At 39.0% G+C, this 71,384-nt stretch overlaps 5 protein-coding genes across 10 annotated transcripts; 3 read left to right on the top strand and 2 right to left on the bottom strand.

Annotated features, from left to right (window-relative positions):
- The first annotated feature begins 21,806 nt into the window (after positions 1-21,806).
- On the top strand, positions 21,807-22,709 carry LOC135587406 (inactive protein RESTRICTED TEV MOVEMENT 2-like). The gene has a single exon (XM_065078784.1). The coding sequence runs from the start codon at positions 21,847-21,849 to the stop codon at positions 22,642-22,644; it is 798 nt and encodes a 265-aa protein (XP_064934856.1). The 5' UTR covers positions 21,807-21,846; the 3' UTR covers positions 22,645-22,709.
- Positions 22,710-23,566: 857 nt separating this feature from the next.
- On the top strand, positions 23,567-23,965 carry LOC135679410 (agamous-like MADS-box protein AGL29). The gene has a single exon (XM_065193147.1). The coding sequence runs from the start codon at positions 23,567-23,569 to the stop codon at positions 23,963-23,965; it is 399 nt and encodes a 132-aa protein (XP_065049219.1).
- A 1,546-nt stretch (positions 23,966-25,511) lies between these two features.
- On the bottom strand, positions 25,512-36,090 carry LOC135676923 (uncharacterized). 2 transcript variants are annotated; one of them, XM_065188655.1, is made up of 5 exons: positions 35,953-36,062; positions 27,329-27,356; positions 27,131-27,241; positions 26,986-27,023; positions 25,512-25,967 (listed from the first exon to the last, which is right to left on the bottom strand). In XM_065188655.1, exons 1-5 carry the CDS (start codon positions 36,010-36,012, stop codon positions 25,782-25,784), a joined length of 423 nt encoding a protein of 140 aa, XP_065044727.1. In that variant the 5' UTR covers positions 36,013-36,062; the 3' UTR covers positions 25,512-25,781. The 2 variants fall into 2 exon arrangements, with proteins under 2 accessions (XP_065044727.1, XP_065044719.1); XM_065188647.1 differs by having other exon boundaries at positions 27,131-27,356; positions 35,953-36,090.
- Positions 36,091-37,930: 1,840 nt separating this feature from the next.
- On the bottom strand, positions 37,931-52,217 carry LOC103999274 (PHD finger protein ING2). Of its 2 annotated transcripts, XM_065188601.1 has the most exons (8): positions 51,990-52,181; positions 51,744-51,871; positions 51,574-51,645; positions 49,174-49,364; positions 40,099-40,162; positions 39,455-39,705; positions 39,293-39,331; positions 37,931-38,315 (listed from the first exon to the last, which is right to left on the bottom strand). In XM_065188601.1, the coding sequence occupies exons 2-8, from the start codon at positions 51,787-51,789 to the stop codon at positions 38,214-38,216; spliced, it is 765 nt and encodes a 254-aa protein (XP_065044673.1). In that variant the 5' UTR covers positions 51,790-51,871; positions 51,990-52,181; the 3' UTR covers positions 37,931-38,213. The 2 variants fall into 2 exon arrangements, with proteins under 2 accessions (XP_065044673.1, XP_065044680.1); XM_065188608.1 differs by lacking the exon at positions 51,574-51,645 and having other exon boundaries at positions 51,990-52,217.
- A 183-nt stretch (positions 52,218-52,400) lies between these two features.
- On the top strand, positions 52,401-65,180 carry LOC135676909 (TATA-box-binding protein-like). Of its 4 annotated transcripts, none has more exons than XM_065188631.1 (10): positions 52,401-52,645; positions 52,769-53,056; positions 54,612-54,699; positions 55,332-55,403; positions 63,834-63,884; positions 64,040-64,084; positions 64,168-64,260; positions 64,660-64,761; positions 64,844-64,917; positions 65,004-65,180. In XM_065188631.1, coding segments are annotated over exons 2-10 (603 nt in total). In that variant the 5' UTR covers positions 52,401-52,645; positions 52,769-52,979; the 3' UTR covers positions 65,005-65,180. The 4 variants fall into 4 exon arrangements, with proteins under 4 accessions (XP_065044703.1, XP_065044691.1, XP_065044711.1 ...); XM_065188619.1 differs by having other exon boundaries at positions 52,401-52,679; XM_065188639.1 differs by lacking the exon at positions 55,332-55,403 and having other exon boundaries at positions 52,401-52,679.
- Positions 65,181-71,384: the final 6,204 nt, after the last annotated feature.

The raw sequence follows: 71,384 nt of genomic DNA, 5'->3' as shown, positions 1-71,384 counted from the left end.
CCAAATAATTTTGAAAGAAAAAGATAATTAAAAAATTCTCTTACCAGAAAGCAACCGTTGACGTACATGCATGTATTGGGACCAAAAGACATCAAATACAATTTGGAGTTTTCGCAGCCGTTCGACCTCCGACCACACGCCCAGGGAGCAATTGCCGGGAGGAAAAGTCAACCGCCCGCCTGCTAGTCAAGCGAAAGGAGTCGATCAATACGTTCGATTGGTCGATGTTGGATGCCAACACGCTTTCTTCTTTCGACGGCATGCACGACGCGGCCATCGGTATCAAATGAGACTTGCACCTTACGCAATGCACTCACCATTGGTGGCTAACGTGGAACCACTTGTGGGGTCCATATGTCTGATCCAATCATCTAACCACTAGCGGGACTCTCACCGCTTTTATTACCAGTAGGGCCACGTTTCACGCACGGAATATAAGCCGCCGCGCTGATGCCAGCGAACACCGAAGCGATGCCTATATAGTTCGAGCTCCCCTCTGCCCCTCCTACCCACAACGGTATTACCGGCCGCTTCCTCGGAGTCGAAGCAATCTCCGCCGCTGCGAATGGAGAACACCGGAGACGACGGAGCCCATTCGCCACCGGAGCGGCCACCGCCGCCGATCCGCATCATCCGCCAGCCCTTGGCGAGGCCGTGGAGGCGGCCCCAGCGGCCTCTGCCGCGAGTTTACCATGTGGAACCCCGAGACTTCCGCTGGTTGGTGCAGAGGCTCACCAGCGCACCGCCGCCGTCTCCACCCGCTCCGCTGCCGCAGCCGCCTATGGTCAATGACAGCGCCGTCCCTGTGAACCAGAATACCGTGGCTGGAAGTAGGTTAGCAGAATCCCCATCGCCTTCACAGCATCCGATGTTGGGCTGATGGCCCATATTCAGCCCATGTGGGCTTTATCAGCCCACAGCTCACACCACCTCTTAACCTAACCCTAATTAAGATTAGGGGGGTGTGGTGGCTGCGTTTTAGAGGCAGATTAAAGTTATAAAAAGGCAGCAACGAGGCAGATCTTTGTAGCGACGAGATTCCAAAGAGAAGAAGGAGAACAAGGCAGAAGAGGAAGAGAAAGAAAGGGAAGAAGACAAGGACAACGCAGAGAGACTGTTCACAATCATCTAGCAGTGTTCTCATCTCAGGTTAGATCAAATCTACAGTAGGCTCTTGCTGTGATTACTTGGGAGGTTTTAGATATTGTGGGCAGTAACGTGATCCTTGTATCCCAGTTATTCTCTTGTGGTTGTTGCTTGGGTTTTGGGCAAGAGATTGAGATTTGTATATTCATTATTCTCATAGTAGATTATCTCTAGTTTGCCTCGTGGTTTTTACCCTTCACGTTGAAGGGGTTTTCCACGTATATCTTGGTGTTCTGTTTGATTGTGTTTCCATTTTATTCCGCTGCGTATTTTGGTCTTCTAGTATTTGTTCCTATACAAAGGTTATTCCTGTTTATATCCCCATCAACTGGTATCAGAGCGGGGTTTTGGTGATTTAATTTTTGTATTTGAACATGGAGGCCAGTAATATTTCTCGCATGATTAGTTTGAATGGAAATAATTGGATGATATGGAAACCAAGAATGGAAGATCTCTTGTATTGCAAAGATTTGTATGGACCTTTGCAAGGGGATAGTGCAAAACCTACAACTATGATAGATGATGAGTGGAAGAGGTTAGATCGAAAAACAATTGGATTTATTAGACAGTGGCTTGATGATAGTGTATTTCACCATGTTTCTACTGAAATTTCTGCATATTCTCTTTGGAAAAAATTGGAAAGTCTCTATGAAAGAAAAACAGCTGGCAACAAAGCTTTTTTGATCAGAAAACTTGTGAACCTAAAATATAGAGAGGGGTGCTTCTATTGCTAAGCATTTGAATGAAATGCAGAGTATTACTAACCAGTTATCCTCTATGAGAATGTCTATTGATGATGAGTTGCAGGCATTGTTACTTCTCAGTTCATTACCAGAAAGTTGGGAGACACTGGTGGTTTCCCTTAGTAATTCTGCGCCAGATGGTATTGTCACTATGAGTCAAGTAACAAGCAGTTTGTTGAATGAGGAGTTGAGAAGAAAGAGTTCGGCAACATCTCAGAATGATTCACAGGCACTTATCTCAGAGAACAGAGGAAGGTCAAAGTCTAGAAGCAGTTCACGTATGGGTAGGAGCAAGTCAAGATCAAGAAAAGATATTGTTTGCTATAACTGTGGTGAGAAAGGACATTACAAGAACCAATGTAAGCAACCTAAGAAGAACAAGAAAAAGGGAAAAGAAGTGGAGTCTACAGAGTCAAAGGATAATACTACAGCTACAGTGCAGGGTGGTGATTATTTGATTTTGTCTCCTTCTGATGATATTTTTTCTTGTGTGTGTCAGGATCTTGAGTGGGTGATTGACACAGGTGCTTCTTATCATGCTACACCACGGAGGGAGTTTTTTGCTACATACAGGTCTGGAAACTTTGGTGTTGTCAAGATGGGCAACTATGGCACAGCAGACATCATTGGCATGGGTGATATCCATTTAAAGACCAACCTTGGCTGTAAGTTGGTACTTAAGGATGTGAGGCATGTGGTTGACTTGAGGCTAAATTTAATTTCAGTTGGAAGACTAGATGATGAAGAGTATGAAAGCAGATTTCACAGAGGGCAATGGAAGCTCAGTAAGGGTTCTCTTATTATAGCTAATGGAAAGAAATGTCATACTTTGTACAGGTTGCAGGCTAAAGCTTATGGTGAGCAGTTAAATGCTACAGAGAAAGACTTCAGTATGGAGTTGTGGCATAGGCGATTGGGACACATGAGCGAGAAGGGGCTGCAAGCTCTTTCCAAGAGAGAGGTATTACCAGATCTCAAAGGTATACATCTGAACCCTTGTATTGATTGTTTGGCTGGTAAACAACATAGAGTTTCATTTGCTAGTGCTGCTTTGTCTAGAAAAATGCATGCCTTAGACCGTGTTTATACAGATGTATGTGGTCCTTTGAGGACAAAAACTCCTGGTGGATCTGTTGATGTTCTTGGTATAAGTGGTGCACTTTATTTTGTCACTTTTATAGATGATTTTTCCAGGAAAGTTTGGGCTTATGCTTTGAAGACCAAAGATCAGGTTATTAATGTCTTCAAAGAGTTTCATGCCAGGGTTGAAAGGGAGACAGAAAGGAAATTGAAATGCATAAGATCAGATAATGGTGGTGAGTATATGGGATTGTTTAATGACTATTGCAGGTCGCATGGGATCCAACATGAGATGATAGTTCCTGGTACACCTCAGCATAATGCAATTGCAGAGAGGATGAACCGCACCATCATGGAAAAGATCAGATATATGCTTTCACAGGCCAAGCTACCCAAAAGGTTTTGGGATGAGGCTTTGAGGACTGTAGTTGATGTGATCAACTTATCACCATGTACAGCCCTAGATGGTGATGTTGCAGAGCATGTATGGTCAGGGAAAGATGTTTCCTACAGGCATTTGAGAGTGTTTGGTTGTCGTGCATTTGCACATGTTCCAGATAATGAGAGGTCCAAGCTAGATGGTAAGTCTAAAGAATGTATTTTTCTTGGTTACTCACATGATCAGTTTGGTTACAGGCTTTGGGATCCAGAAAAGCAGAAGGTGTTCAGGAGTAGAGATGTGGTCTTCTTTGATGATCAAACCTTTGAGGATTTGAAGAAGAAGGCACCAGCCAAGACTTCTGTAGAAGGATTAGCAGATTGTGACCCAGTTATTCCTCCAGTATATCAGGGTGATGGGGGAGATGTGCAGGAAAATAGTGTAGAGCCTGATATTGATTTACCTGCAGGACATGTTGAGCAAGAAGAAGTAGGAGAGCAAGTTCCCACAGAACCTCAATTGAGAAGATCTTCTAGACAACGTCAACCTTCCAGAAGATACTCTACAGATGAGTATGTGATGCTTACTGATGCAGGTGAACCAGAGAGTTACCAGGAAGCAGTTGAGAGTGAGCAGAAAGAGAAGTGGTTAGTTGCTATGCAGGAAGAGATGGATGCTCTTCAGAAGAACCACACTTATGATTTGGTGCTGCTACCAAATGGAATGAAGGCCTTGAAGAACAAGTGGGTTTTTAGGTTGAAGACTCAAGAATATTGTTCTCAACCAAAGTACAAAGCTAGATTGGTTGTGAAAGGCTTTGGTCAAAGGAAAGGTATTGACTTTGAAGAGATATTTTCTCCTGTTGTTAAAATGTCTTTTATTCGTGTTGCTCTTGGTATTGCTGCTAGCCAGGACTTGGAGGTTGAGCAGTTAGATGTGAAGACAGCTTTCCTTCATGGTGATTTGGAGGAGGAAATTTATATGGAGCAACCAGAAGGCTTCAAAGTCAAAGGTAAAGATAATTTTGTCTGCAAGTTGAAGAAGAGCTTGTATGGGCTAAAGCAAGCTCCAAGACAGTGGTACAGAAAGTTTGATTCATTTATGACAGAAAATGGATACAAAAGAACGGCTTCAGATCATTGTGTGTACATCAAATGGTTTGGTGAGAATTTTATTATTCTCTTACTTTATGTTGATGACATACTTATTCTTGGAAAAGATATGTCTAAAATTGACAGGTTGAAGAAGGAACTGAGTGAGTCTTTTGCAATGAAGGACATGGGGCCAGCAAAGCAAATACTAGGCATGCAGATTTCTCGTGACAGGAAAAACAAGAAGATTTGGTTGTCACAGGAGAAATACATCGAGAAGGTATTGGAAAGATTTAGTATGAGCAATGCTAAGCCAGTTGGTTCTCCTCTTGCAAGTCACTTCAAGTTGTGCTCAGAACAGAGTCCGTCAAGTGATGAGGAGAAGGAGAAAATGCAAAAGGTTCCTTATGCTTCAGCAGTTGGAAGTTTAATGTATGCAATGGTATATACGAGGCCGGACATCGCATATGCAGTGGGTGTTACTAGCAGATTTCTTGCAAATCCAGGCAAAGAACACTGGGCAGCAGTGAAGTGGATTTTTAGATATCTCAGAGGGAGCTCTAAGGTTTGTTTAAGCTTTGGAGGTGGACCACCTGCGTTAACAGGTTACACAGATGCAGATATGGCAAGAGATATAGATACGAGGAAGTCTACTTCAGGTTATGTACTTACTTTTGCAGGGGGAGCTGTGTCATGGCAATCCAGGTTACAAAGGTGTATTGCTCTCTCCACCACAGAAGCAGAATATATTGCTGCTACAGAGGTATGCAAAGAAATGTTGTGGATGAAAGAATTCTTACAAGAATTGGGGCTGAAACAGGAAAATTATGTGGTGCATTGTGACAGCCAGAGTGCCATCCATTTGTGTAAGAACCCAATGTTTCATTCCAAGTCAAAGCATATAGATGTCAGATACCACTGGATTCGAAATGTATTTGAAGAGAAGCAGTTGCAGCTTCAGAAAATTCATACAGATGACAACGGAGCAGACATGTTGACGAAAACCTTAACAAAAGAAAGACAGGAGATATGCCGACAGTTGGTCGGTATGGCTTCACATTGAGGAGTCATGGGACGGCCTCCCTTATGGGCTGAAGGGGGAGGTTGTTGGGCTGATGGCCCATATTCAGCCCATGTGGGCTTTATCAGCCCACAGCTCACACCCCCTCTTAACCTAACCCTAATTAAGATTAGGGGGGTGTGGTGGCTGCGTTTTAGAGGCAGATTAAAGCTATAAAAAGGCAGCAACGAGGCAGATCTTTGTAGCGACGAGATTCCAAAGAGAAGAAGGAGAACAAGGCAGAAGAGGAAGAGAAAGAAAGGGAAGAAGACAAGGACAACGCAGAGAGACTGTTCACAATCATCTAGCAGTGTTCTCATCTCAGGTTAGATCAAATCTACAGTAGGCTCTTGCTGTGATTACTTGGGAGGTTTTAGATATTGTGGGCAGTAACGTGATCCTTGTATCCCAGTTATTCTCTTGTGGTTGTTGCTTGGGTTTTGGGCAAGAGATTGAGATTTGAATATTCATTATTCTCATAGTGGATTATCTCTAGTTTGCCTCGTGGTTTTTACCCTTCACGTTGAAGGGGTTTTCCACGTATATCTTGGTGTTCTGTTTGATTGTGTTTCCATTTTATTCCGCTGCGTATTTTGGTCTTCTAGTATTTGTTCCTATACAAAGGTTATTCCTGTTTATATCCCCATCATCCGACACACGCATCATCGAGTTCTTCCTCCATTTGGGACCCAAAAATGATGGAGTAACCAAAGGAGGACAACACCGAGTAGAACAAATTTCCCTATATATATCTCTTGGTCTTTGTAGAAAGAGCATACATATTGATACTCTTTTTTAGTGTTCGTAAAACATTATCTCTAATAAATCGAGAGGGGTGAGGGAAACGAGTGAGGGGACTTGTACTTCAATTTCTCTTGATTCAAGAAAAGTTATAATTTATTTGTATATGATGAAATATTTGAATTTTTTATGGACGCATTCAAAGAATATATATATATATATATATATATATATATATATATATATATATATATATATATATATATATATATATATAATACCGAATATTTCGTGTTGCACCTTAAAAAAGCTAGAAAGGTGGGGATATTCTCATTAGGCCACTGTCTCGTGCCACTTTTCGGTATGTCCTATTAGCATAAAATCTGTAATCATGCTGGCTGTAATGCGAAAAAACTTTTAAGCCAAGATTGAATTCAAATAAATTAGATCTGACAATATTACGATGCGTACCTTTTTCTTGTTGTTCAGAAAAATAAATCTTATCTGATCTGCAAGGAAAACTAGATCCTTATTAAGAGAGAGGGAGAAAAACGATGATGCATTACTCAGATGCACACTTAACCCTTAGAGGTCATGTCTATCATATGTCTCTTTAGCCCCTAGAGGTCTTGTCTATTTATAGGCGAGAGTAGAGGGTCTAGGATAAGTTATTAGGAGAGTTCCTCTCATCAAGGTTATCTCCTAAGGAATCCTATTTTAACATGGACTTCTTTTCTATTGACCAATAACCATAATCAGAATCCAATCATATCTATAATATATCTTACTTAATTAAATAGAAACACATAATCTTATATACTCGATTGATAGAAGCAAACATCAACCTCGTCTGAATCATAATGCTAATTAAGTGAAGACAGAGAACAAGCACAATGCATGTTGCCGTGGTCAAGCCAATTTAGTGATTAGGTTGGAATGCTGCCATCATTCAGAAGCAAGCAACATAGTTATGTCAGTTAAAATTGATGTATCCTTTGTAAGTAAATAAAAAAAGTCGCAGAATCTATCTTACAAGGATTAGATCGTGCACATTAGAAACACAAATGTGTTTCCAAGCACACCTCTGGTATTAAAATAGGGTTGAAGAAAAGTAGATATATCAGAAGACATATTATGATATGAAGCCTTCATTTAATTATGTCTCATATTCACTATATTAGAATTTAATCTAGATTATACTGAGCCTTGATGAGGATGCCCAATCCTTAAGTGAGAATTATTGTAACACTTACAATCTCACGTTGGAAGTGGATTTAACTTCATCTCAAGAATTTTAAGTAAATGACTCGAGCTCAATGAATCAAAAGTGGGCTTAACTTCAACATTAGCCTTTCAGCTAATGATTCAAACTTAATAAAGTTAATAGGCTAATTATTCTATCGGGTCAGGTAGTTGGTTTTGCATCTTTGGGCTGTTGGGTTGTTGATGTTGATCAAATAGATTACTGTGTAGGGATTATATTCCACTTCTCTTGTGTGGTAGCTTCGGGACTTAGCAATGAAATGATTCTTTGCATTCCAAGAACTTCCAAAGAACCAAACTTATGATCCAAGAAGCATATCCATTAATTCAAGCTAGAGAAGTAGAAGAGTGGAGACAAACAAGGAACCCACTTCCCCATGCTATGTGGTTACCGAAGTAGGTGGAATTCCCCAGCCTTTACAACTACTAAACCACAAGGAACAATGTGCCAGTGGTCTATTCTAACACAGATTCCTTATATTGCACAAGTGTATATGTATAGCTTGTCCTTGCCATCATCTTCGTCCCATCCATCGCTCGCACTGCAGGCGTTCGATCCCTAACACAGCACAAACGTAAACAGCCTCTTATGGGAACAAAACAGAGGTCGACCCTCCCACTCCGCGTCTACGGGGACTTCGGTCCTCAGTATGAACTGCTTCGGGAGGAAGACGAAGATGCGCTCATCGTTAATCTGGCAGGCATTTTGTTCGGCCAAAAAAATATCGGTTGATAAACACATCAAATTCTTCGTCCATTCTTCTTGAGAATAAGAAGCTGTTTTGTTGTCCTTCCCTTCACCACATAGGTTTCAGGAAGGACCAGCTCAAGGTCGAGATCAACAGAGGTGGGACACTAGAAATGACCGGAGAGCGCCCCTTGGCCGGCACCAAGTGGAGCCGGTTCCACAGGGAATTCCATGTGGCCGACCGCAGCTCCCTCAACCACATCCGTGCCAAGTTCGAGAACGGACTTCTCCAAATCTGGCTGCCAAAGCCGCCCACAGGGAAGAAAGCAGCACTCACACCGGTAAGCTATTGGGATGGCAAATCCAAGCTAGTGAAGCTGAACCTTGAACGGTACCAACCAGGGGAGCTCATACTAGCTTTGGTTTTGACTGTGGTGGCTTCTGTGGGACTGGGATTGTATCTGCACTACAAATTTAATTAACCGAGTCCCAGAGACAGCTGAGCGTTGTGTGTCGATATCAAAGTGAGAACACAATGATCAGTTAATGTAATAAGACTCGGTAAAAAGATGAAGATGGAAGTCGTAGTTCTTGCTTAAAATAATTGTGTGACTCATTGTGTTTTGTCTTTCAGGTGGGTTTCATGTGTCTATTTGTCTCTTTTATAGGACTGTCTAAACCTGTAAATATTTATCAAGATTATATATATATATATATATATATATATATATATATATATATATATATATATATATAATTTTATCGATTTAAATATTTACCAAGATTCGGACAAATCTTTGTTTTGTTTTTTTCATCGTTCCTGGAAATTAGAAGGGAGATTAGAAGTTATGAAGCTTATGCGATTTAGGAAACCCTCAGCAACAATAGAAAAATTATCGCATTGCTGAGCTCGATCTCACACCCGCCGTGATTAGACCACCAGCATAAGGGAACCCGTGGATGGGGCCCGCGGGTGTGGGTCAAATGGTGAGTCGGAGATGGGGGCTTTCTTTCCGCCATAATAAACATGCTTTGACTTCTAGGTTTGCATGGACCCCTCTTTTTGCTTTCGAGAACTCATCTAAAGAGGTCGAGATATTTTGGACGGCGGCGACGCCGGAGATGGAACATTCGGCCACGAAGGATGTGGCGACTTCGTCTTCGGCGGGAAATAAAAAGCGGAAACTAGAGATGAGGCAGATCGAGAACGTCAAACGGAGCCACGTCATCTTCGCCAAGGGATGCCAGGCAGAGGAGCTCCGCGCCGACGTTCCCTTTACCTCCTTCGGCGACCACGCCATCCACTTCTACCTCCCTGACGGGAGAGGACGATGGTGATCAAGATGGCGAGGAGGACGGTGGCTCGGAGAAGGCGACGGGGATGGAAGATCCTTTCTAAAGACTGAGATTTCTCGAGGAGCTCGGGAAGGAATTGCATTCGCTGAGGATCTGGCGGGCGGTGGCGGAGGTCACCGCGGTAGTGTATTGGGGACGGAGGAGCAAGGAAATGGTAAAAACAGAATATTATGATGTAATTAAAAAGAATCATTTTGATAAAAAAAAATCGATGTATTTAAACAAGAGAAAAAATAACACTTATAATATATTCCCAAGTGCATACTCATCATCTTGCTTCATAAATTATGATCTTATTTATAGGACCTAATGATAACTATTTTACTTCATTATGTCACTCATGATTGAGTTAGGTATAGAAACTACCATATAATTTCTAGATCATAGGCAACTTCTTAAAACATGCTTATAACTACCTAGAATATAGTATCTACCTAGATAACTACTATGAATCAATTCTCAACACTCCCCTTTGATTCATAGTTACATACAATGATTTGTGACATGAAATAAATATGCTTTTGAATTGGAAGCGACTTGGTGAGGATATCCACAACTTGTTTATCTGTTCCACAATACTTCATTGCTATGGCTCCAATTGCTATAAGATCTCGAATGAAATTATAGTGTATCTCTATATGTTTCGTTCTTCCATGAAATGTTGGATTCTTCTTCGTTACAATTGTGGCTTTGTTGTCATAAAATATTTCCATTACTTCTTTTTGTTTTTGATAAAAATATTGAAGAAGTCTTTTAAGCCATATTGTTTGACAAGCTGCAGATATTGTAGCTACATATTCTGTTTCCTACGTCGATTACATAGTTGTTATTTGCTTTTTTGAACTTCAAGATATAGCTCCTGATTCGAGGCTAAAAATATTACCTGAAGTACTCTTTCTATCATCTAAAGCTCCTGCCCAATCACTATGAGAATACCAAATATCATAATCTATAGTTCCAGCAATATAACGTAGAATTCTTTTAACAGCTCCGAGATGAGATTTGCTTGGGTTATGTATAAACTTGGATACTATACTAACAGAGAAGGTAATATCTGATCGAGTATGAGTTAGATAAATCAAACCTCCAACCAAACTTCTATAGTATCTTGCATTTATCAAATATGTATCATATTCAAGTTTCAATTTTTCATTTACATTCATAGGTATTGTTGCAGCTTTATAATTAATCATGTTAGATTTTTTAAGTAGATCGATTGCATACTTTCTTTGTGAAAGAAAAATTTTAAAATTTTATCTAATCCTTGTTTCACTTTCAATCCAAGAAAATAGTGTAGTACACCTAGATCTTATATTTCAAACTTATTCATCATGTATTTTTTAAATTATGCTACAAAAGAGTTAGATAAATCCATATATATAATATCATCAACATAGAGGTAAACCATTAGAATATTATATTCACCTTTTTTTTTTAGATAAAGAATAGGTTCATTATTGCTCATCTGAAATCTATTTGATGAAAATAACAATCAATTTTATTGTACCATGCCCTTGGAGCTTGTTTAAGCATATAAAAAGTTTTTCTTAGCTTATATACCTTTTCTTTATGTCCTTTAACCAAAAACACCTTCAGGTTAAGTAACAAAAATCTTTTCGTGTAAATCTATATTCAAAAATATAGATTTCACATCAAATTGATAAACGAGCTAACTCAAGTGAGTAGCTAAAGCCAAGAAAATTCTCATCGTTTTGAATCTAGCAACCGGAGAAAAAGTATCATCAAAATCAATACCTTATTGTTATGAATATCCTTTTGCTATGAGCTGAACCTTATGCTTTTGCTAAAAATCAATACCTTATTGCTGTGAATATCCATTTGTTAGATGGGATATGCATGCAGACCAAATTAAATTTGTTTAAAATAATAGCTGCCACTATAAAAGTTAAGCCCTTTGGATGCTCTTTATGAAAGAAAATATAAATCATCAATATATTATCCAAAGGATAATAGGATGTTGTTGGAAAGTGAAAACTTATGAGACCTGATTAGTTAATACAAAGGATACTAATATTATCCAAAGAATCCATAAGAGATTGTTAAAATCTCAAAGTCTGGCTATATGGATTGAATACAAAGAGATTTGGATTTCAAGGTTGAGGACCATATCATTTTTAAAGTATCACTACAAGGGGAGATATCAGATTTGATCAAAAAGATAAACTAACTCCAGATTCATCGACCCTTAGGAGGTTGGATCTGTGGTGTATCATTTAGCCTTGTATCTAGTTTTTTTTTGTAAGCATTCATCATATATTCTATGTATTAATGCTTCCTAGAAACTTCAAAGACCATCTTATGTTATGTCTTACTAACTTCTACGATTGAAAGATGATGCATTCTTTACAGAGCAAGTGATTCAAATCTTAGAAAGCACGGAGGAAATTTTAAGAAACAAAATTATATTATTTGTTAAAAATTTATTTACAGTATTAACATATTAATGAGCACTTCAACAAAATTAGATATGAACTATGATAGAGAAAATTTTGATAAAAAAATTATATGGATATTATCACAAAATTAACTGATTTTACCTAAGTAGTACAGCACTCTTTCGTATCCTTCTACAAAGATCAACCTCCCCGAAACCTCAAGTGGTCTTTTAAGACATACAAAAAGAGAAAACTAATTAGAGAAAGTATCACATCCTAGATTTATAAAAAGAATAATAATTTAATATTTTATTATCTATAATTTACATAATAAACTCTCTCATTTTCTTTTCTCTTTGAATTCAAATCCTTGTCTTTACAATAGCAGATATTCTATTAACTAGAAAAATTGACAACATCTTCTTGATAGGGTAAGTCTCTTCCACCAAGCTTCAGATCTATTACATAGCAGTAGATTACTCTGAAAATAAATATAAAATAAAAATATATCAGCAACTACATATGCTGGTAGGAACCTTAGAAAAATCATAAAAATAATCTTCAATATTCATGAAATATAAAAAATATCAATAATTCAATAAGAAAATATATATATTCATCATAAAACTCATACACAAGAAAGAAGTTGATAATTTCTTATATAATAAATAAAATCATGCATCAGTCACATGCAACACATATATAATAACCATATAACAAAGGCGTACATCATACCACACTCTCAATAGAGGATGAAGAGGCATACTCCACGGGATGGATTCCTCCTAACAACGGATGGAGATAATCTATATCGCACTCTCAATAGCGGATGGAGTGGTATCTCTCACCCGCCCAAGTGGGGATACGTTTCTCCCAACAACGGATGGAGGAACCATTTAACCATCACGTCTGACGGCCCGCTAATCCCCGAAGGGAATCGCAATACCTACCATCGATAGGGATACATAAACATCCATGATCGTTCATTTACACTCATCTATTCACTCACACATGCATCAAGAAATCAATATGATTAAATATTATGAGAGACCATACTTATGTAAATCTACTAAACTATATTCATTAGTGGCTCCGCACTGTGATAGGCTCATAGCTCCTTTCATAGGTTGCACTGCACTCCCAATGTGAATAACTAATCTAGTCACATCTACTACGTAATCATATCAATATCATAAACATAAGAACTTATAAAACCAATAATCATTTTCAAGTGACATCTTCATATAAAACCTTTAAATTCATCAAATCATAAATGCATGAAACATCAATCTCTCAATAGTCCTCAATCAATCAAAACCCTAATTGGAATAGCTCAATTGACTTAAACCAAACTTAATTCGATTATGATCTAATAGAACCAACCTCAAATCCGTATAGAATCGGTTTGGAATCACCCTAAACTGGTCTAATTTAGATTTAATTGATCTCGATTAGATCAAGTTGGTTTGAATTAGTCAAGTTAGTTTGGAATCACCCAAAACTATCTTTAACCGATCATACCTATCTGATTTAGTCAATTAACGAGCTCAAACTAATAAAGGGAGAGGATATTGAACTATATCATATAATGTTAGCCCAAACCGAACCAGCCCACCTAAGTCTTGGATAGGTCACATGTACTGCACATGCCTGTTTCAAGTAGGTTGAGTTAAGTACAACAAGCTAGATAGAGGAGCGATGATGTGTTGGGCTCGTGAGTTAGTCGTACCTAGACACATGAGTTGGGGTCATACCTGACCCCATGGATTTGGTTGTACCTAGCCACATGAGTTGGCCGATGCCTAGCCACATGGTTGGGTCGTACCTTACTATATGAGTTAGGTCATACATAACCACGTGGACTGGATTGTACCTAGCCATATGAGCTGTCCATGCCTAGCCATATAGTTGGGTTATACTTTACCACATGGGCTTGGTCATACATGACCACATAGACTAGATCGCACTTAGCTACATGGGTTGAGTCATGCCTGGCCACATGGGTTGGGTCGTACCTTACCATATGTGCTGGCTCCTATCTGGTCACATAGGTTAGGTCATGCCGAGTCACATGGGCTAGGTTGTACTTGGTCACATGGGCCGAGTTGATTTGATCTGATCGATCAACTTAACTTAAGTCAGACCCCAATTAGATTCCTCTTATCAAATTAGATTTCAACATTTAAAATTATTAAAGAATGACTCAAATCCATTAATTAAAACTTTAAATTGATGATCTTAAATTTAAAACTAATTATATTATAGAAATTCAAATATAATTGAAACATAGATATATCTAATTAAATAAATTAAAATTATTATGCTAATCCAAAAATAAGAATTTTAATAATTAAATTAATATTAAAATTTACTTAAACTTAAGAGATCAATATAAATTAAATAATCATTCTAACGTCACAAATCAATTATTATTATTTACTAATCATGAAATTTTAAAATTAAAACATCATAATGCATTATAAAATTATAACAATCTCAACATCAAGATTTCGAAACATAAATCAAAACTAATTAAAAAGAAAGGATCCTACCTCTCCTCGGCTATCCTTTCCTTGATATCATTTCCTCAGGAAATCCTCTCCTCAATCCTCAAATTGTTAGGTTCGGTGAGGAATGAGGGAGGAATAGTCCCCTTTATATAAGAGAATATGTGATCTCCATGATAATTTAATTCTTATTTTTAATTTATTTTTATTTTTTATTCATACACAAAGAGATAAATATAATATTCTTTTTTTATAGTTCACATATGAAAATGGAATGTAAACTATTTACTTCTTAAATATCAAGTCACTCATTATAAAATAAATCAATTAATAATTTAATTGATTAGTAGAATTCCTAAGTTATCTATGTGATTAAGGAAACTAAATTTAATTATTTCCTTAACTATAGTACAAGTTAATAATAAAATAATACATCATTTATAGTAATTAATTCATGTTAAAGGAGAAATTATCGGTGATTACACAAAGCGCCTCACTCAGGATCTATAAGCAATCATTTTAGAAAATGTTTTATAGCCAATGCAAGTTACAAACAGACTTTACAAGCTCTGAATGGTTACACAACAAAGGGTCAAAATGGTCCACTACAGACCGAATATCTCTCACAAGTGTCCATATGACACAACATTTATTTACAAGCCTAGAAAGGCCACCAAACCCAACTAAAATGGAGCTATTAAGCCTTCAACCATCCCTCTACATATTGTGCAAAACATGAATAAACCAAAAGATATGGACATACATAAGAATTATATCAAACATCTTGTTTAGAATTTTGTCCGTGACATTCTCCCCTACTTATTCCTTCGATATCCTCGTCGAAGCCTTTGTTGACACTACAACTCATCGCCTTTGTTAAGTCTTTAATCTTCTGCTCCAACTGCAATGCGCCTCTTGGCTCCTAGCTGCTCTCTACTGTTGTTATTGAGTAGTCAAACTTTTGATCCGTCATGCTGCTTCAACTCACCAATTACTCTGACTCTAGTGTGGGTTTGGCTGAGTTGTGTTGATCCCAGTTGGTTCCTATGGATCCTTAAGATGAAGGAAAAGACCATCCTTACTATGCTCCAGTCTCTCAAATGTCTCATGCTACTTGAACTGGGTGGATGCTTGTTGGAGCTTTAACGAGCATCGCCTCGTAAACTTTTAAAGTTTTGAGTTCTTCCTCCACCAAATTTGACAATCGACTTGTTAGGACTCTAGCCAGGAGAGTCCTAATAGAGAGAGGCATTTATGTAAAACCTATCTAAGTCGACCCTTATTAAAGAGGTGTAGAGGCCGACTAGGGTTAGGAGGTTGTTTCTTAGAGAAGAATTAGGAGTTGTAAAGGAATAGGAGTCTTGAGTAGAAATCTAATTAGGAGTTAGTTAGAAGTAGGAGTCTTGAGTAAGAGTTATATTAGGGGTTAAGAGTTTAGAAGCCCTATAAATAGTCATATATTCCTCATCTTTTCTTAAGCAATAGATGAATCTTTTCTGCAGCCTTTGAGCAGTAATTTGGATGGAGGAACCTCTATAGAGTTTCAAAGAGATCGATCCTCTAAAGAGATCAACCCCAAGTTTAGAATCTGCAAGGGTTCTAACACCTGGTATCAGAGCAGCGTTCTTGGCATCTCGCTACCCTTTCACAGCCCTCCACAGTCACCCAAAGCAATTCCCACAATTGCTTAAAACATCGTCGCCAAATTCCGCCGTCATCTCCACCACCACGGATCATCCTTTGATATCCCTGTGAATTATAACAAGTTATAGTTTCCTACCTTGCTACTACAGCAATTTAGTTATCCTTTGGTAGAACCCTTGCAGATTCTAACCTTGGGGTTGATTTCTTTAGGGGATCGGCCTTCTTGGAACTCTATAGGGGTTCATTCCTCTAAATTACTACTTAAAGGCTGCAGAAAAGATTCGTCTATTGCTTAATAAAAGAGAAGGAATACATGGCTATTTATAGGGCTTTTAAATTCTAACTCCTAATGTGACTCATATTCAAGACTCCTACTTCTAACCAACTCCTAATGATGAGTTGGCAAAGGTTAGACCGAAAAATAATTAGGTTTATTCGATAGTAGCTCAATGATAGTATCTTTCACCATGTTTATATTGAAAATTCTACATACTCTCTTTGAAAAAAATTGGAAAGTCTTTATGAGAGAAAAAGGACTAGCAATAATACTTTCTTGATAAAAAAACTTATGAACATAAAATACAAAGAGGACGCTTCTATTACTGAGCGTTTAAATGAAATGTACAGTATTACTAACCAGTTATCCTATATGAAAATGTCTATTAATAATGAGTTGCAAGCATTGTTATTTCTTAGTTTATTGTTAGAAAGTTGGGAGACACTAATGGTATCCCTTAGTAATTCTGCACTAGATGGTAGTATTACCATGAGTCAAGTAACAAGCATTTTGTTGAATAAGGAGTTGAGGAGAAAAAATTCATCAATAACTCAAATTGAATCATAGGCACTTGTTTCATAGAATAAAGGAAGGTCAAAGTCCAAGGATTGAAGTAACTCACGTATAAGTAGAAGCAAGTCAAGATAAAAAAAAAAGATATTGTTTGCTATAATTGTGGCGAGAAAGGACATTACAAGAATCAATGCAAGCAACCTAAGAAGAGAAAAAAAAAAAAAAGTGGAGTTTATATAGTCAAAAGAGAACACCATAGTTATAGTGTAGGGTAGTGACTATTTAATTATATCTTCTTTTGATGATATTTTTGCTTGTGTATGTTAAAATCTTAAGTGGGTTACTAACATAGGTGCTTCTTACTATGCTACATCACAAAGGGATTTCTTTGCTACTTACAAGTCTAGAAATTTTGGTATTATCAAGATGGGCAACTATAGCATGGAAGGCATCATTAGCATGATTGATATCCATATAAAGACCAACCTTGACTATATGTTGGCACTTAAGGATGTGAGGCATGTAGGCACTTAAGGATGTTGGCACTTAGTTATCTTGGTCTTTTTTATGATCAAACCCTTGAGGATTTGAAGGAGGCACCAGCCAAGACTTCTACAGAAGGATTAGCAGACTATGACCTCGTTATTCCTCCATTACATTAGGGTGATGGGAGAGATGTATAGGAAGATAGTATAAAGGTCGATATTGATCTACCTGCAAGACATATTAAGTAGGAAAGAGATGAGGATCAAGTTTCCACATAACCTAAGTTGAGAAGATCTTCCAAACAATGTCAACCTTCTAGAAAATACTTTACAGATGAGTATGTGATGCTTACTGATGCAGATGAACTAGAGAGTTCCTAGAAGGCAGTTGAAAGTGAGTAGAAAAAGATGTGGTTAATTGCTATACAGGAAGATATAGATGCTCTACAGAAAAACCACATATATGATTTGGTACAACTACCAAAGGGAAGGAAGGTCTTGAAAAATAAATAGGTTTTCAAGTTGAAGGCTCAGGAACAATGTTTTCAACCAAAGTACAAAGCTAGATTGGTTGTGAAAGGTTTTGGTCAAAAGAAAGATATTAAGTTTAAAGAGATTATTTCTCTTGTTGTTAAAATATCTTTCATCTGTGTTGCTCTTGGTATTGTTGCTAGTCTTGACTTAGATATTGAATAGTTATATAAGAAGATAGCTTTTCTTTATGGTGAATTAGAGGAGAAAATTTATATGGAGCAACCAGAAGGCTTCAAAGTCAAAGATAAGGAAATTTTATCTATAAGTTGAGGAAGAGTTTGTATGCGCTGAAGCAAGATTCAAGACAGTGATATAAAAAGTTTTATTCATTTATAAATAAAAATAAATAAAAAGAATGATTTCAGATCATTGTGTGTACATCAAATCAAATGGTTTGGTGAGAATTTTATTATTCTTTTACTTTATATTGATGATATTCTTATCCTTAGAAAAGATATGTCTATAATTGATAGATTAAAGAAGGAATTGAGTGAGTCATTTGTAATGAATGACATGAGGCTAATAAAGTAAATATTAGGCATGTAGATTTCTCAAAAAAAAAAGAAGATTTGATTGTCACAAGAGAAATATATTATGAAGGTATTGGATAGGTTTAGTATGAGCAATGCAAAGTCAATTGATTCTTCTCTTTCAGGTCATTTCAAGTTTTGTTCAAAGTAGAGTCCATCAATAGTGAGAAGGAGAAAATATAAAAGGTTCCTTATGCTACAGTAATTAGAAGTCTAATGTACACGATAGTATATACGAGGCTAGATATCGTACATGCAATGGATGTTGGTAGTACATTTCTTATAAATTCAAACAAAAGAGCACAATATAGCAGTGAAGTGGATCTTTAGATATCTTAGAGAGAGCTTCAAAGTTTATTTAAGCTTTGGAGGTGGATCCCTTATATTGATAGGTTACACAGATGCAGATATGGTAAGAGATATTGATACGAGGAAGTCCATATTAGGTTTTGTACTCACTTTTGTAGGGGGAGCTGTATCATGACAATCCATATTACAAAGGCGTATTGCTCTATTCATCATAGAGGCAGAATATATTGCTGCTATAAAGGTTTGTAAATAAATATTATGGATAAAAGAATTCTTACAAGAATTGAAACTAAAATAAAAAATTTATGTAGTGTATTGTGACAACTAGAGCGTCATCCATTTAGGTAAGAACTCAATTTTTTATTCTAAGTTAAAGCATACAAATATCAAATACCACTGAATTTGAAATGTATTTGAAAAGAAGTAATTGTAACATCAGAAAATTCATATATTCATATAGATGATAACAAGATAGACATATTGACAAAAATCTTACTAAAAGAAAGACATTAGATATGCCAATGACTAGTCGATATACCTTCATATTTAGGAGTCCATGAGACAACCTCCCTTATGGGCTGAAGGGGGAGGTTGTTAGGCATATGACTCATTAGTTCAGCCCATAGTGGGCTTTAATAACCCACAACCTATATCATCATTAAAACCACAACTCTTGTAACCTAAACTTGTGATGACTAGGGCTAAGAAAAGAGGACAATGACGACTATGAACATAGCTGAGAAAAAGGGAGAAATCATATCAATAGTGGTTAAGGATAAAAGAACAAGAGAAGAAGATGGAGATAATGCTGAGGTCATTCTCAATCATCTAAGTAGTGTTCGTACCTCATATTAGATCACATTTGTAATAGATTTTTTTTATGATCACTTGAGGAGTTTTTTGATATTATGCATCGTGACGTAATCTTTGTATCATGAGATTTATATATTTATTATTTTTATAATAAATCTACTTCTTAGTTTGCATGTGGTTTTTTATCTTTTGCGTTGGAGGGTTTTTCCTATGTAAATCTTGATATTTTATATGATTATAATTTTCATTTAATTCTACTGTGGCCTATTTTTATTTATTTATATATAAATTTGTTTATCCCATCAAATAGAATATATACCTGCTGTTGATCACTTATCCTTAAAGGATCTGTTGGGTCGGGCCTTATTGCTTACTGAGAAGAAAGAGCTATCAAGAGAAGACTGTTTTTTCATATTTGCTACTGAGTGGAGCTTTGGTCAAAGAAACAAAGGAGCTACCAGGATGTAATAGAGGGAAGGAGAAGTGGGTGAGATCGAGAGGCTTTCTACCGCTATCATTTCTGGGCTTGCTTTTATGTTGGCGAAGGACAGTTGACTTCCGAAAGGAGATTCGGTCATGTTTGACTATCGGATGGTGTGTGCAGATCCGTTCATTCCCGTGGACTACTATGACAAATGTCTACGACAAATCTGCGCGCAGATCTGATCTTTTATTTATCGCAACTAGCACAAGATCTCAGCTTCAGTTTCTTACTGTATGATACTTGTGATAAAAACGAGGAAGACAACGAATGAGAAGTTTATCAAATGCAGCTTGTCCACATAGATATAGATTTAATAATTAAAACCAAAAAGAAATGTGTATTTTCCACATGTAGAAGCTAGCCAGAAAGGTCAGATACCGATATGTGTGTATGGTTGCCATCTCTTTCTGGTAGATGACCATGATGAGACACTGCTGTCTGCAGCAATAGCAAAAGAGAATTGTATTGGTGTAAGATTTAGGAGAAAAAAAAACAACTACGCGCCGCTTGGGTATATTAGATAGCTAATGATGGTAGATCACGCATGGAAACGAACCTCTTATAAGACATTTTGGTTGTTCGTCAAGTAAAAATATGCTGAAAATATTCAGAGTCAATCAAGATTCATTTCATGTTTGTTTCAATATCAGATGATGCTAAATTCAAACGTTTTAAATCTATAAACTTCAGAATATGTCAAAAATCTTACAAAACTATATTGGAAGTATATTCGGTAAAACATAAGTTAACTTTCGATTTAAGAATTTCAACTGAATATCAAATCTGTAAGAGCTAAATGTACTAGAGAATTAGATTCCTAAGACACTCAAGAGACTTTTTTACAGTGTAACTTAAAAATATTATGTTCAAGATCATGAATTTGATGATAGAAATAATTATATTGATATTTGGTACAATTGTGTCACACCAATTTCAAATAATATAACAATCATGAGTAAGGTCGTAATGTTTTAAGATAAAGTTGTACAAACAATATGATAGTAAGGTGACGACAAAGATATCGGCCTCATGATACTATGAGTCAATTATGCGAGAGATATCGATCATATGATACTAAATACTAAAGTATGATACTAAGGTGTTACCATTTAATATATGGGTTTGAGGTGTTGAAGATCCTTCTTCATGTCATTATTCCTTTATAAATGCAATTACAGATTAGACATGAAATTCTTGTAGAATTGCCACTGAAACCTAAATAAATACACTTCTCATATGACATGAGGGGTTGAATAAAAATTGCCGTGTCTCAAAATAGTGGTCATTCTGGATTTTGATACATCAGAGAAGGGAAAAGGCTCAACAAGCTTTGTGAGCTTGGTCATGAACACTGCTAGAACATGAGAAGCAGGAACGGTATGAGAGAAAGGCAATGGCTGGTCTAACATGTGTTTCTTGGATTGCTTTCTGTCTCATGTTGACTGTAGCAATGTAATGGTTCATTACATTACAAGAACTTCTGACTTATGATCCAAGAAGCATAGCCATTAATTTAAGCTGGGGAAGTAGAAGAGTGGAGACCAAACAAGGAACCTCCCTTCCCCATGCTATGAGGCGACCTACGTAGAATCCCCATGGAGATGGAATAACCCAGCCTTTGCAACAACTAGACCACAAGGAACAATGTACCGGTGATGTATTTCAAACCCAAAGTATCCTTATCTAGTACAAGTATAAATATCTATATATAGTCGACCTTGCACTGTTTTGTGTCCATCATCTTCGTCCGATCCATCGCACTGCAGGCGTTCGACCCCCAACGCAGCACCTACGTAAACAGCCTCGCATGGATACAAGGCAGAGATCGACCCTCCCACAGCGCGTCTACGAGGACTTCGTTCCTCCGCATGAACTGCTTCGGGAGCAAGACGATGACACGCTCGTCGTTAATGTCGCAGTCACCTTCTTCTGCTATAGATTTCGGTCGATAAACACATCAAATTCATCCATTTTTCTTGAGAATAAGAAGCTGTTTTGTTGTTCTTTCTTTCTCCACATAGGTTTCAGCAAGGACCAGCTCAAGGTCAAGATCAACAGACATGGGAAACTAGAAATGACCGGAGAGCGCCCCTTGACCGACACCAAGTGGAGCCGCTTCCACAAGGAATTCCAAGTGCCCGACCGCAGCACCCTCGACCGCATCCGTGCCAAGTTCTACAACGGACTTCTCGAAATCACGCTGCCAAAGTCGTCCGGCATGGCCGCCGTGCAAGATGAGCCGGCGGAGGCCGTGAAGCAACAGGATGTGAAGAAGAACCAAGAATCTGATGCACAGAAGGTGGAGGAAGATAAGAAGGATCAGCTCAAAGAGCCGAAAGGCACGGAGAAGGTGGCAGGTAAGGATGGAGATGAAGATGGTGAGGAAGGCACCGAAAGGATCGATGCAGGGAAGAAAGCAGCAGTCACACCAGCAAGCTATTGTGGTGGCAAACGCAAGCTAGTGAAGCTGAAGCTTAAAATAGGCAAGCTGAACTCGGGAACGTACGAAGCAAGGCAGGTCATACTAGCCTTGGTTTTGACTGTGGTGGTTTCGGTGGGACTGGGATTGTATCTGCACTGCAAAACGAGTCCCAAAGATAGCTGAGCGTTGTGTCTCCTCCTCAAATCGAATGAATGCATCATGAGTTGTAATTTGTAATAACACTTGCTAAGAAGACGAAGATAAAAGTTGCAGTTGTTGCTTAAAATTGTATGTGACAATGTGTTTTTTGCCTTTATTGATATAAACCTGTGAACTGGTGATAAATTTTGTCACAGTAGCCTTTATCATTCGACAAACCTTTTTTTGATTGGACTGGTGATCTTTGGTAGAAGAACACCTCGTCTGAGATTGCTATTCTTCGCATGCATGTATGCATTAGAATTAGAGCCACTACTCCTCTCTCGGTAGAAGAACGTAGTTCTACTTCATGACAAGGGGGCCACTCCACCATCGTCTGCAACAGATGGTTTTCACAGTGTCTGCAATCAAGTTTTTCTTTTTTGGCTTTAATCATTTATATCTGTCTCTCAGTTTCATTTGATCATGCAAATTATTTTTTCCTAGTTATCAATGCTGAATATTTAGAGGGAGTGTTTACGTATTTATTTTTGTAAAATTTTGTAAAAACATCCCTACATACATTAAGATCTTCCAAATATATTGATATCGATAAAGAAAAAAACAACAATTAACACTTTTACAACATAAGCATTTTTAGAGGATATTAATGTGCCAAAAGTTGATCAATTTATGAAGATTAATTATGAAGTCATATAAACATGTTTTTAGGTTCACAAGATTACACATACTGGACTTCAAAAATTAACAAGAGATATATGAAAATAATTATCTTAATTTAAATCTTACAATTTCATTAATTTAAATCTTCATCAAGATTCGGACAAATTTTATCAATTTAATTTTGTTAACCTTAATACATGTCACACCCGCCGCGGGTCGGTTACTGTGATTGGACCAACATAGTGGGCCCGTCAAGGGGGCTCGCGGGTGTCGGTGTGCTGGTATGCCGGAGAGTGCCATCATCAAAACCCCCATTGGCTTCGACGTTTCCGCAGACCTGCTTTCGAGAAGTCATAGGTTCTTGATGTCTCCGGAGTCGTCTTCCTCGTCGTCGAAGAAGAAACGGAGGAATCTGGAGATGAGGGTTGTAGAGAATGCTAAACGAAGACGCGTCACCTTCGCCAAGAGGCGCCAAGGCCTCTTCTCCAAGGCGGAGGAGCTCGGCGCCGTCTGCAGTGTCGACGTCGCCGTCGTCGCCTTTACCTCCTGCGGTAAGGCCTTCTCCTTTGGCGATGACGCCATCCGTCGCTACCTCCGCCTGGCGCGAGAACACGATGGCAATCAAGATGGCAGGGAGGAGTGTGGCTCGGTGAAGGCGACGGGGATGGAAGATCCCGTCTGAAGACTGAGATTTCTTGAGGAGCTCCGGCGTAAAGCAATTTCTCGCGCCGAGGATCTGGCGCAAGCGCGGGCTGAGGCTACCGCGGCCAGCAGCAGCAATGGGGGCACCGAGGCGGGGGAACCGTTCTTGGTCGGTGCAACGACTTCTTGGGGACCGTCCTCACTTGTGGAGACCCCCGTAGGTGACTGCAGCCACCGGAGCAGTGAGGAGGACAGTCTTGAGCGGTGTGGCACCGTCGAGGAGCCCTTCGTTGTTGACGCCACGGTTTCTTGGCCGAGCTCGCACCACTCGTCGATGAGTTGGGATGCCTTCGCAGCCGGCTAAGGTAGCGGGGCACCGAGGAGGGCGAACCGTTCTTGGTTGGCGCTACGACTTCTTGGGGGACATTCTTGCCTGCAATGTTCTGACTCCATGTTCTTCATCTTCTTTCCATCTTTCACATCGAAAGTTGAGGGAGTAATATGGAGCTGCATGAGATTAATTAGTTTGTATCATTAATTGTCCAGAGGGCGCCAATCTTCTCCCGTCATAGAGTTGGCTTTATGTAGTATTGCATGATGTTGAAGTGATTATACCAAAACAAAGAGCACATCATTTGGGGACGAACATTTGTGCTTTTGCTTGTAGCAACATTAAAGTGTATGTTAATAATAATATCGTTCAGGTTATCTGCAAATTCTATGGATCAGTGGTAGTGTTCTAATGAAGTATTATAATAACTGCCATTATATGAAATGGAATGAGATATAGTGCAGCATCTAATTCCTAAGATTGGATTATATGAATTGGAGAAGATATTTGGATATATCTATCACATAAATCTTGTTAACTGCCACATAATCTCTGGCTGATGTAAATTCTTTTGTCTCAAATTAAATGGAGAAAATAATGACCTAAGAACATAATCCTGAAGTTGGTAGCCAGCAGTATAAAGAGTATACAAATAATCTAAGCTTTCTCAGCTAAAGTTTTCTGCATATTTGTGATTAATATTTTCCATCTGGTGTAAGCCTTTTAGTTTCCTTCTCTCTTTTGCAGTTTTTATCCTTCATTTTGTTTTGATTTTGCTTTCTTCATTTGCATCTGAATTTTTTTGATTGACAACATTGAGCAAGCATTCATGAGAGCCTCTTTTTTGTCTTTTCATAATTGGAACATGATATTGTGCTTCTAGATGATGGGGAGGTGGAGTTTTAGCATTACTAAGGTTATAAATTATACTCGCAACTTAATCATCTACAATTCTTTGGTTAACTAGGATGAAGAGAATCAGAATCTATCATGTCTGACCAACTCCATTAAAGTCAACACCAAACAAATGACATTGTGCTGCTCCAGTTTGAATTAACACCCCCTCTCCTCATTCCACCACCAACAACCAACATATCACAAATAAACACAATATTTACAGTTTTGAATGAACAATTTTTTCTGCACTTAGAACCAATGTACAAGTCCAAAACATACCCTGCAGTTAACCACCTCTAACACAGTTTTCAGGCTATGTAGAAGTGTTTTTTGGTACAAGAGAATCATCAATACAAACTTCAAAAATAAAACTTTAATTCAGACCAACATTTTCCTTGTGAATATGCATATAAAAATGTCCAAAAGACAAGTAAACCAAGATGTTTTCTAAGGCTAATTATGAGGGAAGACTTCCACATGTTCATCCTTGCAAAAACTAAAGATAAGAAATACAAATAATCCAATATATGGTGATGTTAGGAATGATTTTATGACACTCCACAGAAAGCTGTCTTGGACATCCAATAATTCACAAACTGAATGCTAGAGAACAACACAGTTGATAAAGTTATAGACTTGATACAGCTGAGAGGTTCATAGCTGGGAGGTTTTCCAAGAAGAAGGTGAATATTCCTCCAAGCAGGAACATGAAGGCAAAGGCTAGTAGTATCTTCCCAATATACTGAAAACTGATAGTTGAATTTGGCTGATTCATAGTCATCGGCTTCTTGAAGGATTGGAAGTTGGGTGATTTCTGCAAAATTCCAAGACAGACAGCAAAGATGCACTCATTCAATTTGTCTACAAAATAATAACAGAAGATTACACAAATGAGTAATAAATCATATATTCAGGCCGCTTGAAAATTTAGCAGCAGTAGAACTTTTTGTTTTGATAATAAATATCAGTTATCTAAGCAGGTCCTGATGGCATTTTTCTGGCAAGACGCTATCATACATATTCTTATTTCTTCATAATTTCTCGCATTTTAGTTTCGAGATAGGACAAAAGTATACCGTTCAATTGCCATAAGCCGAGTTCCGCTTTAGAAAACCACTACTACTTTGGGGATCGTATAGACGTAAAGCATGCTAGCAAGGCTAACTAGCTACTTAACAGGATAATACTAAGACCATGTAGTGCAGAGTTTTCAAATTTTTCCAGAGATGATGTGTGCTATAGAAATTTTAAGAGACCTATTAGGAGTTCCCTTTCGGCCTTCATCTATTATATCTCCAAATGGCACCTCTAATGCACTTTTTGTGAGCTGGAATATGAAGATCTAAGCTGTCTTCAAGACATCAAATCAATCTTTCTGTTCCTGTGGCTTCAATGTATCTCTTTTTCAAAAGGTCTTTAATGTGAATTTTCTTTTAACAAAGATGAATACACCGTAAACCTCATAATCCCCTAAAAGGCATTAAATGACTTTCACTATGGATAACAACCTACTCCATGAAGCCAGCCAATGGAGAAATAGCATGGAATTACCACTAATGATAACAACTTATGCCACAGAAGTAAGCCCATGGAAAAATAAACCTAAAACTAAAAAGTTGACAGCTTGAAAAAAACCATCGCTTTTGGTTTGTCATGTTCTCTTGCTTAGATTATTCAATATGACCCTCTTTGTTATTTTTTTGCCCACAAGACTCTAAGAAGTAACATTTAGTGAATATTCTAGCAATACAATCAATATTATAATCTGCTATAGTTTCAGGAAAGCATGGCTGAAGATTAACAAACAAACATATAGTGATGTCTGGAAGTACCTTTGAATTCTGCAGCATTCCTATTGATTTGTCATGCCCTGAGATTAGAAGAATATAATTATAAAAAACACATTTGTAATATCAACTTCCAGACAATTGTTTAATATACAACTGAATCTTGTAAAATTCAGTGTCGACTATATACCTTCATCAGTAACAGTCTGCAAATTCCAACCTTTCCCGTAGTTAACAAGAATGGAACTAGGACCAAAGACCACAGGTTCCTCCCCTTCCTTTACAGCCTCAATATGCAAGCCTGGGGCAACCGCGATATCCAATTTACAATTGATCACATACAATGCATATCCAGCAGTGGTTCCAGCTGCGAACCTCCTAACCTTACCTGAGCTCCTGCAAAGAACCTCCAAAAACTGTCCCAAGAGAGAAGTTCAATACAACAAATAGAAATACAGATGGAAAGCAGAAACATTTCATCTGTCGTAAGTGTAGCCTCGGAAGGTCAACAGAGTATACAATATGCTAAGCACAATAACCATGGTGATCCTGCCCAATTTCACAATAAGCAAATTATCGAACTTCATATGCGTCTCATATCTGCCCAATTTCACAATTTCACAACTGCCCTAACAGAGGAGCATGAAGCTCATAATCGGCCGGGATGCTATAGCGCTCTCAGACGCGGCCAAGCAGTTCCTTGGTCACAATAGAATCAAAATCATGCAGCGATTTCGAAACTTGAAGGGCCCGCACGACCTTCTCGTTCACCGGGGAGGCCCCACCCGACAACGGGCTACTTCCCCTAGGACTACTTGAAGAAGAAGAAGGAGACAAAGAGGAGGAGGACGAGGAAGAAGAAGAGGACATCCCGACCGACCTGAACCGCTAAATAACTGAGGAAAAACTGAGGACGACGATGACTGAGGAAGAGAACCAGGAAAACCACAAAGCGAATGAGAAAAATGGAGCCGACAGGGGGACTTATAAAGAAAAATCCACTGCCCGAAGCAACCCTTCGCCTACTCAAAAGAGGAAGACAACTCATTTCATCATAATGGCTCATGAGAAGGAGCGCCCAGGCCCAAACTCCCAGGCAAGGCGACAGGAAGATATGCAAAAGGACTCGAGAATCCTGCTCAAAAGATTTGAAACCCAATCAAGAACTAGAGCTCCCGCCAAAGCCAAAGTCGAAGCCGGCTTTTCTTCCATTCTCCAAAAGGCCAAAAATTCAAAATCTCCCACTCAAAGACATCTTGTAGAGATCGGATACCTTCTTGCCCAAACTAGTGCCTGAGTAGTGTTGCTCGACCAGTCACACGCAGCCCATCGACGCTGTGCTCAGCCATCATTTTAGCAGTTGCTCGGCCAGGCCAGTCCCTAATGCTCGAGTAGTGTTGCTTGGCCAATCACACACAGCCCATCAGCACCGCTGTCAGTCATCATTTTAGCAATTGCTCGGCCAATTAAGTGACTGAGTAGTGTTACTCGACCAGTCACACGCTACCCATCGGCGCTGCGCTCAGTCATCATTTTAGCAGCTGCTCGGCTAGGCCAGTCCCTAGTACCCGAGTAGTGTTGCTCGGCCAGTCACACACAGCCCATCAGCACTGCACTCAGTCATCATTTTAGCAGCTGCTCGGCCAACTAAGTGACCGAGTAGTGCTGCTCGACCAAACAAATGCCCGAGCCATGTTGCTCGGCCAGGCTAGTCCTGTTAGAACCCTTATAGATTCTAAACTTTGGGTTGATCTCTTTAGGGGATCGGCCTCCTTGGAACTCTATAGGGGTTCCTCCCTCCAAGTTGCTGCTCAAAGGCTGTAGAAAAGATTCATCTATTGCTTATGAAAAGATGAGGAATATATGGCTATTTATAGGGCTTCTAAACCCCAACTCCTAATAGGACTCCTACTCAAGACTCCTACTTCTAACCAACTCCTAATAGGACTTCTACTCAAAACTCATATTCCTTTACAACTCCTAATTCTTCTCTAAGAAACAATCTCCTAGCCCTTAGCCGGCCTCTTCACCTCTTTAATAGGGGTCGGCTTATGTAGGTTTTACATGAATGTCCCTCTCAATTAGGACTCTCCTAGCCAGAGTCCTAACAGACGCACCCTCTTCAAATCAGCCTTGTCCTCGAGACTGACGATTCATGAATTCTGAGAATTTGATCTTCAAGTCGTCATAGTTCTCTCAAGTGGCATCTTCTGTTGGTAGGTTCGCTCACTGTATTAGCACTTCAGTAGTGGGTCGTCGTCATCGAGTCATGATCCGTCGATCAATAATGGCACTTGGCTGGGTCTGGAGTTCTCCTTGGGTAGTCATATTTGGTGGGTGGCTTTGGGCTATCTCCAAGGACCTATTTACAACTTCCGTCTGGCCGTCGGTTTGTGGGTGATATGCTGTACTCCTTTTCAATTTAGTACCCTGCATATGAAATAACTTTATCCAAAATTTGCTCATGAAGATGCAAGTAGAATTTGTCATAAGCACAATGCGACCCTTATAGCGTAATTCTTTTGAGTCCCAATTGTAATGAGCCACGGAGCTTGGTGCTTCCTCTAATTTTTTTATGATTTTACTGGTCTCCGGATCTTCCTGACATTCCATCTTAATATCCTCAACGAAGTCGCTGGTCGGAAGTGAAACGGCCGAAAATTCAACTTGCTCGGGTAACTGCGAAAGCGCATCTGCAACAACATTCTCTTTCCCCTTTTTGTAAGTCATTTCATAATCAAATTCAAGAAGTTTTGTTACCCATTTTTGCTGCTCAGGGGATGATATCTTTTGCTCCAAAAAGTACTTGAGGCTTTTATGGTCTGTTTTAATTTAAAATCGTCGGCTGATCAAGTAGGGTCTCCACCTCCTTGCTGCGTGCACAATGGCGAGCATCTCCTTATAATATGTTGACATATTTTGATGGGAGGGAGACAATGCCTTGCTAGTGTATACGAGTGGTCGACCATCTTGCATAAGAATGGCTCCAATTCCGACCCTAGATGCATCGGCCTCAATAATGAAGGGTCGGTTGAAATCTAGTAGTGCTAGCACCAGCGTCGTCGTCATGGCTACCTTAAGTTTGTCAAAGGCAGTGGAGGCTTTGTCCGACTATTGGAAGACATCTTTTTTCAGGAAGGAAGTAAGTGGTGCACTGATCTTTCCATAGTTTTTCACGAACTTGCGGTAGTAGCCTATTAAACCCAGAAAGCCATGTAGCAATTTTATGTTCCTCGGGGTCGACCAGTTCTGTATTGCTTCTATTTTGGAGGGGTCCACCATCACACCTTCCTCTGATATGATATGCCCAAGATATTCCACCTTTTGTTGAAAAAAACAAAAATTCATAGTGATCGTTGTGTGTTCGAAATGCGGTTTTCGGTATGTCTTTTTCGCACACTCGTATTTGATGAAACCCGGATCAAAGGTCCAGCTTTCTGAAGATTTGTGCTCCCTTTCATCTAGCAATTCATCTACTACTGGAATAGGGTATTTATCCTTAATAGTTATGCCATTGAAAGCTCGGTAATCAACGCATATTCGCCATGTTCCGTCCTTGCGTACAAGTAGCACCGGTGAAGAGTAGAGGTTGTAACTTGGCTGAATAACTCATGTTTCGAGAATATCTTTTACAATCCTTTCTAGTTCATCCTTCTGGAGATGTAGATACTGATATGGCCGAGTATTTGCTGGAGGTTTGCCTGGAAGAATCGTTATATAATGATCATGCCGACGAGTAAGAGGTAGGTTGTGCGGTTCATCAAATATATCTGAAAATTCAGCAAGCAAAGGAAGTAGGTTTGGATCTTCAAATTCTATTGGCTCTCCCTTAGTTTGCTGCTCAAGTTGTACCAAAAAGCCACTGCATGCTTTATGCAAAACCTTCTTCATTTGTTGTGTGCAAATCGTCGTTACGTCGCTCCCACATTTCGCGTGCAGTATCACTTGTTTCTCCTTACTGTAAAATTTCATAATTAGTTGCATAAAATTTCAAGAAACATCACTTAATGTCGTCAACCATTTAATTCTGAGCATGGCCTCATGATCATCAAGAGGGAGGAGAAAGAAATATGTAATTATCTTTTGGTCCTGCAGCAACAGTTTCACTCGCAGGCGCCTACGATCATACTTCAAAATCCATCCGTCGGCGACCTTAACGTCAAACCTACTGCAATTCCCGATAGGTAAGGCCATCCGGACAACAACCTTACTATTTATGAAGTTATTAGTACTGCCCGTGTTAATGAGAACAGTGATCGATTGTTGTTTGAGAAGGCCTCCAACTTTCATCGTTTACGGGTTTGAGTAGTCGGCTAGTGCATGTACCGTAACTTTGGTCGGTTGTGGCTCTTCTTCTGCATCTTCTTCTTCATGTTCAAGGCTCTCTTCTGGATGTTCAATGACCTCTTCTTCTACTGGTTCAATCATAAGAAGTCTCCCTTTACTACAGCGATGCTCACGACTCATCGCAATGCCAACATAACCCCTTCGCATATCGTTTTCGAAGCTCTTCTCTTGTCTACCTCTTTAGTGCAAGGACTCGATCGACAGTGGGGGGGCTGAGGGCTTCAGTGTTGCTGGTACAGGAGCGACCCTAATCCTCCGAGCTTCATGGTTCAATCGCTCCTCTTGATGTCGTGCGAAAGAGATGGCTGCCATAAGCGTGTACGGTTGTCGCACTTTAACTTCTCCCCGGATCTCCGGCTTCAAGCCCTCAATGAAGGTCCCCAATAGCTGTTTTTGAGATCAGCCACGAGTTTGATTAGATAACCTTTCAAACCTTGTTTAGTACTCCTGAATGGTGGAGGTTTGTCGGATCTTTGCTAGTTGTCCGTCAATGTTCTCGTAATCAGTTGGTCCGAAGCGGATCAGCAGTCGTTCTTTGAATTGTCACCATGAGAGGATTCCATGAGTGTGTTCAAACTAGTCAAACCACTGTATGACATCCCCTTCAAGATGTATAGCCGTAATTTTTACCATAGATGCGTCCGCGGTTTTGTGGTACCGAAAATATCGCTCCGCGCACGAGATCCAACCAATCGGGACTCCTTCCCATCTAGAGAAGTCCACCCTCATGCGTGGATAGTTGGGATCGATTATAGAACCTCCCCTCTCTTGGAAGTCATCTCTTCGGGCTTGGTGCGATTGGTTAGAGCTCTCCCCTTGATATGATTTCTTCGGGCTTGGTGGTCGGCCCAAACTGAGTTCAGTAAAGAGAGTCTGAATCTTATCTTCCATTCGTGTCTCGAAAGCTTCGAATTTAGTATTGATTGCCTCCTTAAATGCCATAGTATATGCTTCCAAATCTGTGATATTAAGATCTCTCTTTTGTTGTCGGGTTAAAGGCATGTATAGGTTGAGAGAAGTGATGGTCGAAAGGGTTGGTGGATTGGTGGATATAGGTTGCGGTTTAGGCTTGTTTTGTGGCTGTTTTGGGTGCAGTTTAAGGGTGTGGTTTGGTGAAATTTTAGGGCTGTGGATGAAAGTTTTAGATCTGTGGTAGATGGCAGCAAAGGTTTGATAGAAATCAATGGAAGTTGCTGCAGGTATGTGTTGTCTTGTAAGAGCAGAATTATCGTCGAAGAAACAACAGTTTCTCGATGAAATTTCCACCAAAAACTTGAGAAATTTGAGGAGGGAATTGACAGCAAAATCTCAATTTATATGACAGCAAGGATGTCCAATTGAATCAAGAAAATTTTGGCGGTATAACAGCAAGGAAATTTGTGCAAGTTGCGATAGCAGAATTCTCGTCGAAAAATTTCAGCAGTTTACAACGAAAATTTGTAGCAACACAAAATCGTTTTTAGAGATGAATTCCTCAATATATCAATCTTAGATAGAAACCAAGATGATCTATAAAGTGTATAACAAAATATCAATCTTAGATAGAAGCCAAAATGATCTATAAAGTGTATAAGAAATTTTATTCAAAAAAGATTGTAAATAGATGGGTTAAGGCAACAATATGCGGTTGAAATTTTCTGCAGCACAGATTTTCAAGTATAGCAGATTGGACGTAAAAGATCAGTGGTTTATATTAAAAATTTTTCGACGAAACCAAAGGGAAATCCACTGTTAGGAAGTGTCAAAGCTATCATAAAAAATTTATAGAGATTTGGACAGAAAAAACGTAGTAGCAAGATCAAACAAATTGTGCTCTGCGGCTGAAATTTTACAGTACAGATTTTCAAGTATAGCAGTTTAGACGTAAAAGATCAATGGTTTATATTGAGAATTTTTTTACAAAACTAAAGGGAAATCTACTGTTAGGAAGTGTTAAAGCTGTCATAAAAATTTCGTAGAGATTTGGATAGAAAAAATACAGTAGAAAGATCAAACAGACTGTGCTATGCGGCTGGAATTCTGCAATATATCTTTCGTAGTAGAGATGAAAACTTTACGACGAAAAGTTTATGCAGCAATATAGGAATAAATTTTTTTTTGGATTTTCGAATAAGGATAACTAAATTGCAGCAGTAGTAAGGTAAAAAACCAGAACTTGTTGCAATTCACGGGAGGATCAAAGGATGATCTGCGGTGGTGGAGATGACGACGGAATTTGACGACGATCTTTTAAGCAATTGTGGGAATTGTTTTGGGTGGTTGTGGAGAGCTGGTGGATGGCTGTAGAAGGGCAACGAGATGCTAAGAATGCTGCTCTGATATCAGGTGTTAGAACCCTTACAGATTCTTAACTTGGGGTTGATCTCTTTAGAGGATCGGCCTCCTTGGAACTCTATAGGGGTTCCTCCCTCCAAGTTGCTGCTCAAAGGTTGCAAAAGAGATTCATCGATTGCTTATGAAAAGAGGAGGAATACATGGCTATGTATAGGGCTTCTAAATCCAAACTCCTAATAGAACTCCTACTAAAGACTCCTACTTCTAACCAACTCCTAATATGACTCCTACTCAAGACTCATATTCCTTTACAACTCCTAATTCTTCTCTAAGAAACAACCTCCTAACCCTAACCGACCTCTTCATCTCTTTAATAGAGGTCGGCTTAGGTAGGTTCTACATGAATGTCCCTTTCAATTAGGACTCTCCTAGCTAGAGTCCTAACAAGTCCCTAGTGCCCGAGTAGTGCTGCTCGATCAGGCCAGTCCCCAGTGCCCAAGTAGTGTTGCTCGGCCAATCACACGCAGCGCTCAGTCATCATTTTAGCAGCTGCTCGGCCAACTAAGTGACTGAGTAGTACTACTCGGCCAAACAAATGCCAAAGCCACGTGGCTCGGGCAGGCCAATCCCTAGTGCCCGAGTAGTGTTGCTCGACCAGTTACACGCAGTCCATCGGCGCTACGCTCATTCATCATTTTAATAGCTACTCGACCAACCAAGTGCCTGAGTAGTGTTGCTAGGCCAAGCTAATGCCCGAGCCACGTTGCTCAACTAGGCCAATCACTAGTGCTCGAGAAGTGTTGCTCGGTCAGTCACAGGCAGCCCATCGATGTTGCGCTTTGTCATCACTCGAATAGTTGCCCATCCAAACATGGGCCTGAGTAGCAACGCTCGGCCAAGCCAATGCCCAAGCCATGCCGCTCGACTAGGCCAATCCCCAGTAGTGTTGCTCAATCAAAGTCAGATCCGAGCAATGTTGCTCGGACAAGTCTGCATCCAAGCGAGTGTCCTTCAACCTGGGATTTCGGAATAATTGTTGGGCTAGCCCTACATCCAAGACGTATAGATCGGTTGACTCAGCCTTTTGGGGATGTTCATCAACCTGATCGGCACCAAGGAGGAAGTCCCTGACCAACCAGCTGCTAGACTACCAATCCAAACACAACAATCGACCCAACCTGCAAGACGCATCATGCCATGCACCGGGCCCCTCGGAGAGGAACTCGATGCATGCCTTCTTCAAGGGGCGGGGGGGTGGAGGGGGTGGGGGTGCTGCGGGGGGAGGATGATACGACATATTTTGACACCCCCCACGTGGCAACAGACAGAGGGCCACCGGGCTGACGCAAAGCGACACCTCAGACCCGGACGAGGCGTACAGGTCAGCATCGGACACCTTGGAGCTGTTCCGCAAAACTCGGGACGGCGCTGCACGGTGTCGACCCAAGCGGCGCCCCTCAGTGCCAACCAGTACGGGCCAGTTGGCGCTTGGTGCCGGACACACCGGAGCCGCTCCGTAAAACTTGGGATGGCGCCGCATAGTGCCGACCCGAACGACATCGCGTAGCGCCAACCCGTACGATGTCGGACACCCTAGAGTCATTCTGCAAAACTCGGGACGGTGCCAACCCGAGCGGCGCCCCTCGGTGTCAACTAATATGGGTTGGTCGGCGCACGCCTACAGAGTACAAGTCAGCCTTCCGAGGAGTTAACGACCATTAAAGGACTGCGTACGACCGACCGCCCCAGAGCAGATATAAAAGCCAACCCTCTGACTAATGAGGGGGGGGATCGAACACTAAACTCTCTATCATTCCACTTCATTCTAACTTTAGCTTTGGAGGGGCCGAGTCGGAAAATCATCCCCCTCCTGTCCTCATCCTGAGTGCAGGGGCTGGCTATGAGAAGCGAGCAGTGAAGCCCACAGCTAAACCCAACCCGACGTTCGTTTCTTCCACCCGACTCTCCACCTGGGCTACCTTACGGGATCGGACCGAGCCGTGCTGATTCCTCGACCACGGCGTAAAGATTCACCAACAGTACCTTTTAGATCACTAATTAACATCATGGAAAGGGGAAATCTAAGATGACAAAATGTCGGGGAAATCGAAGCATTTGATCTGCAACTCCATTCTCCTACCAATTGGCATGATGAATATAACCCCCTTAAATGGAAAATCTCAGTAACAAGAGAGAATTTTTCGAGTACACCATTTAAATTCAATACAAAACATGTTAAATATTACGTAAACCTTTCTTGTTTGAGTTCAATTTTACGAAACCTATGAAAGATTATGTAATCCTTCTCACAAGAGATGGATAAGATCAGATGAAAGATCCACGATAGATGACAAAGCTAGTCGTTTTCAAGAGAAGAGAAGATCGACTGACCGGAGGCTGTGAGGACTCGGCAGACTTCCCCCTCTCCTCGTCGCGGCCTTCATTGTCCATGGACGCGACTCCCTTCTCTGTGTCTTCTCCCTCTCCCTGGTTGTTGTCGATCCCGAGTTGACCACGGTACACACAATGCCCTCGAGTTGTGATCTAACGGTTGAGATGTGTTGTTCAACTGAGTTGGTCGCATCTCACCCTTCATTTTTGGAGTGGGTCTTCTTGCCGAGTCGGATTTATGTACCAATGTACTCTAAATTCTACTTAGAAAAATAATAAAAATAATAAGTCGAGATATTTAGATAATATGTTCAAACATAGTTGTTACTTAACAATGGTATCGTGACTCTGATGAGTCAGCACGGTTAAGCCCACGTGTCGACGTCGAGAACTTCTGATGGAAATGCGAGGGTTGACTTTTCAAGATCCGTCGACCTCGAGCTCTATATGTGGGAAGACGTGTTCGCTCGTCTCTAGGATAGATGGCGACCTTCCTCACCACGCGGGCTTCTCTTTGGAATGGGAGACAAGACTGACACCTGTCGGATCCAAGCCATTGGGTCGCCCTCCTCTGCGTATTAGGAGACGACTTCGGGGTGAAGGCGCCTGCGACTTGATGGCGACCACCTCCCTGCAAAAAGGCCTTCGTCGGGTGTGTCCCGACTTTGACCCCTCCGACGAGCAAGTTAGATTGGGTTTTATTCCATTTTCTTCTTCCTCTCTTTTTTCCTAGATCTGGTCGGGGGTATTTATACCTGCGTGCGGGAATTGGTTGGGCCCTGGTCTGACATGACCGTTGACTCTAGGGGCGGAATAACCTCTTTGATGAGATGGTGTCTTCGAGGGTGCTTGAGCGATGTCAGACAGCACTGCCCTAACAGTAGACGACACCGCCCCTAGCTCTTGAGGTGGTCAGGCTGTGCAGTCGCACCGTTGGAGCTTGACGTGGCATGCACCCCGCGCTTCTGGAGGCGTACGGTATCGCGTCAGTCTGCAGCGTCTATCGGTGGTTTACATAGGGCCAAAATACGCCCTATCAATAGTTAAACATGAGTCACGAATATCTGAATCCCTTTTCTACCTAGTGTTATATATATATATATATATATATATATATATATATATATACGACAAAAACAATAAATAGTACCAACAGAAAATACAGATTAACAAGCTTTTTTGTGAACCAGCATCTTCCTCTTGGAATTCAATAGAATTGCCAAGAGCACCAGTGCCAGTGTCACTGAAGCAACTGCACATAGCTTACGCCATCTCTCCTTGCAGAAATGTGGAAAGAGGAAGAGGTGGTTCTAAACACTGTTCTCAATCCTGATGGCATGTCAGTCTGATGGTTCTAAACAGTGGTCTGATGGCTCTGAACATTCCTCCAACAGATTCTGCTCTCGACCTTCCTCCCTGTAGGAACGGTAAGATTGAAAGAAAACCGAGGAAGAACAAAATGTCACTTACAATGATAGACTCGTCGATTCTAAAATATAATCTAAAGAATCATTAATATAAATATAAATATAAATAATAAAAATAGAATTTACATGGTTCGACACTTTGGATAGATAGAAAAAAGAATTACAATTTTTGTTATGTGAGTACAAACTATTCAGTTTCTTGAGTTAATCGAAACTTTGCAATGTAGAAACCATGAGTCGCATTTAATCGAACAAAATTCCATCACACTCACATTTTTGTCCTATAACAATTCCTTAAAACTAGTATTGCTTTGCAATACCAATTCCTTAAAACTAGTATTGTTTTGCAATACCAAATGTTGATTGTATCCTCTCCGAGAGACAATACTACTGCAAACCCACCAGTCTCATCTTACAAGAGCAGTTTATACATGGAAATAATCACAGTTGTAAGGGGAACCACTCCTTTTTTCTGAGCTTAATAACTCTTATAATTTGAAGAACCAACGTCATACACGACTACATTTAAGTCGAGCGCAGTTTTGCGATAATTGAAGAAAGAAATTGGGCCAACATCTATGATAATTTCTGGACAAGCAGAAACCAGTACTGGTGCCAAACATAACCGGCACAGTTATGCTCATGTCGTTTCAGAAAAGAGCTTCTTCAGTGAGAAGATGCCACTTAACTATCGTGCAATATACATCGATACAACAAGGTGTTTCCCACAGCTTTAGAATGTTGCAGGAAAAAGAAAAAAAAAAGGCTATTGCTGATGGGCTGTTGAACTCGTAGGAGACCACCTCTTTCTACCCAGGCCGACTATTCTAGAATTCATTGTTGATTCCGACAGGTTGGGCAGAACCACTTCCCTTTAAATCTTGTTTCTGGAGTGAGTCCGACACATGAATAATGGAACCATTCACCTCCTTCACACTGGACCCCAACGAAAAAAAAAATTGCAGATTGAAAATGACAGATATAAGATCAAAGTAACATTAGACATGCAAAAAAATGTTAACAATATTTCAAAAGAGATGATACACTAAAAAATATGCAAATATGTGCTTTTAAATTTATATAGTAAATCAGAAATAATAAAGGTGGAATGGGGGTACATATAAGAAAATATTCTATAGTGGCAGAACATGGAAATCCATCAGTATGTCCACCATAATATAATTTCACAAATATACATCTTGCATCCACCTACAAAACACAAACTAAGAAACCAACTACAAGGTTATTGGCATTGTTTAAGTAGATTTTCCTCATCTGGTAGGAGAATGTTACAAACAGAATAAAATGGAATGATCAAAAGAGTTCCAATATGGCATTATTTGTTTTTTAATGTGAAAAATAAGTGAACAAGTAAAACAAATTATTGTTTCAGATGTATGTTACCAATTTAGGATGGAGGAGAAGAAGGCTGGTTCCTTAGCATTGGCACCATTTGTAAATCACTTATATGATAAGTAAATTCCAGAGGATGTAACATTAAGAACCCGATATCCATTTACGGAAATTTGCTCCATGGCTTCAAGGTGCATAAAAAAATTATGCACGATATGAAGATATGAAAACAACTAAATGACTATGGAATCAAACTTAATGCTTTAGAGCAGTGGAGGGATACCTAAAAATGAATGGATGTAATGCTACGTGGGAATAATAACATTTTCAAATGAAAAATCAGAAGAGGAGAATAGAAAAAGAACAAGTGTGCTAGCATAAATTCTTAAATCAACCTTCACTGCGATTAAGTCAGGCACTTCATTGATTGGAAGCTTTTTTAACAAATAAAAGGTGAAGCAAACAAAAAGCTTGACATGCAAAAAGCCTCTTGGAAGAAAATGTTCTAAAAGGTGATGTCCAGAAATGCAAGAAATAAACCAAATAGCCTGGAAGCTTACATTTTCATTGTCACATGCGATCATATCTCCAAATGACACCTGGAAATAGAGAAAGCAAAGGGTTTCATTTATGATATCATAATATTATGGACGTCGTTATGAAAGAAAAACTACATTTATGAACAGCTCGTATTAGATAGTCTATAAAGGTCAATACGAAACCTGATGGCAGACACAATATGTTGGCTCATTTGGGTCAATAGGTTGATCAACGTCAGCAGATGCTGGAATATTTTTTCTATCACTTCCTGGAGGAGGCATAAGTTCTATATCCATATCCCGGTCTCTATCCCAATCCCTTTCTCTGAGCCTCTTTGGTTGAGGAGTTAAATAACCTCCCTTGCGTTTTTCATCCCTATTCACTATAGGAAGTGGAGGACGAATAGCTGGTTCATCTGGTGGAATCTTTCCTTCTGTTCAACAATAACGAAGTATTGGTTGAGTTATCCAATTTAAAGGACAGAAAACTCTATTAGCCTTCTAATTAGTAGCAAAGCATCACATTTATTAAGTCAGTAAACAAAAAAGATTAATTATTTCCAGAGTAACCTTTACATAAGTTGCAGAAATATGATTATAAATGCAACTATTTTGAATTCAGCAGCGCCAACTCCTGGAGAACTACCCATGTCAAATACTTGGCATGACATCCACAAGAATTCAGACATGGAAACTCTTCAAGATGAAGTGGGGAACTGACCACTAGGCTAGGGCCCAGTTGATGGTTAGATTACCATCAGGTAGCATCAGATTAAACAAGAGAACTAGGACTTAATCAGAATAACTGCCAAGAAAAATTACAATACCTTGCTTTAAGTCTTCTGCAAACTGGTTCAAATCCTCATCTAGGCGCTTCAAATGGCCCTCTATCTGCATGACATCCCAACTTAGCTGAGGAGGACCTACATCTAAGTGCATCCAAATAAATTATAGAAACAGGAAAGTAGCATCATGCTAATTTTCTATAAATCTTGGCCAAAATCTGAAAAGTAGATAACACATTCTAGAGTAATGAAATATGAGAAGACTAAGGTGAGTTCCATGTACTAAATATCCAAGTAATGAAATATTTAAATGAGCTTAACATACCGGGTCTTCTATGTTGAATATCGGATTTTGATGATGAAGTCAATTGTAATTTGTTTGATCTAATCTATATGTTGAGAAAAGTGTGCAGGATTAACTACGATAGCAGTAAGACATAAAGCAGGTGTTGTGCCGGAGTCAAGATCGAGATCTCATTAGGAGTTCGAGAGTTCGACGGAAGTCCGGACATTTGTTGGAAGTTCTGCCGGAACCAACCGAGAAGTCCAGGAGCTTGCCAAAGAAGCTCGTCGGAACTCGCCAAGAAGATAGTCGTAAAGTCCAGGAGCTTGTCGGGAGTCCGCCGGAACATTGCCGAGAGTTCGTCGGATGTTCGCCGAAAGTACGCCGGAAGCTCGTCGGAAGAGCAATTGACGCACCGGAACAAGAAGCACTATAAATTATGTCTTAATTATCATAGTTAGAGCATAAATTAAGTTAGGATTGGAAGGTAATCCCACTAACTTAATTAAGGGCCAACTGAGCCCTTAACAGGGCTGAATTGGGCCGAATTGAGCACCCAATTCAGCCCCTGAAAACATGGCCGGCGGTGGCACCGCCTGGAAGCTAGTGCCCCTGGATTTCTGGGCGGTGGTACCGCCGGTAGCAATGCTGCCAGCGGTGGTACCGCCCAGAGTTAGATCAATGACGGTAGTACCGCCCAGTAACGGTGGTGGTACCGCCAGTACCCTGGATTCCGAGGATGTGATACTTTTTTGCTCTAATTTTGAAGCCATTGGGGCCTATAAAAACCCCACCCTTTTTTGCATGAAAGAGCGGTGGTACCGCCCAGAGTCAGATCAGCGGCGGTAGTATCGCCAGTACCCCGGATTCCGGGGATGTGATACTTTTTTGCTCAAATTTTGAAGCCATTAGGGCCTATAAAAACCCCACCATTTTCTGCATGAAAGAGCACGAAAATATTGCCTTAATCTTGAATTCTTGAGTAATAAAAGTGTTGTAAAAGTTAGAGTTCTCCTCCTTCATCTCTTAGCCTTATAACCATCCAAGAAAGAGGAGTGAGACTTGTAAGGGTTATCTCCTGAACCCGGGAAAAAGAGAAAGTGTTGTAAAGAGGTGTTCGGTCTTTCACCTATTGAAGGGAGCCCTTTAGTGGACGCTGGTGACCTCGTCGGAGGAGGAATCCGAAAGTGGATGTAGGTCACCTTGACCGAACCACTCTAAATTCCGGTTTGCTTTTCATTTGTGCAATTTATTTTACTACAAACCTCCTTAATCTTCTCTTGCACTTTTACGAAAGCTTTCAAGTTCAACTTCTCTCCGAAACTGATTGAATCGAAACCATATTCGTTGAAATCGATTTTAAACGAAACGAACAATTTTCTGAAATCGCGAAAGTTTTCCGCTGCACTAATTCACCCCCCCCCCTCTTAGTACCGCTCTTGATCCTAACAATTGGTATCATAGCAAGGTTCACTCTCATTTGGTTTTAAACCCAAGAGAGATGACATTTGCTGGCAACCTAGAGGGCCATTCAATTACGCGTCCGCCTATGTTCAATGGAACGGATTACACATATTGGAAGACTAGAATGGGGATCTTTCTAATTTCAATGGATTTTGAATTATGGAATATTGTTGAATGAACGATTGAAATGAGTTGAAGAAGAAGACTTTCGCTTTAAACGCAAAGGCTATGAATGCCTTGTTTTGTGCATTAAATAAAAACGAGTTTAATCGAGTATCGATTTGTGAAACGACTTTTGACATTTGGCACACACTCGAAGTGACTCATGAAGGCACTAGTAGAGTGAAGGAGTCAAAAATTAATCTTTTAGTGCATTCTTATGAGTTGTTTCAAATGAAACCGAGTGAGACCATTGGATACATGTACACCCGATTTACGGATGTCGTCAATGGTCTAAAAGGACTTGGTAAAAGTTTCTCAGATTTTGAACTTGTTAATAAGATTTTAAGATCCCTTCCAAAAAGTTGGGACCCTAAAGTAACGACCATTCAAGAGGCCAACGATCTAAATAATTTTCCTCTTGAAGAACTAATTGGGTCACTAATGACCTATGAAATAATATGTAAAGCTCATGAAGAGATTGAGGACACCCTTCCAAAGAATAGGAAGGATATGACACTGAGAACACAAGAAGACCACTTGAAAGAAAACTCAAGTGAGAACACAAGAAGACCACTTTGATGATGACGTGGCACTCTTAACAAAGAAGTTCAAAAGATTCATAAAAAGAAATAAATTTAAAAATGATACTAAAAATAAATTTGAACCTAAGAAAGAACAAGTGATATGTTATGAATGCAAGAAGCCGGGACACTTCAAGAGTGAATGTCTCCAAGCAAAGAGGAGGCAACCAATGAAGAAGGCTCTCAAAGCTACATGGGACGACTCAAGTGCTTCTGAAGAAGAGGAGCCAACAAACACCGAGCAAGTTGCTCACTATGCGCTAATGGCTATTGGAGATGAGGTAACAAATTCATTAGACGCAAATTTAACTTTTGATGAGCTTTTAAGTGCATTTCATAAATTATTTGATGAATGTAGAACCTTAAGTAAAAAGTACAACTCTTTGAAAAAGGAACATGCTTCTCTTATTAGCGACTTTGATAGAGTAAAGATTGAGCATGAAAATAGCTTAGCTTCTTACAAAAAATGCCATGAACTAGAAATACTTCAAAAGGAAAACTTGCTACTCAAAGAAACCTTGAAGAAATTTGAGGTTAGTAACAAGTCCTTGAACATGATCCTTGCCAATAAGGGTAACGTTCATAAAAAAAGGCGGAATCGGATTTGTGAGTAGCTCTCACCAAAATCCAACCACCTTTATTAAAGGCCCCCTACTTTGAATGTATCACCTCACACCAAATGCAACTTTTGTTGCAAATTTGGACATGTTGCGTACAAATGTCCATTCAAGAAATATAGTCCACATAAATTGATTTGGGTTCCTAAAAGAATCTCAAATGACTCAATGCAACATGATAAGCTATGCAAATCGATTTTTGAGGCACCCAAGGTCAAATGGGTACCTAACAATCATCTCTTTTTGTAGAAAAATGCACCATCACAAGCTAGGAGCAAGAGATGATACTTTGATTTTGGATGCTCAAGGCTTATGACCAGAGATCCAAAATATCTCATAAGTGATAAACACTTGATCATAATCTCTCAATATTTGAAACTTGAGAATTTTTATACATGAGTTCCTTTCTCACAATTTCTGGATTTCTTGACATTTGAAAAATAAGTCTTCATTTGCTATTATCTCTCATTACAAATATGATTCATGGAATATTGATATGATTGATCTTTTATGAATTAATAATTTCAATAAGAGTTCTCCCTCCCATTTACGAAAACTGACTTGGTACGAGATTCACGCGAACAAGTATTCGCACCACAAAATGACTATGATGCTGCTTGAAAGAGCAAGCAAGACTTCTTGCCTATTGGGAAGCCATAATGCTTTAAAAAGAAAAGTGATAAGTTGAGGAAAATAGTGCCCTGGCAATGGCACTGTTTCTATTGAGAAGCCACAGGGTTTAAAACAGTGCACCGACGGTGGCACCGCCAGTGGGCACTGGTTGTAGGCGGTGGCACCGCCCATAACTCTGCCCTATAAAAAGGCACTTATGGTCGATAATAGAACCGACCCCAAGCCCTCCTACATTCCTTCCTCACACCTCTAAACACCTCTCCACCCCTCATTCTCCTTGATCCTCCTCTAGAAACTCGAGGAAACCCTCCCCTTCTTCAAATCCAAGGATCAATCTCAACCTTTCAAGAAGATTACTGCAAGGGTAATTCTCAAACCTCTTCTCTCAATTTATTGATAGATCTTGCCTCTTATGTGTAGTTCTCTCATCATTTATGTGTTTAGTCTCATGGCTTCTAGAAGATCCTCTAGGGACAAAGGGAAGAGGAGATTAGATGAAAATTATGACTCCCTACTTTTTGATTCTAATCAACATGCCCTAAAATTTTCATCCATAGAATCTAGACATGTTCATAAGGGTAAATATGTTGATTTAGACGAATTAAGTGATTTGGAATCTATTTAATGGTTTGCTAATCTAGACATTCTCCCAATCCTTCAAATGAGTGAACCTATCTACCCTAGGCTTGTTAGGCTATTTTATAACAATTTACATATAGATGAAGATGAAAGGGTATCTATCTATCTATTAGGACATCATATACCAATTACGGATAGAACCATTTGCAACATCATAGGAATTCCAGTAAAAGAAAGAGGATGTTCTTTAAGAGGACAATGAGATGATGAAACAGTTGGGACTACTTACGTTGATGCCTTAGGAACAATTTTTGGCAATCCTAACTTAACGATTCTTCCAAAAAGCTGCGAACATTTACTAACTTTAAGCACCAAAATACTTCATTACATCCTGATAAGTATCATTCTCCTAAAGCAATATCATCATGATGAAGTAAGCCATATGGAACTAGGTACCATGTATTGGATTATAAAGGGACATAACAATTGTTTTGGTTACCTAATCCAACAAAACATGATTGAACTATCAAAAAAGGACATGATGCTTCTATATGGTGGCTTAATCATAAGACTACTCCATGCCTATGATATTGCTATTCCACCCGACGAAGAAGTTATAAAACTAGACAGATTTAGTATCATAAATAGAAATATATTTCGACGGATGAGATGTACATTCAGAAATGGTATATGAACTAGACTGCCTAGAAGGACTGATCCCCTCCAACTAGAACCAGAACCTGAAACACAAATTTTTAGGAGTAATCTATCTCCTCCAACTGATCCCTTTGAGGAATCACCTCCAGCAGAGCAAGCACCTCCCCCCTCATCTATCGACGACATAAGGACTCGAATGGATCGTTTTGAACAACGACAAGATCGACTTGAACAATGCTAAGATTAAATCTTAACTGAGTTGCAACAGATTCACCGACAGTTTAATACCTTGTTAGACATTTTAACTTACCACCACCTGAATGAGCAAGAGATGAAATCTCTCTATTGTATTATGCTTACTTTTATGTTGTAATCTTATGTTGATTACCTTGCTGTTTGTAATCTTAAAATGCTGCTTACTTTGATGCAAAAATTTCGTTGTAATCTCTTTTATGTTGTAATCTTATGTTGCCTACTCAGATGGTGAAATTCTGTGTTTACTTTGATGAATGTATCACTCTAAGAATTAGACTTAATAAATCTTTTAAATGAATAAATTCCTTGATACATTCAACTTTTGGTATTTATAACCTGACTCATTATTTGATGATCATTTGCGAAGTTAGGAATGTTAATTTGTCCGAATGCATGAATTTGTTAAATTTCGTTTTCGAACTTTCTTGATTCTTTGGATCACTCACTTAAATTCTGTGCTGATAATTTTATGATGCAAATTTTACATGATGATAAGGTTGTGTGCTTCAATAAAATGTTTACTTTGATGTTGGAATTTTGTGCTTTGATGCTGAAAGTTTTTATGATGTTGTGATCTCTTTAAATGATGAGTATGTTATCATACAATGATGCAATATCATGTTTACTTTGATGATTATGATTTCTATTGAATATTGAGAAGTTTTAATCATACATCGGATTCTTAACTTTTGAGTGCTACTAGCACTAATGATATTACCTCATGCAAGTAGTGATGAAAGGCTATGACAAAACATTTTATAAATGCATGAAGTGTTTATACACATCTTGATGTTTGATACATAGAAGTAATTGACAAATGCATCTCTCATGGATTCCACTCTTATGAATTTTTAATGAGAAATAGATTTGATGTAATGCTCTTCTCACTATGAAGTTTTATTGGTGAATTTCTCCTTCATGTGATACTCCTCTCCCATGAATTCTTGTTATGAAAATTGAAGGAATTCCAATGGATATATTAATCCTTGAAAGATGAATTCTCGTGTGTGATAATGAAAGCACGAGTGTGATAATTTTCGTGGGGATTTGATTTCATATGGATATCTCGATCCTTTTCATGAATCTCTTCTCTTTGTCAAAATGAAAGCATGTTTTAATGAAAACTTATTTATCGTTTTTTGACTTGATTCAAATCATTTCACAAATTTAGTTCTTAATGGATTCCCTCCTTACCTTCTTTTCTCTTTTTTATGCAAAATGTGATGACAAAGGGGGAGAAGTTGTTAGAATCTATCATTTTAATGTTGATAACATTTAATGATGAGAACTTTTGAGCGTGAAACTTGCTTGATTTTTTTTACCACACTTGTATTGTTAAATTGTTCTCTTTTTTGTTGATGACAAAGGGGGAGAAATAATACCAAAATGTGGTAAATTGATGACAAATGTATGCAATGTATTTCATCATATATACTTGAAATGTTTGCTTGATAAATTTCTTTCATTATGATAAGATATCTAGAGCTTCACTTGCTATTTTGTAATTGATATCTTGCCATAGAATGATGAATTGCTATCTTTGTCATCTTTCATATTTGAAATATCATACTTGAAAATGGATGTCATGCCTTGACATCATTTTGAGAAATACTTAGCATCGTATTTTGAGAATGATAGATCATGATAGGAATCATGATGTGCATGTTGATAAGTTTAATTAACTTATCTTATCGGTTTGTTTCTTGAATTCAAAGGTCTTAAATTCAAGAATGTCGTTTCTCAAATATGACATATAGATAGGGGGAGTTAAAGTTAACTCCGTCATCATAAAAAAGGGGGAGATTGTTGAATCTCGGATTTTGATTATGAAGTCAATTGTAATTTGTTTGATCTAATCTATATATTGAGAAAAGTGTGCAGGATTAACTACGATAGCAGTAAGACATAAAGCAGGTGTCGTGCCGGAGTCAAGATCGAGATCTCATTAGGAGTTCGAGAGTTCGACGGAAGTCCAAACGTTTGTCGGAAGTTCTGCCGGAACCAACCGATAAGTCTAGGAGCTTGCCAAAGAAGCTCGTCGGAACTCGTCAAGAAAATTGTCGTAAAGTCCAGGAGCTTGCCGGGAGTCCGCCGAAACATTGCCGAGAGTTCGTCGGATGTTCGCCGAAAGTACGCCGGAAGCTCACCGGAAGAGCAATTGACGCACCGGAACAAGAAGCACTGTAAATTATGTCTTAATTATCGTAGTTAGAGCGTAAATTAAGTTAGGATTGGGAGGTGATCCCAGTAACTTAATTAGGGGCCAACTGGGCTCTTAACAGGGCTGAATTGGGCCGAATTGAGCACCCAATTCAGCCCCTGAAAACATGGCCGACGGTGGCACCGCCAGGGCCGGCGGTGGCACCACCTGGAAGTGGATGTAGGTCACCTTGACCGAACCGCTCTAAATTCCGGTTTGCTTTTCATTTGTGCAATTTACTTTACTGTAAACCTCCTTAATCTTCTCTTGCACTTTTACGAAAGCTTTCAAGTTCAACTTCTCTCCGAAACTGATTGAATCGAAACCATTTTCGTCAAAATCAGTTTTAAACGAAATGAACAATTTTCTGAAATCACGAAAGTTTTCCGCTGCACTAATTCATCCCCCCTCTTAGTGCCGCTCTTGATCCTAACATTCTATTCTCTTCTGTGCCAATAATATGTTCCATGTTAAGAAAAAAAATCTCAAAAGTAATGCAGTTTGGTGGATTCTTACTAAACTAAGTGCATTCCATTGGTTAGACATCCAGGGATTGAAATCTTCAAATGGAGACTAGGGAAGCATACTTTGATCCTCTTCTGTGCACATAATGTGTTCCACATTTTCTCGATACCCTGAATCTTACCTAGGTGTTCATGGAGTATGGACTATACTTTATGCAAAATTGTATCAGAAACACAGTGAGGTGGTCAAAAATTTATTCTTTTAGGTTTTATGGCAAAGCACATTCCCTAAATAAGCATAAACACTATATATAGAGATGTATGTGAAAAAAACCTATGAAGATGAAGGTGCCCATAGACTGAGGGGACAGGTCAGGCAGGTAAGCAACTTGATGAAGATAACTCACTTATGAGATTGGCAGCTATCACCTTCTTAACAATGCGTGCCACTATGGAGATGTATGAAGATAACTAGCAAGGATTAGTTTGTCAAGATGCCAAGAACCTTTTTAGTCTGCACATTTTACAAATTTCTTTTGCAAATGTTGTAATTATTTTTTGCTTGACAATTTCCCGTTTGCATGATAAAAGTGACCAAAGTACAAGTACAACTATGCAAATTATCTTCCCTCACTAACAATAGTGCATGAAATCAAGGAATAAAGAAGAGTAATACAATGAAAGACAATTTCTTGTTTCTAGAGTCCATTACTTTGCAAATTATATTGCAAATAAACAGACAATCATGTTGATCCTATTGATATGCTTCAGATATCCTAGATTGTATAAAAATGAAGTAAATGTAGGAAAGCAAATCAGGATTCTGAGAACACTGTAGGGCTTTGGTCTAAACATGCTGAATGATAAATTAGTCCAGAGGAGATTTAACGAATCTGTTTGCAGATTAAGATGTCTCATAATTGAAATTCAGTGTTTTACAATGGAGCAATTGAAACTGATACTATTCCAATATAAAGATTGTAACACCCTTCATCTAGGCACTTTCAAATCAGGATCAACATATCATAAATTGTTGATTAACAAAGTAGGTCACAAGTTAGTCTTCTAAGTTCATGGCAGGTCAGTTCTGGTCAATGGTCTGAAAACTTTGCTGTTAAATTTTAGAACGCTTCATACACAAAACCATGTACTTGTAGCAATAAACTAGGGTTAACTATTGAGATGATTTCGAGAACTCCTGTCATAGCAAAAGGTTGGTTACCAGTTCATAAGCTTGTTGGGCTAGCAAAACTTTCTCTGTGCACAGGCTCAATGCATTTTCCTGGCTAGCTTCGATCTCTTTTTTCATCTTCTCGAATTCTGCCTCATCATCTTCATGGATTACCTTCTTCGAGTAGTGAGAAGGCATTCCTAAACAATACCTTGTCTGTTCTTTTGTCTGGTTTATAATACCTGCATACAAAGTCAGGTGTACAAGAATAACTGAAGATATTTAGAAAAAGAAAGGAGGATAACATCAATACACTGAAATTTGGAACTATACACAAATAGTTATTAAGAAAATAATATTCAACAGCTTTGCCTTCCTTACAATGGATATTTTATACCAGGTCCTGTATACATCAAAGATTACTAATAGGGAAGGTTGGTCCATTGTAACTGGAAAGCACATTTTATAACAGCAGATTTTGCATGCACATTAAAATTAAGAACTAAATAAACTGGAACAAAATATAAGCATTTGTCACTACAGGGAAAAATAGTTCATCAACTATTCCATTCATAGTATGATCATCTTTTTGTATTTGTACTTCTTTGATATGCTTTTCTTTCAATATACTTTTCAAATCTCTAAAGATATTCTGTTTGAAAACCTAGTAGATTTAAAGAGTAATGTGTACTCAGAAAACATAATTATAAGCCATAATATCAGAATTCATCTTGTGTTTGTGTGTGTACACATGTATGTAAAAATATTCAAATAGAAAAGCATAGATATCAAAAAATGATCACATACATATCATATTTATTTAAACTATATAGCATACTAATAAAAGGATTAAGGAAAAAAAATTAAAATATGCATCCATGAGAGACAAATAAAAATTAATTGTAAATTTTGAACAGAATAGCGTAGCTTAATCAGTAGTAAGTGAGTTGGAATTCAAAACTTGATAATATACATATACTTATATATCTATATATATAAAAGAATCAGTAGGGAGTCAGTTTGAATTCAAAACTACATTTATAACAAGGTAATATAGGTTATCTACTTAAGCAATTTCTTTTCTCCTATATTTCACATTATCATTAAGTCAGCTTCTTACCAGGACGTTGTGTAGATAGTACCAACTAGGAAGAACCTTCTTAAAAATGTTGGTTATTGGTGCTCTGCCTACCAAACTTCATGTTAATATATGCTCCTAAGACATTCTCTTCTACAATGTGTATGTGCATGCTAACAAACTCATCTTAGAATATCAATTCTCACCTACAGATGAAAACATTTACAAAAACAAAATAAAAGTGAGTTAGAAATTCCATATATTCCACCAAATCGTTTGCATAGTCTTGCAAATGTGAAATTGAACCATGTTGTTACTGGAGGTGAAATAAACCGTGCCACCATGTTACTTGTAGCTGACAATTGATCGGGGTTTCATAAATAGTGGATTGGTAATTCACAAATTCTGATCATTTAAATCTTAAACATCTACATTTTTTAAGATTCTCAAAGAAGTTAAACTGAAGAAACCTATCTGCTGATATCTAATTGTCAAGCAAAACAAGAACATGTGTGGTGTGAAACAAGACATGACACACTTAATTTTTTTCCTTTACTCAAAAGAACTGCAGATTCTTCTCTGTATCATTTGAGATTCATGAAATAAGACATATAGTCTCAAGCATTCATTTAGATCAACAACTATTTATTGCTTATAAAATATAATCAGGTCTGGTGCCTAAGGACATCAGGTACTTGTATACATGTTCCTACAACCTACAATTAGAGTTTGACTTCTCCATGTTTTTGCGGCCCCTCTCAATTTTGATGGGAATGGATAAACAAACTGTTCCATACATCATCAACTTAAAGAAGCAATTTGTTATTGTGCAATCAACCTGAAATTCTCTACAGTACTATAAATTGATACAAATTCCTAGGACAGAAGATATTCTTTTTAAACCCATGGAAAACTAACCTTAATTGTAATATGGATTTAAGTAAAAACAAATTTACAATGATTTTCCTTATTGTGATATATATTAAAGGACAAGATGCATATTTTACTGATACAAGCATAACATATTAGTTTCTATAGTCAATCTTATACTTCTCTTTTCTTGTCCATACATGTAAAATCTTCTTGCCTATCAAAGGTGTAACGCTACTAAAGGGAACTATCACATCCATCATTGAGCAATATGAGATCTTTTCCATCTTCTTTAGCTCATTATGACAGCTTGAATCAGAGGATATATAACAAAGCTAAATAAGAAACTGAAGGGATCATTCGTTTTAGCATTCACTAATCCGAACAAACATTTCATTCCCAGACAAGGAAAAAAGCAACTATAATTCACACATAAATCACATATCAAGAATAATCTGGATGACCAGGATGAGGAGATCATTTCGGGAGGACCAAACACACACCATGAGCTCGTTCGTCGAGTTCTCTCATGGTGGACAGTAGCCTCTGGAGCTCTGCCGCCAACGTGCTCGAATCTTGATTCAAACAACCAAAAGAAGGGTTTTTCTTAACAGAAGAAAAGATACAAAAATCTACGTCAAAAAGATCAGCAAAGAGAGAATAGATCGTTTACATTCCAAATAATCGTCGACGAAGACCCCGGTCCTCGCGATTGCCATCTATCTTTCAGGCTAGGGTTACTTCTCCGTAACGGGGACGAGGGGGCTTCAATTCGTATTCCGGAGGTTAACGCAGTGGTTACTGCAAACCGACAGGGGTATTTTGGGAAATCAAAAGTTGTACGAATCAAAACGTTCGGTTACCAAATATGTAAAACGACGAAGCCAAGAAGAGAGGCGATTGCGGTGGATCGACGCACCGCGCTCTTCAAGTCCGGGCCCGGCGGCGAAGGCCGCGGAGGGATGAGAAATAGTGGGGCGGCGGCCGATCGCGGCTGCGGTGGAAGCGGCGATCGATGGCGAGGGCGAGGACGAGTTCCCACTCCCAAGACTCTTACACCTTGCTCAAAATAATGCCCAAAATAGATACAAACCCTTTACGGAATGGTTGAATAACTCGAGAAATTTATCAGGGGTGATGTTGCCCTTAATAACAATGCGATGGCCCACAAGCTTGCATGAAGTACCTAATGACCACATCAGCATTTTAATGTTTCACGGGTGACTCCGTGAGGCTTTGCGCTCATTGTCAAATTCAAGTTTTCTGGAATCTTCACAGGAGAAACTTAAAAAGACTACTCTCCGGGGGCTTATATGCAAGAAGAAGCCCTAAATATGATCGCGTGGATTGAACTCTCCCATCCGCCTCGTCCCATTTGTTCGTCTCCGCTCCTCTATTTATCGCCAGATCTGTTCCTCTCCCTATAAAAGGCCGATTTTTTTGGATTTGTCGGCCTATATATGCAGTTTTCAGCTATTTCCCGCTCTAATCTGACCTTTGCCGACCTCCAATCATCCGGGCAGACCTAGAATTCGTCGAGGTGCCGGCGGATACGATGATGAATTGGGTCCGATCGTGAGATCTATACTTCTGCCTTGATCCTTCGACGGTTTGCTTATGTCCTCTATTCTGGTCTGCGAGAAGTCACGACACCGATAAATCGTTCTGATGTTAGTATCTTTGCCTGCTTCCTATCAGATTCGCCCTTATTCGACCTGCTGTTGATTTGGAGCGGCATGTATTTGGTGATACCCGTTCAGTGGAAAAATATTCGAAAGATCGGTGATCTATAGATCAAGTCAAGTTATTTGAAGGAATTTGAGTACAATATGCGGTTTTGAAGAGAAGCGAGCAAATATACTTGAATTTTTTTGTTGTAATTGACACCTCAGGAGTTGGAAAGTGGATCATGGCTGATCAGGGCCTTGAGGGGAGCCAACCGGTCGATCTCTCGAAGCACCCATCTGGCATTGTTCCCACGCTTCAGTAACTCTCTCTTCTCTGTATTGTTCCTAAAGAAATATCTTGGACTGAACTTGCATGTTAGATATTATGTAAGAACACAAAATTAATCCAGGTATCTCTGAGTCTGATTGTCCAGATTTTTCCCACTACATAGGCATACTCAACCTGCAGTCTGGTACTAATGGAGCTATGATTTGTGTTTTAGTATTCTGTCAAGAGATTTGTGATCCAGGTGCCTGTGATTGTATACAGTATTGCCATGATTATTGTAAATGAAGCCCTTGAGCTTTCTGTTTGACTGAGGATTGGTATACTTGTGGTACACTGTCAGCTTAATTGATGTCCTGGGGCTTTGTTTCTGAAATTATCAAAGGACTGTTGAACCATTTTTTCCATGGAATTCCAAGCCTTTAGTTAATAAAAAAATGTTTGCTTCCTCTTTCATAACTTATTCTGAGTGCGATCAAGCTGATCTGTGATAGCTTCTTAAATTATGTGAAGATAGGGAATTGATCTCATGCTTGCCTGGGAGTTGTTCAATATAATTTAGATGGCCTTTTTTGCGTTGTGAAGTGAGTGAGAAGAATGTGAAAAATCGGATAAAACAGTTCAGGCACATGCAAAGAATTACTGCATTTGCTGTCTAATCGGTGTTCGGTGATTGCTTCACTCTTGTTTGTGTTATAAGGAACTTTTATAATGATATATATTTTTTCTTGAAATATGTAACTAAGTACCACATACTTTCTTTTACCATCATCATATGTGATTTGCTTCAGTTAATATGTTCCAAAAATGTAAAATTTGTGCTACTGCTGTTATGAGATTTTGTGGATGAATTAATTCCAGCAGTTGCAAGTTTGTGTGGAAGAAAGATAATAGAACGTGGCTCGGGCAGGCGAGCTCTTGTTATTTCCTAAATAAGATGAATCAAGCTTCATATGAGGCTCAGCTTAAAAAAATAATGGAACTTAGGCAGGCTCAGCTTCCAAGATTATGTCACAACTTGACTCAGCTAAAAGTTTTTCTCAAGGATTTTTCTAGTAGTTAATAACCTAGAGAGATAAATTAAACTCAATTATCCCTTGCATGCTCTGTCAAACTCAACTATCCTTTTAGCACCTAAAACAGTTACTGGGTTTGGCTTGTATTCAGTCCTATTTTTGTGCCATCCATATGAGAGGGGGCAAACTGTTGGTTATTTAACCTATTGATTAGCTTGAATTCTTCCATTTACTTTGATGTCATATATTGGTAGTTTAGATAATTTTATGTGTTAAAAGGAAGCATAAATATAACTTTTTTATGAATTTCCAGATGTTTTGTTTCAGTCCTTTATTTTTTTCTTGCACAAATTGTTGACAGTTGGCAAAGACTAACACTTAGCTGTTTAGAAACTCAATATTGATATCCACATGTAGGTTCTTTATGTTGCCTAGAGGTTGCTGAGCATGTGAACTGATTATTATGAGCCTCTATTGCTTCCTGAGACCTGTTTGTATATATTGCTGTTGGTTGACCATGTAACAACGTAGTCATAGTGGTTCTTCTTACATTGAATTTCTTTTGGCACCAGGAATATTGTTTCAACTGTTAATTTGGACTGCAAGTTGGATCTCAAAGCAATTGCTCTGCAAGCTCGTAATGCTGAGTACAATCCCAAGGTATGAGGTAAAGTTAGATGTTGATCCTCTTAAGATGCAGGGGCTGTTCCTGAACTTTATGGATTGTGTGTCTCACTGTTGTTGTCTGTCATTCATCTTGTTATTTTTAATTTCTCCTGACACATGATTCTAAAGTCATGATCAACCACAATTAATGATCAGCATATGGAATCGGTATTTCATGTTGTAACTTAATTTAAAATCAGATGAGGAACTTTGAGATCATAAAGGACCAACTTGAACAAGCAAGCCTTGTATAGAAAACTCAATACACACTATATTGAGATGTTTATGAACTTTCAGTGACATGCTGAATGTAACCTGAAGTACATATAAATGTCTCACATGATTATCTCTTTTGTGTCCATGCTTTGAGATAAACATTGTTTCTATAAGAAAGCTCATCCTATTGCCTTAGTGAATTTCAAGCTCTTAAAGTCAAGGGCTTGTCAATCTCATGATCTTAAACTGCAACAACTGGAGTTTTCTTTAAAAGAATAAAAACTTGTATTTGGCTTGTAAGTTTTCTCACAAACTACATTTGCTTAAATGTGCCATGTTGGAAATTGATATCAATTCTAAAAGTTGATGTGAGGTTGACTGCTGATTTTTGCATATGGCCTTGTGTGCAGCGTTTTGCTGCAGTTATCATGAGAATAAGAGAGCCAAAAACTACTGCATTGATATTTGCATCAGGAAAAATGGTAAACATTTTTATTTTTATTTTTATTTTCTCTATATGTTGGAAGGCTTTCATAGGCATAGTGGATGTGCATCAACTTATTCTACTAGTCAATTGATACATTTATAGATCTCATATGTTGTACTTTTCCTTTTTTGTAGACTTGATTGCCAGATTTTTCTTCAAATGATACGAAGGATGTGTATTTAATATTTTTGTCTCTTGATAGAAAACTATTGCTTTTTTGCATCATCAGTATATTTTATTTTGTCAAATCTTGTAGGTTCCTTTGTTCACACATAATATCGCAGTTTTTTTATATTGTCACAGTTAACTCTGTAAAGTTGTAAATATTACAGATGCATATTTAAAATTCAGAATCTGTCATGAATATCATTCTGGTACTGTAGATACTTATTTACAACTCTGTAAAGTTGTAAATGTTATTTTTCTTATTTACTGTAGGAAAATGTGATTATGTAAGAAATTAGATATATTGAATAGCCATCATGTGTAAACATGTGGAATGCTCTGAAAAGGATTTATATTTTTTTTTCTGTGTATCAGGTCAGTGGTTTTAGTGAAAAATACACATCAAATGTGATGTTGCATTTGTGGTTTTAGTTATAATGATTGGTTTAGATACTTCCAGGCATACATGCTTGAAACTCAGATTGGGCATGAGCTGACCTCTAAACTGTCTTAAACTGCATGTAACAAGAAGGGTCATAGCATGTACACGTATCAATGTTGAGGATTGCTACTAATAAACCTTTTAATGTAATAAAAGACTGTTCTTTTTTTCTTGCAGAAGACTATTTGACTGTTCATTTTCCAGTGGAGGAACTAAGTTCTAAATGAAGCGAAGATCTATTATATTTGTAATTTTAAATGATTGTTGATGTTAGGATTGGGGTCGGCACTAAGACGGGGGGTGAATTAGTGCAGCGGTAAAATCACGTCTTCAAAACTTTTCGTTTCGATTAAAACCGATTCCGATGAAAACCGATTTCGGAAACTTAACTTTGAAAGCGTACGTTTATGAGGTGAATGCATTAGGCAAGTAAAGATTCAGTTTGTAGTATGTAAATGGCAGGAAGTAAATGCAAACCAGAGAACACGCCAATTTTATAGTGATTCGGTCGTTGTGACCTACATCCACTTCGCTGATTCCTCCTCCGTCGAGGCCATCGACATCCACTATCGATCTTCCTTTAATAGGCGAAAATCAACCTCCTTCTTACACCTCTCTTCTCCTTTTACCGAGTTTAGGAGACAACCCTTACAAGCACTCACTCCTCTCTTATAGAATTCTAACACTTAGACTAGAGGAGGATTTTCACAAGAGATTTCTACAGCGTTTTTCTACTTTTAAACTCTCTATGCTTGTGTCTTTTAACCAGGGATGAGAGGGGTATTTATAGGCTTCAAGTTGATTCAAACTTCGAGTCTAAAAACATCTCATCCCGGGTTTCCCGGGCACGGGCGGTACCATCGCCCAGTGTCAGTCTGAGACTGACACTGCACTGGGCGGTACCACCACCTAGGGTGCTGTGCTGGGCGGTACCACCGCCTAGCACCCTGCTAAGGGCGGTACAATCTCCCAGACTGACGGTACCACCGCCTGACACAGTCTCGAAGACTGTGCTATGACGGTGAGACTTCTTGGAGCACTGTTTGGGCCTCTCATTGGGCTCAACACAGTCTTTACATGGGCCTTGCTGGCCCCTAATTGGGTTGGCCCAAATCCAAACCCAATTACGTGCTAACTACGAAATTTAAGACATAATCTGAGCTACACAAGTCCGTAAGTCTATTCTTCCGACGAGCTTCCAGCAATGTTCTGGCGAACTCCCGGCAAGCTCCTGGACTTCACGACGATCTTCTTGGCGTGTTCCGACGAGCTTCTCTAGCAAGCTTCGAGACTTCTCGGCTGGTTCCGCCAAAACTTTCGACGAACGTCCGGACTTCCGACGAACTCTTGAACTCCTAACGAAATCGCGTCCTTGACCCCGGGACTTCATTTTGCCTCATGCCTTACTATCGTAGTTAATCCTGCACATGTAAAATACATTTCGATCTAGACAATTAATACTAAGCATTAATCATGTTGTCCGGCATGTCATTGGTCCCTCGACGCTTCGTCCGATTCTTTGGCGCATCGTCCTCTCTTGCGGCCTATTGCCCAATCGGCTAGTTGACTCTGCAACTCCGATATCCTTGGCGCAATATCCGCTCTTCTTGGTCCGATGCCCGAAGCCTTCTATCGATACGTCGATCGATCCTCCGGCCCAACGTCCAATCTTCTAACATGTTTTCTTCCGGCACAACATGATTCTTCCTGCTTTGATTGTCTCATCCTGATCGAAGCATCCTACGTCACTCAAAACACATATTAAAATATAAACACTTATCAATTGGTTTCATCATCAAAATACGAGATTCAACAATCTCCCCCTTTTTTATGATGACAACCAATTGACGACGGAGTTAACCTTAACTTCCATAGTTTAAACAAACTCCCCCTATCAATATGCCATATTGATAGAAACCCTTGGATTCAAAAATCCAAGCAACATGTCATGATCAAATTATGCATGACATCAACATACTTCTCCCTCTTTGTCATCAACAAAAAGGAGAAGTCCAATTCTCATGTGTTTGAGCATACAAGTTCAATCATTGCATGAAAAACATAATCTCCAGTTTTATCATCATGTAAACTAGTGAAAATTTTGAGTTTTGCAAGTTTGTAAATTTTGCTAGATATGTAAGTTTAGCATGTTTTGCTTCTTGAGATTTCAAGCTAGCAATTCTTGGTGATGTTCAAGATAGCAATTTCTTTTCTTTTGAGAAGTGCGATTATTTTGCTTCCTTTGCAAAAATGCAAGCTAAAAAAATGTTACATTATTTTACAAGAAGCTAACAATTTGAGATGTTTAAGAGGCAAGTTTTTTCTTCTCTTTTGAGAAATGTAATTTTTTGCTTTCTTATTGAATTGTGCGAGCTAGCATCTTTTATCTCCCCTTTTGTCATTGTCAAAAAGAAGGGAAGACCCTTTATATCAATTTTCAGATTATGACAAAGGTAAATTATCAACTTTATTTCAATATGTTTGTGCATCATTATGGTTTCAACTTGAAATATGCATAATTTCAAAACGTTACATTTGTATCCTTACTTCATGCATGATACAAATAAATCAATCATCATTATGGGCATATCATACATGATATTCAAGCATTCATGATATATTATTTTGACAACATGATCATAGCTTTTCAAATGATGATATCTAAATGTCAAAATTCATTACATCCTATCATGTATGATCATTAACTTCTCATTTGTATTTCATGCATAATTTCATTTCATCACATTCAAAATATCAAGAGAATTTTCGTGATGAGATAAACATTTCATGAATATAAGAAATTTTACATAATAAAATTCAAGTCATAAATTATCAAGATGTCAAGTAGCATATCATGGTTAATTTGAATACATCATTTTTAGTGAATACCAAGAAGAATCATAGCATGAAAAAATCTTGATTCATAGAAAAATTTCATGTATCGAATATCGAGAAATCAAGATGATGATTCTTAAAAAATATCATAAGTTATAATCAAGAGAAAAATCATCATTCATTTTCAATTCATTCAATTTGTCAAATCAATATTTCTTGGATATGCATGATGTCAAAACATGGTTTCAAATCTCCAACATATAACATGTATAATTTCAAAAATTGAAAGGAGAAGGGAAGAATTCAAAGGTACAAAGATTTCAACCATCTCATAAACAAATGAAAGATCAAGTCATGAATCAAAAATTCCATGAATCAAAATAATTAAAATGATCATCAAAGGTAATCTCATGTTATTCCAAGAAATCAAGATCATAATTTTGATAAAATTCATTTCAAATTCAAATCATCAAAATCTTAACATTACTTTCAAGAGATTCAAAAAAGTGATACAAATATATTCATTAATCTTGTTTTTTTTTAAAAAAAATCAATAAAATAGAGAAATTTTTCAAGGAGAAAGGTTTCCTCTTTTTAGTTTGTTTCATACAAGCATGCCTTTGTTTTTTTTTTTTTTCAAACAGAAATATGCATCATATTTAAAATCGAAAAAAACTCACTTTCATTATGGTAAAAATCAATAATCCATATATCGCAAGGATCATCAAGCATAATTTCGAAATATAGATTTATTAAGCATTATTACATTATTTCACCAAGCATGATTTCATATTTTCAATCAAAATCATTTTGTTTGTTTATCTTAAAATATGTATTTTTCATGATTATTTTTAAAATCATTAGAAAGGTAAGCATGATCTAATTTTATTTTTGTATTTTCATTAAACATACAATTCAAAAAAATATTTAATTTTCTTAAACTAAATTAAAAATAAGTCATGAGAAGCATTATGTAATTTTAAAATAAACTAAAGGCATTTTGATTACCTCATCGTCAAAAGCCGTTAAGGCGTAGTTTGCCACCTCGCCTTTGTTGATTTTTTCCTCATCTTCGGAGGAGCTCGATTCATCCTAAAGTGTGTTCTTCTTCCTGCGTTCAAAGCAAGTAGTTGCGTTCTTTTTGTTCTTTAATTTTTGTTTCATTAACTTTTTAAAGTTCGTGAGTAGTTTAAGTTTACTATCACTTGAGCTTATGCTCGAGTGGTATTCGATTGTTTTTAGTCCGAAATCCTTCCTGTCCTTTGGAATGTGGTTCTCAAGTTCTTTACGTGCATTGCACGTCATTTCATAGGTCATCAAAGACCCTATTAGTTCTTCAATCGGAAAGGTATTCAATTTTTTTAATTCTTGAATTGTCGTTACTTTTGAATCCCAACTCTTATTAAGAGAACGTAAAATCTTGTTTATAAGTTCAAAATCCGAAAAACATTTGCCTAGAGCTTTTAAATCATTGACAACATCCGTAAAACGGGTATACATATCAACAATGGTTTCGCTAGGCTTCATTCGAAAAAGTTCAAAATCATATATTAAAAAATTAATTTTAGAATCCTTAACTTTGCTAGTGCCTTCGTGTGTGATTTCAAGTGTGTGCCAAATGTCGAAAGCCGTTTCGCACATAGAAACCCGATTAAACTCGTTTTTGTCTAAAGCGCAAAATAGAGCGTTCATAGCTTTAGTATTTAAAGAAAACGTCTTCTTCTCCAAATCATTCCAATCTTTCATTGGAAGAGAAGACCTTTTAAAATCGGATTCGACAATGTTCCATAAGTTCAAATCCAAAGAAAGCAAGAAAACTCTCATTCGAGTTTTCCAATATGTGTAGTACATCCAATTGGAAAAGGGAGGACGAATGAGAGAGTGACTCTTTTGAAAGTCGAAAAGAGCCATTTCTCTTGGGTGTTAAACCAACTGAGAAATCACGAGGCTCTGATATCAATTGTTAGGATCGGGGTCGGCATTAAGAGGGGGGGTGAATTAGTGCAGCGGTAAAATCACGTCTTCAAAACTTTTCGTTTCGATTAAAACCGATTCCGATGAAAACCGATTTCGGAAACTTAACTTGAAAGCGTACATTTATGAAGTGAATGCAGTAGGCAAGTAAAGATTCAGTTTGCAGTATGTAAATGGCAAGAAGTAAATGCAAACCAAAGAACACGCCAATTTTATAGTGGTTCGGTCGTCGTGAACTACATCAACTCCGTTGATTCCTCCTCCATCGAGGCTACCGGCATCCACTATTGATCTTCCTTTAATAGGCGAAGATCAACCTCCTTCTTACACACCCCTCTTCTCCTTTTACCGGGTTTAGGTGACAACCCTTACAAGCACTCACTCCTCTTTTACAGAATTCTAACATTTAGACTAGAGGAGGATTCTCACAAGAGATTTCTACAGCATTTTTCTACTTTTAAACTCTCTGTGCTTGTGTCTTTTAATCAGAGATGAGAGGGGTATTTATAGGCTTCAAGTTGATTCAAACTTGAAGCCTAAAAACATCTCATCCCGGGTTTCCCGAGCACGGGCAGTACCACGCCTACGTTGGGCGGTACCACCGCCCAGTGTCAGTCTGGGCGGTACCACCACCTGGCACCTTGCCAGGGGCGGTACAACCGCCTAGATTGGCGGTACCACCACCTTACACAGTCTCGAAGATTGTGCCATGACGGTGAGACTTCTTGGGGTACTGTTTGGGCCTCTCATTGGGCCCAACACAGTCCTTACATGGGCCTTGCTGGCCCCTAATTGGGTTGGCCCAAATCCAAACCCAATTACGTGCTAACTACGAAATCTAAGACATAATCTGAGCTACATAAGTCTGTAAGTCTATTCTTCCAACGAGCTTCCGGCGATCTTTCCGACAATGTTCCGGCGATCTTCCGGCAATGTTCCGGCGGACTCTCGGCAAGCTCCTGGACTTCATGACGATCTTCTTGGCGAGTTCCGACGAGCTTCTCTGGCAAGCTCCGAGACTTCTCGGTTGGTTCCATCAGAACTTCCGACGAACTCTCGAACTCCCAACGAAATTGCGTCCTTGACTCCGGGACTTCATTTTGTTTCATGCCTTGCTATCGTAATTAATCCTGCACATGTAAAATACACTTCGATCTAGACAATTAATACTAAGCATTAATCATGTTGTCCGACATGTCATTGGTCCCTCGACGTTTCGTCCAATTCTTCGGTGCATCGTCCTCTCTTACGGCCTATTGTCCAATTGGCCAGTTGACTCTGCAACTCCGATATTCTTGGCGCAATATCCGCTCTTCTTGGCTCGATGCCCGAAGCCTTCTGTCGATACGTCGATCGATCCTCCGGCCCGACGTCCAATCTTTTGACATGTTTTCCTCCGGCACAACATGATTCTTCCTGCTTTAATTGTCTTATCCTGATCGAAGCATCCTGCGTCACTCAAAACGCATATTAAAACATAAACACTTATCAATTGGTTTCATCATCAAAATACGAGATTCAACAGTTGAGACTCCACCTTTCATTCTCAATATCTACTGTCAATTGGAAGGTCAAGAAAATATGGTACATTTGGTCTTGAGAATGGAAGCATGATGTGAGCTTTATTGTGTTGTCATACACTGCTATTGTTGCTACTTTATTGCCTGTTTATCATCCTCAAATTCTTTATCGTGCTGATGGTCCCTCTCGTTATTAAGGACTTCAGATTAGAAGCTGTACAAGTCTTAGTTGTTACTTTTTTTCTTAGCAATATCTTAAGTGGATTAATAGCACCTACATTGTACCTTCTTTTAAGGAGAATAGCAATATCTGATTGCCTACTATTTATTGTATATCACAAGTAAAATGCATCATGCTGCTGATTATTATCTGCGTAAACGCATTTTGTGTAGTCATGTTCCCATTGTATTAGATCTTTTAAGAAGTGAATATTTATTTGTCAATTGTCTTATGTATGCGCTATCTTAAGTCATTTAAACTACTTGCATTATCTGAAGTCTAAATTAGTGATTTAAAAAGTGTTAGGCGCCAAAAGGCGCCAAGGTCCAAAAACGCCCGAGGCGCTAGGTGCTCGCCCAGGCGCTCGCCCAAGCGAAGCGAGGCGCCAAAATATAAAAAATATATAATATAATTAATAAATATAATTATTTAAAATTTTAAATTAAAATATATTATTAAATTAAGAAAATCTATTAATAGTATTAAAAATTAATAATTTCAAATAAACCGAACAATATTAACAGTATACAGTATACTGTTAACAAAAGGAGAAGAAGGAAGTGTAAGGGGGTGCTGAGCCTACTGACTGAGAAAAGAGGAAGCGGCAGCGGAGTGTAAGGAGGCAGCGACAGCGGCGAGCGGCAGCGACAGCGGCGAGCAGCGCGAGCGGGAGCAGGAGCAGGAGCTGCGAGCAGCGGGAGGTGCGAGCGGCGATAGCGTTTGCGAGCGGCGACAGCGGCAGCAGGAGCAGGAGCGAGAGCGGGAGCAGGAGCGGCGAGCAGCGGGAGGTGCGAGTGGCAACAGTGGCAACATTTGCGAGCAACGACAGCGGCGTGGGTTAGGGTTCGGTTGTCACTTATAGCAGTTTTAGTTGGTTCGATTGAACCAACTAACCATCGGAGATCGAACCAGGATCGAACCAGAGCTAAAATCCTGGTTCAGTCACCTTGGTTAACCCAGGTGCTTGCCCGAAGCGCCCAACGCCTGGGCTCGGGCGAGCGCCTAGGCGGCGCTTGTTTGAAGCGCGCTGCCTGGGAGATTAGCGAGGCGCTCGGGCCTCGCCTCGCCTCGCCTCGCTCGAGCACCCTTTTAAATCGCTGGTCTAAACTAGGGTTGAGTGCAATGGTATAATTTTGCATCCATTATCTTATGGAGTAGTTAAATTGGCTTTACAACCATTATTCTATCATTGTTGCCTTCTATTTGCAAACTTCTGAACACATCTGTTGGTTGTGATTTTTCTGCTGACATTCTAGATACACGTGGTAGGTATGTACCGGAGCTAAGAGCGAGCATCAATCCAAACTTGCAGCAAGGAAGGTCTGATGACTTGTACAAGTGACCGTCTTTTGTCTTGAATGCTCTAAAGCTTTACTTCAGTATTGGCAGAGTATTAAGATTATGTATTGTATGAGTTTACGTGTGTGCCACCGCACTTGGAATTGTAATCTGACTTGACATCTTTGTTTTTTCAGTATGCTCGAATAATTCAGAAACTTGGTTTTCCTGCTAAATTTAAGGTAATTGCTCACAGGTTTTTCATTTTGCTATGTCATTTTGTTGTTTATGCATATTTCTATCTGACATTCTATGTGATGTCTAGGATTTCAAGATTCAGAATATTGTTGGTTCATGTGACGTCAAATTTCCAATAAGACTAGAAGGCCTTGCATACTCTCATGGTGCCTTCTGCAGTGTATGTAAATGATCTATGTGGCTCAGCTCTATTGTTGGTTTTAGTTGATTTTGCAGGTGTTTGCACTATTTGATCTCTAATTGTTTCAATTTTCTTCTTTTCCTCTATGTTGGATCATCTACTTGTATTAATTCTCATCTTAGTAAGTTCAATAAAAAATAAGCTTAATTGTCTTTGGTTGAAGAAGCTATGCTCCATCTTGTAAAGCCAATCATTAAGACTGAGTTATCTTAAAACACTCCTTTTGAGTTAAGTAGATTTAGCTGGACAGACAAAGCACATGACTCTTTTTATTTCTTCGCTGAAATTTTTCCTCAAATCACCTGTGCAGAAACCTTGTGATCTTTCCAAGTTGCAATGTTTTTAACATTCTCTATTGATGATTGTTACTTCTAACAGTATGAACCAGAGCTCTTCCCGGGTCTGATCTACCGGATGAAGCAACCAAAGATTGTGCTCCTCATTTTTGTCTCAGGAAAAATTGTTATCACTGGAGCTAAGGTTAAAACTTTGCATGACACTCTTTACAAACCTATTAGCTAAGTTGGTAATGGCTATTACATATACTGGAATTCCATCTCAGGTGAGAGAGGAGACATACACCGCATTTGAGAACATATATCCAGTTCTAACAGAGTTCAGGAAAAGCCAGCAATGGTATATCCATGCATATACAAGTTGTTTCACCCTTTTATTCTCAATCCACCCTGCCTATATTGATGTGAGATGTGTTCTCTGTGCAGATGCTGTTGCATTTTGGTGCTAATATTCTGGAGTCAGATCTGTACATAAAGATGATGTCCGGAACCTGTACTGAGTTGTATCCGAGGTTTTGCCTTGCTTGAGTTGTAAAACAGCATGTTCCATTCTGAAACTCCAAGGCATAACGTCAATAAAAACCTATCATCTAATGTTTCCCCCGGTGTTGTTATTTCCACATCTGCAGGGTTTCTTTCCATGTATGCATAATATTTGGTCTGGCCAGAGATCATTAGGTAGGTTTGCTCGTTGTTGTTCACTAATTTCGATAGCTTATCCATGTCCCAATTCCTCAGTTAAGTCTTGATGTTTCTTCGGGAGTATTTTGATGTATGTTAACTCTTGGAATTTTGTTGGATGAAAATATCTACATAGAACTGCTAATAGTGCAGCTCACAGGTTGGCAAATTTTGCTTGTATTCGTTCAGGATTGTTTCGTTTTTTGGCGTGTGGAATTCACTCAACATTATCATCTGGATTTGTATACTGTTAGTACTTCTTTGAAAGAAAGGAAGGATGTTGAGATCCCAACTGAAGGTAAGAGATGACATACAAACAAGTGTATATTTGCAGCAATCTGAAATAAAGTGATGTGCTGATACAACTTCATGCAGTTGTGCTGCCTGCGGAACCTTCCTCTTCCTCGCTTCCCCCGTCCTTTCATGCTCAGGGCTTAGGTCCAAAGTTCACTGCTTATTCAACAGGGGACAACTATCTCTCTCTCTCTCTCTCTCTTGCTTTTCTATTCTAATTATTTCTGCCCTCGGTGACAGACTTTTTTCATGTCTAGATCTCCGGCTTCATATAAAGATATCTTTGCCTTGTTCAAATGTCTTCATCCTTTACACCCTCCAAAGTTCTCACTACGAAATCTGGGTAAAAGGTCATGGTTAGTTCTCACTACGAAACCCTCCGTTTCTCCCTGCACAACCCATTGTTCTCAAACTCCTGCCCTCAGTCACTTCGCCCTCTTCCATGAACTACAGCCCTGCTGGCTCCCGACCTGGTAACCTCGCCCCTTCAAGGCCTGAATCCCTCACTACTCTTACGGTGCTCCCTCCATAAGTCTGAGTTCTTTGGAAGCCTCAAACTACCTCAATAATGCCTTTGGCTCTCATTTCATGAGTGAGACTTTTTTAGGCACAAACCTCCCGCTACTTCCCTCGGTCCTCCACAGGTCCCTACTCCTTCGTAAGCCTCCCCTCCTTAAAATACCTTCACAAGTCCCTCCTTTTGGCTATAGTTTTGTGGACTCTTTTTGAGGAGCCCATAGTGTGGGAGCTTGGGGGCCGCACTTTGCCCTTGAGGCTAAGCTTCAGAAAATCATGTCTTCCCTAACCATTGAGCTTGACCCGACAGAACTTTTCCTTATTCGAGAGGATCTAAAAGAATACAATTTATGATAAGTTCCTTAGTAAAATCATTCCCTTAAAGTTTTTTTTCTCCTAAGTTATAGTGTTTATCCTTGAAATGTCAAATCATTGACCTAGCCGTCAACTTCTTTTATTTTTATTTTAACTTTAAGACAAAAAAGGTTTATATCCTCCTTGGTGACCTCTCGTTCATTAAAGGGCAAGCCCTAGCGTTAATCCCTTCGAAGTCAAATTTTTAATTCATTATTAAATTTTTTTAAAAAACTATCACATAGATCCAATTCCCTAGCCTTTCTCTTGGAAAGTTACAGCCTAACATTCTCTACCAAATTGCCTAAAAAATTATCCAATTCCTCAAAATCGATGAACTCTTTCGTGCACTTACGGTAAGTTTACAAAAGTTTGCATTCTTTTTTATCTCTCTCACCCTCTTCCTTAGGACTCCTAAACTAAGGAGGAAAGTTCTCAGTTCTTTCGATCCATAGCTTTATTGAATCTCCTAAATATATACTTTAAATATAGTAGGGTGGATCACAAGATTGACCTTTGCACCTTTTCCTCTTAGCCAAAAACTCAGCCAAATCTTAAGACCGCCTCTAGGGTTCCTAAGCCTTGTTCGAAGGTAGAAGACAGCTTGACCTACAAACCTTTGGTTAAGATCCAAAAGTGGCCTAATAGAAGGTGCAACAGACAAAATACTCTAGTTTAACATCATTTTGACCAAATTGTTGAGCCACCTAGTATTTTGCAACAAAATTCGATCTATTTAGATGTCTTGTTGGCCCTAAAAGTTATCCCGGATAAGGTTGTCACCTAGAGACCCAAATTTGGTTCCTCCAAGTACTTATGTATCTAGCATGGTACCCCTCATTCAAAGTTCCTCAAAATTGCTCTACTCCTATCAACTCCTAAAGTAGCTTCTCCTTAGCCCTAAGTAGAAACGTGATAGCGGAGATAATTAAGGCAGACAGTATTTTATCACCTTTCATCTCTATCATCGTTAATCTCTCTCGAGTTAAGAGAAAGCCCTTAATCACTCTATCTCATCTCTAGATATAATTATTATTCCAAACAATGCCCCCCTTCTCCTTCCCCGAGGCTCCTCTAAAGCTTTTTTTTTTTTTTACCCTAGGTGTTGGTTTGGCAATAAAGATTATTAAAGTTGGCACCTTTTTGCTAGCAATGGTCCCTATGACTATCGGTGCTTCTTCTTCTAAGGAACCTTCATCGCTAGCGGCAAAAGATCCTCCACCTTCAAGTTTGAAGGTTATTCCCCTCTCCCTCGATGATCTCCTCCCAACCCTTTCTTGGTCCTAAACTCAAAAGTATTTAAGGTGAACATGGTTCATATATGATAATCCAAAGAGGCTTTTAACTTTGAAGCCTCTAATAGTAAAGAACTCCCACCCTAAGCCAAATCCTCATCAATTTTTGATATACTTGTAGATCTAAAGTTTTAAATTCTTTGATAAATGATGGAGAACAATGTCAAGGAGCAAGGAGAAGTGACCTAGGAAGACAGATCTAGAATGGAACATTCTCCTCTAGCAAAGAACTCTTAAAGAGTATTGTCACCCTTCTCAAGTTCTTTTCTTTCCCTCTTCTCTATTAACCATAAGAATAAGAAACAAAAAGATTATAAACTTATTATCTTTTGTCCCTACCTAGGGATCTCACTATATTCTTGAATCTTCTATTAATATATAATTATTAACATGATATCTTAGAACTATAGAAGTATTATAAAAAGGGAATCAAAGATGCCTTTTTAGTATTATAAAAATTCATAATCTAGAAATATTCATCTTATTAGAAACTCACATGTAGGATGTTAGAACCCTTGTAGATTCTAAACCTGGGGTTGATCTCTTTAGGGGATCGACCTCCTTGGAACTCTATAGGGGTTCCTCCCTCCTAGTTACTGCTCAAAGGCTGCAGAAAAGATTTATCTATTGCTTATCAAAAGAGGTGGAATACATGACTATTTATAGGGCTTATAAACCCTAACTCCTAATAGGATTCTTACTTAAGACTCATACTTCTAAACAACTCATAATAGGACTCCTACTCAAGACTCCTACTTCTAACCAACTCCTAATAGGACTCCTACTCAAGACTTCTATTCCTTTACAACTCCCTATTCTTCTCTAAGAAATAACCTCCTAACCCTAGCCGGCCTCTTCTCCTCTTTAATAGGGGTCGGCTTAGGTAGGTTCTACATGAATGTCCTTCTCAATTAGGACTCTCCTAGCTAGAGTCCTAACAGACCCGTCCTCTTCAAATCAGCCTTGTCCTCGAGGCTGACAATTCATGAATTTTGGGAATTTGATCTTCAAGTCATCATAGTTCTCCCATGTGGCATCTTCTGTTAGTAGGTTTGCCCACTGTATTAGCAATTCAGTAATGGATCGTCGTCGTCGAGTCACGATCCGTCGATCAATAATAGCACTTGGCTGAGTCTGAAGTTCTCCTTGGGTAGTCATATTTGGTGGGTGGCTTTGGGCTATCTCTAAGCACCTATTTACAACTTCCGTCTGGTCGTCGGTTTGTAGGTGATATACCGTACTCCTTTTCAATTTAGTACCCTTATAGTGTAATTCTTTTGAGTCCCAATTGTAATGAGCCATGGGGCTTGGTGCTTCCTCCAATTTTTTTATAATCTTACTAGTATGTGAATCTTCCTGCCATTCCATCTTAATATCCTCAAGGAAGTCGCTGGTGGAAAGTGAAACGACCGAAACTTCAACTTGCTCGGGTAGCTGCGAAAGCGCATCTGCAAGAACATTCTCTTTCCCCTTTTTGTAAGTTATTTCATAATCAAATCCAAGAAGTTTTGTTACCCATTTTTGCTGCTCAGGGGATGGTATCTTTCGCTCCAAAAAGTACTTGAGGCTTTTATGGTCGGTTTTAATTTGAAATCGTCGACCAATCAAGTAGGGTCTCCACCTCGTTGCTGCGCGCACAATGGCGAGCATCTCCTTATCATATGTTGACTTATTTTGATGGGAGGGAGATAATGCCTTGCTAGTGTATGCGAGTGGTCGACCATCTTGCATGAGAATGGCTCTAATTCCGACTCCAGATGCGTCGGCCTCAATAATGAAGGGTTGGTTAAAATCTGGTAGTGTTAGCACCGGCGTTGTTGTCATGGCTGCCTTAAGTTTGTCGAAGGCAGCAGAGGCTCTGTCCGATCATTGGAAGACATCTTTTTTCAGTAAGGAAGTAAGTGGTGCACTGATCTCGCCATAGTTTTTCACGAACTTGCAGTAGTAGCCTATTAAACCCAGAAAGCCATGTAGCAATTTTACGTTCCTCGGGGTAGGCCAATTTTGCATTGCTTCAATTTTGAAGGGGTCCACAGTCACACCTTCGTCTGATATGATATGCCCAAGATATTCCACCTTCTGTTGAAGAAAGTAAAAATTTGTAATGGTTGTTGTGTGTTCAAAAGGTGGTTTTCGGTATGTCTTCTTCGCACACTCATATTTGATGATACCCGGATCAAAGGTCCAGCTTTGTAAAGATTTGTGCTCCCTTTCATCTAGCAATTCATCTGCTATTAGAATAAGATATTTGTCCTTGATGGTTATGCCATTGAGAGCTCGGTAATCAACGCATATTCGCCATGTTCCGTCCTTCTTGCGTACAAGTAGCACCGGTGAAAAATAGAGGTTGCAACTTGGCCGAATAACTCCTGTTTTGAGCATTTCTTTTATAATCCTTTCTTTTTCATCCTTCTGGAGATATAGATATTCATATGGCCGAGTATTTGCTAGAGGTTTGCCTGAAAGAATCATTATATAATGATCATGCCGACGGGTAAGAGGTAGGTTGTACGGTTCGTCAAATATATCTGAAAATTCAGCAAGCAAAGGAAGTAGGTTTGGATCTTCAAATTGTATTGGCTCTCCCTTAGTTTTCTGCTCAAGTTGTATCAAAAATCTGCTGCATGCTTTATGCAAAACCTTCTCCATTTGTTGTGTGCAAATCGTCGTTATGTCGCCCCCACGTTTCCCGTTCAGTATCACCTGTTTCTCCTTACTGTAAAATTTCATAATTAGTTGCATAAAATTTCAAGAAATATCACCTAATGTTATCAACCATTTAATTCTGAGTATGGCCTCATGATCATCAAGAGAGAGGAGGAAGAAATCTGCAATTATCTCTTGGTCCTGTAGCAACAGTTTCACCTGCGTGCGGGCACCTATGATCACACTTCAAAATCCGTCCGTTGGCGACCTTAACGACAAATCTGCTGCAATTCTTAATAGGTAAGTTCATATGGACAGCAACCTTACTATTTAGGAAGTTATTAGTGCTGCCCATGTCGATGAGAACAGTGATCGGTTGTTGTTTGAGAAGGCCTCCAACTTTCATCGTTTGCGGGTTTGAGTAGCCGGCTAATGCATGTACCGTAACTTCAGTCGGTTGTGGCTTTTCTTCTGCATCTTCTTCTTCATGTTCAAGGCTCTCCTCTAGATGTTCAATGACCTCTTCTTCTATTAGTTCCATCATAAGAAGTCTCCCTTTACTACAGCGATGCTCACGGCTCCACGGCTCGTCACAATACCAACATAACCCCTTCGCATATCGCTCCCGAAGCTCTTCTCTTGTTAACCTCTTTGGTGTAGGGACTTGGTCGACAGTAGGGGGGGCCGAGGGCTTCAATATTATTGGTTGAGAAGCGACCCTAGTCCTCCGAGCTTCATGATTCAATTGCTCCTCTAGATGTCGTGCGAAAGAGATGGCTGCCATAAGTGTATACGGTTGTCGCGCTTTAACTTCTCCTCGGATCTCTGGCTTCAAGCCCTCAATGAGGGTCCTCAATAGCTATTTTTGAGACCAATCATGAGTTTGATTAGATAACCTTTCAAACCTAGTTTGGTACTCCTGAATGGTGGAGGTTTGTCGGATCTTTGCTAGTTGTCCCTCAATATTCTCGTAATCGGTTGGTCTGAAGTGGATCAGTAGTCCTTCTTTGAATTGTTGCTA

The sequence above is a fragment of the Musa acuminata genome, chromosome BXJ1-1 (assembly GCF_036884655.1).
Source record: "Musa acuminata AAA Group cultivar baxijiao chromosome BXJ1-1, Cavendish_Baxijiao_AAA, whole genome shotgun sequence".
NCBI classification, from domain to species: Eukaryota; Viridiplantae; Streptophyta; class Magnoliopsida; order Zingiberales; family Musaceae; genus Musa; species Musa acuminata.
Note: the sequence above shows the minus strand (reverse complement) of the source record. Positions and strands in the feature narration are given on the sequence as shown.

What these genes read in the sequence shown, in the direction of transcription:
- LOC135587406 (XM_065078784.1), top strand. Translation starts at nt 21,847, where the DNA reads ATGGATACAAGGCAGAGATCGACCCTCCCACAGCGCGTCTACGAGGAC.
- LOC135679410 (XM_065193147.1), top strand. Translation starts at nt 23,567, where the DNA reads ATGCCGGAGAGTGCCATCATCAAAACCCCCATTGGCTTCGACGTTTCC.
- LOC135676923 (XM_065188647.1), bottom strand. Translation starts at nt 36,012, where the DNA reads ATGGACAATGAAGGCCGCGACGAGGAGAGGGGGAAGTCTGCCGAGTCC. An exon ending in CCGAGTCCTCACAGCCTCCG is followed by an intron (nt 27,357 to 35,952) that starts GTCAGTCGATCT and finishes CTCTTGGGACAG; the next exon opens with TTTTTGGAGGTTCTTTGCAG. An exon ending in GAATGCTGCAGAATTCAAAG is followed by an intron (nt 25,968 to 26,985) that starts GTACTTCCAGAC and finishes GGAATTTTGCAG; the next exon opens with AAATCACCCAACTTCCAATC.
- LOC103999274 (XM_065188601.1), bottom strand. Translation starts at nt 51,789, where the DNA reads ATGGCAATCGCGAGGACCGGGGTCTTCGTCGACGATTATTTGGAAT. An exon ending in CGTCGACGATTATTTGGAAT is followed by an intron (nt 51,646 to 51,743) that starts GTAAACGATCTA and finishes GTTTGAATCAAG; the next exon opens with ATTCGAGCACGTTGGCGGCA. An exon ending in ACTCGACGAACGAGCTCATG is followed by an intron (nt 49,365 to 51,573) that starts GTGTGTGTTTGG and finishes CTTTGTATGCAG; the next exon opens with GTATTATAAACCAGACAAAA.
- LOC135676909 (XM_065188631.1), top strand. Translation starts at nt 52,980, where the DNA reads ATGGCTGATCAGGGCCTTGAGGGGAGCCAACCGGTCGATCTCTCGAAG. An exon ending in TATTTGCATCAGGAAAAATG is followed by an intron (nt 55,404 to 63,833) that starts GTAAACATTTTT and finishes TACACGTGGTAG; the next exon opens with GTATGTACCGGAGCTAAGAG. An exon ending in GTTTTCCTGCTAAATTTAAG is followed by an intron (nt 64,085 to 64,167) that starts GTAATTGCTCAC and finishes TGTGATGTCTAG; the next exon opens with GATTTCAAGATTCAGAATAT.